At 38.3% G+C, this 61,025-nt stretch overlaps 2 protein-coding genes and 1 pseudogene across 10 annotated transcripts; 2 read left to right on the top strand and 1 right to left on the bottom strand.

Annotated features, from left to right (window-relative positions):
- Positions 1–368: 368 nt before the first annotated feature.
- Positions 369–58,258, top strand: LOC123394248 (ERO1-like protein beta). 9 transcript variants are annotated; one of them, XM_045088005.1, is made up of 11 exons: positions 3,075–3,180; positions 4,964–5,084; positions 8,482–8,601; positions 8,856–8,939; positions 34,344–34,535; positions 36,079–36,143; positions 38,092–38,132; positions 42,802–42,848; positions 45,799–45,810; positions 52,828–53,126; positions 58,009–58,258. In XM_045088005.1, exons 6-10 carry the CDS (start codon positions 36,108–36,110, stop codon positions 53,076–53,078), a joined length of 387 nt encoding a protein of 128 aa, XP_044943940.1. In that variant the 5' UTR covers positions 3,075–3,180; positions 4,964–5,084; positions 8,482–8,601; positions 8,856–8,939; positions 34,344–34,535; positions 36,079–36,107; the 3' UTR covers positions 53,079–53,126; positions 58,009–58,258. The 9 variants fall into 9 exon arrangements, 4 of the variants coding, with proteins under 4 accessions (XP_044943941.1, XP_044943942.1, XP_044943940.1 ...); XM_045088004.1 differs by lacking the exons at positions 8,482–8,601; positions 58,009–58,258 and adding an exon at positions 55,833–57,423; XM_045088006.1 differs by lacking the exons at positions 3,075–3,180; positions 4,964–5,084; positions 8,482–8,601; positions 58,009–58,258 and adding exons at positions 369–386; positions 55,833–57,423.
- On the bottom strand, positions 12,367–13,658 carry LOC123394247 (polycomb group RING finger protein 6-like). The gene is made up of 2 exons (XM_045088003.1): positions 12,696–13,658; positions 12,367–12,608 (listed from the first exon to the last, which is right to left on the bottom strand). Exon 1 carries the CDS (start codon positions 13,599–13,601, stop codon positions 13,038–13,040), a length of 564 nt encoding a protein of 187 aa, XP_044943938.1. The 5' UTR covers positions 13,602–13,658; the 3' UTR covers positions 12,367–12,608; positions 12,696–13,037.
- On the top strand, positions 24,358–26,988 carry LOC123394246 (annotated as a pseudogene).
- Positions 58,259–61,025: the final 2,767 nt, after the last annotated feature.

Genomic DNA, 61,025 nt, shown 5'->3' with positions numbered 1-61,025 from the left:
CCGCAGCGCCTCTTGTTTTGGAGGCTCGCGTGGTTCTGCCCCATTGGCCGCCGTGGGGAGAAGGAGTTGCCGCCGCCGCCGCTGCTCCCGGGTTCCTCCGCCGGCCCCGCCCCCCAGCAGGAGGGGACCACAACTCCCACAAGGCCCTGCGCTCGGAGGGGGGCGTGGCCGGGGCGAAGGGGAAGCCGGGGCGGGGCAGTCTGGGGATGGTGGGGGCGCCCGGCCTCCGGCCCTCACTCGCCTCTGCCGGGAGCCGGGGAGGGTGTCCCCGGGTGACCTCTGACCCTGGAGCCTCCAGCCGCCGGGAGCCGTCCCTTGGGGTCGTCGCCCGGGCCGCCCGGCCGTCCCCGGCCCCGAGGGGCGCGGCCGTCGCGCTGTGGGAAGAGGTCGCATGAGCAGGGGCCCCGGCAGGCCGGCGACGGGGAGGGGGGCGGCCCCGCAGTGCAGTGCTGGTCACCCTGAGCTTCCTCCCTCGAGTCGTCGAGGCCCAGGTGAGCCGAGGGCCGGCGGGGGTGGGGGCGGACGCGGGGCCGGACGCGGGCGCTGGCGGCGAGCGGGCCGCCCGGGGGTGAGGGCAGGGCCAGGCAGACCGCATGGGGCTTGGGGACCGCGCGGGCGGGGTGGCGTGACCCGATCACCGCCGCCGTCCCGGGGGCGCCTGCGAGAATGCGCGCCGTGAGTGCGGGGAGGCGACCTCCTCTTGGAGGATGCGTTATGATGAAGGGCGTCGGTGAGCGGGTTCCCGGATGCTTTCTCCAGCTTTCCGCTTTTTCCTTGAGTGTGAGTGTGCAGGACAGAGTGCGCTGGAGGTCGAGGGGCCAACCACCCCACTGTGGAAAGCCAGAGCCTTTGCCCCGAGAGCCCCGTTCGCTGCTTTCCTGCAGCAGCAGGTGTGGCTGTGCCCGGTTGCCCCTGCTGCGAGGCGGCGGAGCCGCTGGGAGGGCAGGTGTCTTGGTGGCTCGACGGCGAGCGGAGATGCGCATTTGAAGCGGTTTGGTGCTCCCGGCTGAGGATGGCTGAAGCCGTGCGTGCAACCTTGTAAAACATGCTTTTCGGACTTTGTTCACACACTTTCCTCCTGGCGTTATGGTGTGTGCACACAATCCCAGAAAGCACGAGCATTATATTTGTGTGGGTATTTTTTAAATGAATGATTTGGTAAAAATCTAAGGGGCAGACTTCCGGTTGCGTTATTGGTGAGCGTGCTAAAAATGCAGATTCTCTGGCCCCGTTGCCACCTGTTGCTGATTTAGTGGCTCTGGATGGGACCCAGCGATCAGCAATTTAAAACAGGCCTTGTTTGTAAGTAACTGCAATGCAGTTATCCTCTGAACTACCTTGTGAGCCCCGCTTAGAAAACACTGAACTAATGGAAATTGGAAATCTTCTAAAAAGTAAATTTTCCAAATTGTCTTTAGCAAAATTATCTTCTAGCGGTGATAGTTTTGGGGCATACATTTAGATATTTTTCTTAAAGGAGTCTTTCCTCTTTTTTTTTCTTTCTATAGCCTATGTGAATTGTATACTTTGTCATCAATCTGGAAACTTCACTTCAGGTTTTTGTCATCTACTAATTACATGTGTTACTGTTTTATAGTTGCACGTTTACTTTTATTATATCCAATGAATACGTATCATTTTATCATGTCCAAATGAATACATATAGTTCAAAAATTAAGTATTTGTGCATATTCAAAGGAACGTTTTGTGAAACAGTCCTCAAAAGTGGATACATTTGGCTTTTGTTTCCAGTGGTATTTTCTAATACAGTATTGGAGCGTATTATAGGTAGTATTTAATCTCCAATGTGTTTCAGTATATATTATCTCGTTTTATTGGATCTGTCTCCCAGAAGTGGGGCTAGTTTACTGGTAAAAGCAAATATTCATTTCCTCTGGAAGAATTTATTTTCAACCCAGGCTGTAAAAAATTCTTGAAGATACAGTGTCAAGGAGAATAAGCAGCTAATAGGCAAAATCACCAAACACTAGGCACCATGAATTAGGTATTAGAAATATAGACTATGGAAAAAGACCTGCAGTTTCTAGAGCTGAAATTAAAAACTCAATGGGTGGATTAGATAGCTGATTATATCCAGCAGAAGAAAGGATTACTGAATCATGCTACCATGTTATGTCTTTTTCTACTTAATCCTCCAACACTTACCCTTTTCTTATCTTTGTATTTCACTAACAAAATTGGAGTAATCAGCATAATCCTTACATGTTTACCTATTAGCTTTTGAATCCACACGTCATGACTTCCAATGGAATATCATAGATGAACTGTAAACTTTTTTTTTTTTTTTGAACTGTGAACTCTTATCAAAGGTCAATCCCTGCCTCGTCTGCATTAGGTCCCATTCCCTCTTTCAAGCACATGGCTCAACAACTCTTCCCTTTCTCTCCTGGATCATTAGTTTTTCCTTCTCTGATGGACTGTTACTGGCATTCTAAAACATGGTGTTAATTCTAGTTTACAGTTCCCTCTCAACCTGCCCAACTCTCCTGGCTCTGCTCCATTTTTCTGTTCTCTATAAAAAAAAAAACTCATCAAAGGAATTATCCTTACTCCTTCCATGCTGGTTCTCTCTTCAACCCACTCCAGCTCCTCCGAAACTTCTCTTGGCAAGGTCTGTAGTGTCTTTCTTGTTAAAGCCAATAGTGAGTTTTTAAACCTTAGCTTTACCTATAGACAGCAGTTTTTCCCCACAGTTCATCACTTACTCTCCTTGAAATATTTGTAAGAAAGAGCAGTCACTGGATAAAGTATTTTTAAAACCTAGAAAGTTGTCAGTTGGTATTTCTACCCCCCCACTCTCCACAATTACTTAGAATTTGAAGTTTTACAAATAGTAAGCTAGAGAAATGGAATAAAATTCAATAGTTAGTGACAGGATCTTAGTAACTAGGATAGTAAAGCATCTGGAATTCTAGAGCCAAAATTGTTGTGAATGATCCTTTGCTCTTTAAAGATAATATACCTCTGACTCTTTGTGTTGTAGGGAGTTTGGGGACACATTTGCATTTCCAGAGGGAAAAACATGAGAAAGAAACAAAACTGGGAATTTTCTGGTTTCCATTTTCTGATCATCTGTGCATAGATTCCTCCAATGGATCATACAAATGATCTTTAACCACCTGGGTACCCCCCCGCCTTTTTATAAAAATTTTAATCGAGGTAAGTGCAGGTTCCATGCAGTTGTAAGAAATAATACAAAGAAATGCCACCTACACTATATCTAGTTTAACGCACTGGTACCATTTGGCAAACATACAGTGCGGTATTATCACCAGGACATTGACACTGATGCACCCGCTGATCTTACTCAGATCCCTCCTAGTCTCCCTTGCATCTGTACATTTTCTGTCCACTTTTATGTGTGCACCACCGTAGTCAAGATGCCGAACGATTTCATTACCACAAGGATCCTTCCTCTTGCCCTTTTAAAAATGATTTAATTTTTTTTAGAGAGGGATTGGAGAGGGGCAGAGGAGGGAGAGAGAGAATCTCAAGCAGACTGCCCACTGAGCATGTGCCCATTGCGAGTCTCAGTCTCATGACCCTGAGATTGTGACCTGAGCTGAAACCAAGAGTCAAAAGCTCAACTGACTGAGCCACTCAGGCACCTCTCTTCTTGCCCTTTTATAACCACTCTCCCTCCTTTCTACCCTTCTCCCTGACTCCAGTTCCTCTCCCTACTCCAGTCCTTAAGCCCTGGTAACCAACAAACTTTTCTCCATTTGAAAAATGTTGTAGGGGTGCCTCGGTGGCTCAGTGGGTTAAGCCTCTGCCTTTGGTTCAGGTCATGATCTCAGGGTCCTGGTATCGGGGGTCCTGGTAGCAGGGTCCTCCTCCTGCTCAGCGAGGAGCCTGCTTCCTCCTCTCTCTCTCTTTCTCTCTGCCTCTCTGCCTACTTGTTATCTCTGTCAAATAAATAAAATCTTAAAAAAAATGTTGTATAAATGAAATCACATAATAAGTAACATTTTGAGGTTGGCTTTTTTTCACTCAACCTGATTCCCTGAAGATTCATCTGATATGTGGATGTCCGTGAGTCCCATTTTTAAATTTAGCTGAAGAATGTTTTATGGAAATTTTGGATTCTGAACTCATTTTGTAAATATCATTTTCTGTTCTGTTAATGTATACTTTGAGTAGTAGATAAAGCATGTATTTTTAAGTGTGATTATTTGGGACTAAGTCTCATTTTTACTTTGGAAAAATTATTTTAACTATGCTAAGACTTAATTTTCTTATGTGTAAAATGAGGATAATAATAACTATTTCATAGAATATTTAAAGAATAAATGAGATAACATGTAATGTTCTTAGCACTGTGCCTATCACATAAGTGTTCCATAAATGGCAGTAGAAAAATAAGATGGGGTTACTACAGCAGTATTATTATAGTCTGTGACTTTTAGGTTAGTCTTGGAAGAAATGCTTTAGCATTCCTACTACATTTGTATTTTATGTATGTTTGGGGAAGGGAGGAACATTCAATATATTTCTCTAGCCACTAATGCTTAGTTCTTCAGAATAGGTATATCTATTCAATCCTTCTGTTGTTCTTTACCTAATTGGCCATATAAAAAGTAAATGATTGTTTTAATGTTATGTATCTTTTTTTAAAGGACTTTATTTGAGAGAGGAAAGGAATGAATGGGCAAGTGGCAGAGGGAGAGGGAAAAAACAGGCTCCCTATTGAGCAGGGCTCTTGATCCCAGGACCTTAGGATCTCTACTAGAGCTGAAGGCAGAGGCTTAACCGACTTAAAACAACTTAATCGACTTAACCAACTGAGCCACCAAGGCACCCCTTTAATGTTACGTATCTTAACAAAGACTAGTTACCTCAAATGAATAAACTATCTTTTTATACAATAGTACAGATTTGCTAAGGTTGAAATATCTATATTTACATATTTTAAATTTTATATGTATATATTCCCCACCCCCAGGTAACCGGAGTCCTGGATGATTGCCTGTGTGACATCGATAGCATTGATAACTTTAACACCTTCAAAATCTTCCCCAAAATAAAAAAAATTGCAAGAGTGAGACTACTTCCTTTATTACAAGGTAGAGTTATAATTTTTGATTCCTTTAGGAGCAAAATATTTACATAGCTCTCTACAGATGTGACTTTTATGACCCTTTTGAAAACCCATTTTGACTTCTCAGAACACTCTGTGTGTTTTTTTTTTTTTTTTTTTTTTTAAATCACTGGAATATATTAAGTATGTAGTAAAACCTGATTGTCTTTTTGAACACTGAAAACCTGAACCCTCTTCCTGTGTTTGGGAAATCCCTCATCTTTCAGTTTTGGGACAGAGACTACTTCCACAGAAGCTGAAAGTGCCACAGACTTACTTATCTGTCAGCTTTCACTGTAATTTATGCTCCACCATCTAGACCCCTCCCAGGCTCTGTGTTGTGCTGCTGGGCCCTGTTCTGTGTGTTAGTGCTTTTCTCAGTGTAAGTACCACAGCAGCACATGGTTCCTGGGGAGCTCACTGGAAGGGCTGCTGAACCAGGCTGAGGGCACAAGCAGAACAGCCTTTGTAGTAATACTGAGGAACTGATTCTTAAATTGAGCGCTCTGCTCTAGACCTTTACAGAATAACCATTGCTAGTTTAAAGGTAGCAACAATAAGCAATATTCAAAAGCAGTATTTTAAATCGAAGAACAGTATTTTAAAAGCTGCTGTTATGCTTTGTTTTGCTCTTGCTCTCAGTATTCGATTGGGTTTATAATTTCTTTGATACTCATTTTTAGTTTATTTTGAAAATTGAGCATGATTTTCTTTTTTATCCTGATTCTATATAGCTATCTTAGTCTTTAAATATTTCTGAGGATAAAAAAAGAAATTAGAGCAGGAACTAATAGCCATTATTTTTATGTCACCACCACCAAAATTTTGGCACCATTAGTCATTGTCCTTTTTTTTTTTTGAAGGTGACAAAAAATTTTATTATGTCGTGTGCCTAGCAAGAAATGCAATAGCCATTTCCCTTGTTTTTGCAACACTCTATATCAAATTTCTGGAAGAAATTCCTCCCTAATTTCTGGAAAAACACTTACATAGGTTTCTAATTGACCAAAAGAGGGAAAGACACTTTGGTTAACAATCCTATTTACATAAATATAAGGGGGAGTGATTGTTTCTCAACAGAATGTTAGGGTTTACAGGAGGAGGAAAAATGGATGTTGGATAGGCAAACATAACAGTGTTCTAAGAAAACATTCTAATCAGTGTGATGAAATTATTCCATATGTACTGGAAATATCCACTTACTTCCCAAGGGAGGGTAATGCAGTGATCTAGTTAATGCATTTGTCTCCAAGTCAAGGATATTCTGATGATGATTATTCCTTTCTCTAGTTCTGCCAACCTACAAATTAAACAAAAAGGACATTTAACCACCGTCAGTATACTTTTCATACACTAGTGGCAGAAAAAGAAAGCAAAGAGAATAGGTTAATTTTAAACATGTGCAAACATACTTATGATTGAGCAAGGATATCTAGGTGGAAGCCAGTCTACCCCTGTCAACTGCTCAGTTGGCTGCTGAGTTGGTATTTACAGTTTCTTATACTATCTATCCCATTTCTTTATTCACCAAATATTTATTGAATAACAACTTAGCAGTAGGTGTTCTTTTTTTTTTTTTTAAGATTTTATTTATTTATTTGAGAGAGAGACAGTGAGAGAGAACGTGAGAGGCGAGAAGGTAGAGGGAGAAGCAGACTCCCCATGGAGCTGGGAGCCTGATGTGGGACTCGATCCCGGGACTCTAGGACCATGACCTGAGCCGAAGGCAGTTATTCAACCAACTGAACCACCCAGGCGCCCAATAGGCACTCTTTTTTAAAGAGTTTTCCTATTTTTATTATTATTATTTTTTAAAGATTTTGTTTGCATGTCAGAGATAAAGAGAGCACAAGCAGGGGAAGTGGCAGGCAGAGAGGGAGAAGCAGGTTCCCTGCTGAGCAGGGAGCCTGACACAGAGCTTGATCCCAGGACCCTGGGATCATGACCTAAGCTGAAGGCAGATGCTCAGCTGACTGAGCCACCCAGGCAGGTAGGTGCTATTCTAAGTGCTGTGGATACAATAGTGAATAACACAAAGACTCTGACTTCATGAAGCTTTATCCAGATTAGGAGGGCAAACAATAAACAGTGAAATTTAATGTCATATGCTTACTAAGGTTAATGCTATGGAGAAGAATAAAGTAGGAGACAGAATAAATTAATGGGGTGGGAGAAGTTAGGTAGCTTTACTTTTAAAGAAGATGATCAGGAAAGGAAGGTATCTGTGCTGTGGCATTTGAGTAAAGACCTACATAATGTGAAAGCCGTGACAAGATGTGGAGAGAGAACATTCCAGGGAAGGAGAGTAGAGCTACAGGTATAAACATCTTGAGTGCAGGCATAAAGGTTGAGCGTGTTTGAGGAATAAGTTCAGCCTGGCTGGAGCAAGGTGAGTGAGATATGGAGAGTTGGAAAGTAAGAGCCAGATGAGAAAATCTTATGTAAGGATGTTGAATTTTAGTGTAAGTGTAATGAGCTTTTGGGGAGATTTGTACAAAACAGACTCTCAGGGTGTGCAATAGGAAATAGAGAAACCATATAGGTTTTTGCATGAGACCAGATGGAAAGTGGAGTTGGAATAGGGCAGTAGAGTTGGAAGAGGTGAAAAGTAAGCAAACGAAGATCGTACATAAGAGGTAACACCAACAGACTTACCTGATGGGGTGAATGTATGCTGTGAGAGTAGAAGTGAAATCGAAGATGATGTGGAGTTTTTGAGCATATTACAGAAAAAAATATATCCTGACCAAGTTAATCTTATTCTAAGAATGCAGGAACAAGGCTTTTAGGTCCTCAATACAGTTCAACACACATCCCTGATTTTTAAAAAAATTTAATAGGAATGATGGATACTTCCTTAACATGATCATTTTAATCCTAACATTAGCATTGCCACCATCTTGCTTGTTGGGAAATAGTTGAGGAATTCTCACTTAGGTGAGGGACCCAGGGTACCCACTGTTCTTTACTGCTGGAGATATTAATTAGCATACCAAACAAGAGAGAGCAACTAGAGGCATAAACATTTTTGAAGAATAAGTAAAACTATCTCCATTTATAAATGACAAAATAATACTAGAAAACTTAAATAATGAACAAAAATGATAAAAAAATGCATTAAGATAGCAGGCTATAAACTTAATATACAAAATCCCATATCTTCCTAAATGTAAACAATAAGATATAACAAACAAAATCCCCAGTTACACTGAGCAGTCAAGAAGGTCACTGTCCGCCAACCCCATTATTTTCCATGAAGAAACTCTGGATGTTCTTTGTAGCACTTACTACAATTTGTAATTAAACAGGCATTTATAATTTCTATTCCCTCCAGTAGACTCCAGGTGGGTGAAGTACTTTTTTATATATCTTCTTTGCCCTAGACCCTACACAGTGCAGACAGTGGGTGCTCAGTGCACACTGAAGCGAGTGGGCGCTCTGGAGAACCCTAATGGGTAAGGTGCTGACAGACATCAGAGTAAAATGCTGCCCAGGGTCTGCAGGTGAGCAGTGTACTTGGACTTTATTTCTTTTTTGAAGTGTCAGAGGACTAATAACAGTTATTTTTTTTTAATTAATATTACAACTGGGTGTCTGAAAAACTGCAGTTTCAAATTTTGAACCCTATAGATGCCACAGGGTAGGACTTTTTCTTCTTCCCACCACCACATCAGTGGTGTGCAGCACAGGGACACCTAGAGAGTGTTGAAGAACTGTGCCATATGTGTGCTAACGTTTATCCAATCTTTCTCTCAAGGTCAATCTGAAGCGACCATGTCCTTTCTGGGCAGAAGATGGCCATTGTTCAATAAAAGACTGCCATGTGGAGCCCTGTCCAGAGGTAAAATAAATTTAAAAAATAATAGTAAGGAAAACATTGCTTCCTCTTGGGCTCTTAGATAAGCATGAATTTATATTTTAGGCCACTATTAATGGATTTAGACTTGTCCTCAAATTCATATGCTGTCACCTCTCTCTTTTTAACCACATTCTTGAAGGTTTATTTTATACTTGTCACCAAAATGGGTTTGAAGAAGCTCTTGTACCCAGTAGTATTGATTGGTTGTGGAAGTATAGTATGGTTCTAAGCCAGGTGGAAGCCTGGGAAGCCTGTTCTAGGACTGGATCTACAATTGGCTAACTCTTATTTCATGCTTTGTTGAATATGCTTTTTATTTCATAAGAAAAGTGATGTTAGTGGACCTTAACTTTTACATTTAGAGTGGGAATTAGAGTTCTTTGTAAAGCAGAGGAATTTCAGGCTTGGTATGAGGTCTTCACTTGGTGGCTTTGTTACATTAAAAAAAAAGCATCTATACTTATATTTTAGACTTTTGTTTTAGACATATACCATAGTTAATTCTTCTTAAACAATAGTTCATTATAAGCTGTGTTTTCATTTCACTTTTTACTTTTCTTACCTAACCAATTAATCTAGTTTGTTATCCTTAAAAATGGGGAAAAAACCTTAACCAATGTCCTTTTCATACCTACAGAAAAATTGGGAGAATAATACCAACAGTCCTCATTTATTTTTATTCAGATTCTCTGAATTTTTATCACGTTTGCTTTATTACTCTTTGTATGTATTATTTTCTGAACTATTTGGGTGTAAATTACCAACAAGGGGATACAATACTGCTAATTACTTGTGTTTCCTTAAAAACAAGATTATTCTCTTATGTAACTACAATGTAACTAACAAAATCAGGAAATTAACATTTTTATAATACAAATGTCTAATCTATAGACCTTAGTCATATATTGCTGAATGACTTACTAATGTGCTATATAGCTAAAAAAAAAAAGTGTTTTTTATAGTGTACATTCACTTCATGTGTACAAAATGGTGCTTCAGTAGTTCCATATACTATTCAGTGCTGATCAAGATAAGTGCACTCTCAATTCACTTCCCCAGTTTCAGCCATTGCCCCCTCCTTATATCCTCTCTGGTATCCATCTCTTTGTTCTCTATAGAGTTAAGAGTTTCTTGTTTTGGTTTGTCTTTTTTTTTGTTTCTTGTGTTTGTTTTGCTTCTTAAATTCCATGGGTGAGTGAAATAGTGTGGTAATTCTTATTCTCTAACTGGCTTATTTTCCTAAGCATTATACTCTCTAAATCCATCCATGTTTTGCAAATGGCAGGACTTCATTCTTTTTTATGGCTGAGTAATATTCCATTGTATGTGTATACACCACATCTTCTTTATCTGTTCATCTATTGATCGACACTTGGGCTGTTTCCATGGGTTGTCTATTGTAAATAATGTTACTATAAACATAGGAGTGTAGGGTGCCTAGGTGGCTCAGTGGGTTAAGCCTCTGCCTACAGCTCAGGTCATGATCTTAGGGTCCTGAGATTGAGTCCTGCATCAGGCTCTCTGCTTGGCGGGGAGCCTGCTTCCTCCTCTCTCTCTCTCTGCCTGCCTCTCTGCCTACTTGTGATCTCTCTCTGTCAAATAAATAAGATCTTTAGAAAAAAAATAGGAGTGTATATATCCCTTTGAATTAGTGTTTTTGTATTCTTTGGGTAAATACCTAGTAGTATAATTGCTGGATCATAGGGTAGTTCTGTTTTTAATTTTTCAAGGAACCCGTATGTTATCTTCCACAGTTACTGCACCAGTTTGCATTCCCACCAACAGTAAATGAGTGTTACTTTTTCTCTACATCTTCACCAGCACTTGTTTCTTGAGTTTTTGAGTTTAGTCATTCTAACAGATGTTAAGTGATAGTTCAGTTTGTTTTTGATTTGCATTTCCCTGATGATGCATGATGTTGAGCATCTTTTCATGTATCTGTTGGCCATCTAGATATTGTCTTTGGAGAAATGTCTGTTCATATATTCTGCCCATTTTTTAATTGGATTATTTAGGATATTTTTTGGTGTTGAGCTGTATTAAATTCTTTTTTTTTTAAGATTTTATTTATTTATTTGACAGGCAGAGATCCCAAGTAGGCAAAGAGGCAGGCAGAGAGAGAGGAGGAAGCAGGCTCCCTACGAGCAGAGAGCCCAATGTGGGGCTCGATCCCACGATCCTGGGATCATGACCTGAGCTGAAAGCAGAGGCTTTAACACACTGAGCTACCCAGGCACCCTGAGCTATATAAATTCTTTATATAATTTGGGTAATAATCCTTAGTTGGATATGTCATTGCAAATATCTTCTACCAGTTAGTTAGGTTGTCTTTTAGTTTTATTGGTGGTTTCCTTTGCTGGGCAGAAGTTTTTTATTTTAGTGTAATCACAAGTGCTTATTTTGCTTTTGTTTTACTTGCCTCAGGAGACATACCTAGAAAGATCTTGTTATGGTCAACATCAGAGAAATTACTGCCTGTGCTCTGTTCTAGGAATTTTATGGTGTCAGGTCTCACATTTAGGTCCCTAATCCATTTTGAGTTTTTGTGTGCAGTGTAAGAAGTCCCATTTCATTCTTCTGTATGCAGCCATGCAGTTACCCTTTGTTGAAGAGACTTATTCCCATTAAATATTCTTGCCTCCTTTGTCAAAGATTGACAGTAGCATCATGGGTTTATTTCTGTGCTTTGTATGCTGTTCTGTTGACCTAAGTGTCTATTTTTGTGCCAGTACCATACCTTTTTTTTTTTTTTTTTTTTTTTTTTTTTTTTTTTTTAAATTCACTCAAGTTTATTACTTTCAGAAGCAGTGGTATTACAAGGTATTGACAACCAAAACTATGTACTCAAATAAAATGAATGTTAATCAAGTTAACATTCAAAGAATAAAAATAATGTTTCAAAGAGGCACCACTTGTTGTAAGATCTGTTAAAGAAGTCTCTAGCACACTGAAGGCTTATGGTAATAAACCTTGCAGGAGATAGTCTCTTCACACAGAATGATAATTCATCCCTTTTAGAAGTAAATATCATCTCTGTAGTAGTATTGCTGGTAAATGAAAGATACAAGTTCAAAATATGATGGTAACATACAAAAGTGGTCAACAGTTTTGGTCTTTGTCTGAGAGGTAAACTCTGTAGTTCAGCAAAGACTGGCTTTGAGTCTTCAGTACGAAAGGATGACCGTCCATCCATCCAACCGATACCATTCCAGAGGGCAGAATCCTAACCACCAACTTGAAAGGAATATGGCTCAACAAAGAAGAAAACAGTAACCGATTTACCTCAAAGATTAGGAAGCAAAATCAACATCAAAATATTTGAAATCACAATGAATTTAAAAATTTAATGCTTTGAAAATTTCCCCCTGAGCTATGGATGCTTTTTTATATATAGTCTCTAGTAAAAACAGATGCATTCTGTCATTCCAAATTGTACTTATAAATGCTATGAACCTTGGTGCTGAAAATAAGTAAGTTATGTCTCCAACAGCACAAAGTGGTCGCAATTACATGTTCTGTGGAAATCTTTGGTGAAATGCAATCCTGCAGAAGCCTCCTTATTTTGTTTCCTTCCTCCTAATGCTGCTAGAATCTTCAAGTAATTTTTAAGGGAGAAACTACAAGACCATAATGAAGGACCAGCAGACCATCCTGCATAGCTGCATCACCAATTGCACGTCGAATTTCCCTTAGAGTCTGATACTGCTCCAACAAGTGATCACCACAGATGATATCTACCTGACAAGCTGGATCAAGACCCATTTTTCTTCTGAGGAATTTTTCTACATGCCCAATAGTTGCTTCTCCTGAAACTCGGACAAACTTCTTCTCCAAGGGCTTAAAATGTCCCGTGCCTTCATTAGCACCAATGAACTCTAGTAATAAAGACATATCAAGTTCAGGTGGAATACGAAACACGGATTCTAAGACTTTCTTAGATCTTCCTTTGCTTGAAGGGACTGGCTGTGGAACAGCAGGTTTAGGTACTTCTAGACCTCTTTCTTTATAGAAATCATGCATTTGCTTTTTTTCTCTTTCCTCTAGATTGATCACTAATTTGTACACTATGTCTTGTAATTGTCAGTCCAACCTTATGTTATAAAGAGGTTGTGTCTGATGTACTACTATGTTGCATTTTGGACATCTGTTGCTATAGTAAAAATGTCTTACAATGCAGCTTTTACAAAACGTATGAAGACATTCTGTAATGGTAGTTGCATCTATTAAGTAACCTTTGCAAATGGAACACAAGATGTATGGTGTCAGCTCAGAGAGATTAATCAGGCGCTCCTCCTCGTCCTCTGAATCCGGCCGACCCCCCTCTAGCCTCAGCGAGAAGTGGCTCATCTCTTCCTCCTCCTCCTCCTCCTCTTCCTCCAGCTCCTCATCCTCTTCCAACTCGTCGTCCTCGTCCTCGAAGCGGCCCCTCATGCGGCCCAGGCTGCGCTCGGGCTCCAACTCTGGGGGCCGGGAGCCCGAGCAGCCTGGAGCCCCCGCCTCGGGCAAAGGCGGCGGGCCCTCCTCACCCGCTGCGGGTGCCGGGGTGAGAGCAGGCGGGGAGACAGCAGGCGGCGGCCGCATGGCTGCAGCTCCCTCGGCCTTGTCGACGCCCGCGCTCCCTGCGGCCACCGAGACCCTCTCCATGCCGGGGGCAGAGACCGGGGAAGACGAGACCCGGCGGCTGGATAGCGCGGGAGTTCTGCCCAGTACCATACCTTTTTGATTACTACAGATAATATAATTTGAAATCTGCAATAGTGTTCCCTCCAGTTTTGATTTTCTTTTTCAAGATTGCTTTGGCTCTTCAGAGTCTTTTGTGGTTCCATACAAAGTTTAGGATGTCTTTTTTCTAGTTCTATGAAGAATGCTGTTGGTATTTTGATAGGGATTGCATTAAATGTGTAGCTTGCTTTGGGTAGTACAGAAATTTTTACAATATTTGTTCTCGTAATCCATGAGCATGGACTGTCTTTCCATTTCTTTGTGTCATCTTCAGCTTCTTTCATCAATATTTTAAGTTTTCACAATCAGGTCTTTTCACCTCTTTGCTAAATTTATTCATAGCTGGTTTATTATTTTGGGGACTGTTGTAAATGGGATTGTTTTCTTAATCTCTCTTTCCACTGCTTCCTTATTACTGTATCGAAATGCAGCAGATTTTTGTACATTGATTTTATGTCCTGAAACTTTACTAGATTCATTTTTAGATGTAGCAGTTTTTTGGTGGAGTCTTTAGGGTTTTCTACACAAAATATCATGTCCTCCGCAAATAGTGAAATTTTGATCTCTTCCTTAACCAGTTTGGTTGCCTTTTATTCCTTTTTGTTGTCTGATGGCTGTGGCTAAGACATCCAGTACTAAGCTGAATAAAATGGTTAGAGTAGATATCCGTGTCCTTTTTCTTTTTTTTTTTTTTTTATTTAAAGATTTTATTTATTTATTTGTAAGAGAGAGAGAGTGAGAGCGAGCACAGGCAGACAGAGTGGAAGGCAGAGTCAGAGGGAGAAGCAGGCTCCCTGCGGAGCAAGGAGCCCGATGTGGGACTCGATCCCAGGACGCTGGGATCATGACCTGAGCCGAAGGCAGCTGCTTAACCAACTGAGCCACCCAGGCGTCCCCCGTGTCCTTTTTCTGACCTCACGGTAAATGCTCTCAGTTTTCCCCCCATTGAGTATAATGGATTTTCTCTATAAGGCCTTTATTATAGTTGAGGTATGTTTCCTCCAAACCTACTTTGTTGAGGGTTATTGTTGCTGTATTTTATTGGATGCTTTTTCTGTATCTGTTGAAATCTGAAGCTTCTTTTCCTTTCTCTTACTGATATGATGTATCACACTGATTGATTTATAAATATTGAACCACCCTTGCAACCTGGGAGTAAAGGTTGATCAGGGTGAATGATTTTTTTTTTAAAGGATTGTTGGACTTGGTTTGCTAGTATTTTGTAGAGGATTTTTGCATCTATGTTCATCAGAGTTATTGGCCTGTAGTTTTGTTTTTAATTAAAAAAAATCTTAATTTTTTGTAGTTTTTTTAAAGATTTTATGTATTTATTTGACATTTGACAGAGATCATAAGTAGGGAGTGGGGCGGTGTTGGTTGCAGAGAAGCTGGCTCCCTGCTGAGCAGAGAGTGGAAGGCAGGGCTCAATCCCAGGACCAGGGGATCATGACCTGAGCTGAAGGCAGAGGTTTAACCCCCTGAGCCACCCAGGTGCCCCTGTAGTTCTGTTTTTTAATGGGGTCTTCACCTGGCTTCAGTATCAGGATGATACTGGCCTCAGAAAATGAATTTGGAAATTTCCTTCCTCTTCATTTTTTTGAAATATTTTGAGAAGAATAGGTATTAACTTTTCTTGGAATGTTTGATAGATTTTGCCTATGAAGCCATCTGGTCCTGGAGTTTTGTTTGTTGGGAATTTTTTTTTTTTAAGATTTTGTTTATTTATTTGACAGAAAGAGATCACAAGTAGGCAGAGGCAGGCAGAGAGAGAGAGGGAAGCAGGCTCCCCGCTGAGATGAGAGCCCCATGCTGGGCTTGATCCCAGGACCCTGGGATCATGACCTGAGCTGAAGACAGAGGCTTTAACCCACTGAGCCACCTAGACGCCCCATGCTGGGAATTTTTTGATTACTGATTCAATTTCATTGCTGATTATCAGTCTGTTTAAATGTTCTTTCTTCCTGTTACTGTTTTGATAGATCATATGTTTCTAGGAATTTGTCCATTTCCTCTAGGTTGTCCAGGTTTGGAGTATGTAATTTTTCATAATACTCTCCTGTAGTTACTTGTATTTCTGTGGTGTCCATTGTTACTCTCTCTCATTTGCAATTTTGTTTGGGTCCTCTCTCATATACCCCCCCCCTTTTTTTTTAATGAGCCTGGCTAGAGGTTTATCAGTTTTATTTATCTTTTCTAGGAACTAGCTCCTGATTTCATAGATTTCTTCTATTTTGTTTTTAAAAAATTTTCTGTATCATTTATTTGTGCTCTAATCTTTATTATTTCCTTCCTTCTGTTGGTTTTGGGTTTTGTTATTCTTTTTGTAGCTCCTTTATATGTAAATTTAGGTTGTTTGAGATATTTCCTACTTCTGAGGTAGGCTGGTATGATCCTAAACTTCCCTCTTAGAACTGCTTTTGCTCCATCCGCAAGAGTTTGGACCATTGCGTTTTCATTTTCATTTGTTTCCATGTAATTTTTATTTCTTTGAGGTCTTGGATGACTCATTCATTGTTTAGTAGCATGTTATTTAACCTTGATGAATTTGCGCTCTTTTCAGATTTTTTCCTGTGGTTGACTTCCATTTTCATAGTGGTGTGGTCAGAAAAGATGCATGGTATGACTTCCATCTTCTTGAATTTGTTCAGGCTTATTTTATGGGCTAATCTGTGATCTGTTCTGGAAAATGTTCTGTGTGCACTTGTGGAGAATATGTATCTGCTGTCTTAGGATGGAATGCTCTGAAAATATCTTTTAAATCCATCTGATCTAGTGAATGGAGCCATTGTTTCCTTGTTGATTTTCTGTTTGGACAATCTGTCCATTGATGTAAGAGGGGTGTTATAGTCTCCTATTATTATTGCATTCCTATCGATTAGGTTTTTTTTTTTTTTTTAATGTTGTTAACTGTGTGTTTGGGTGCTCCCATGTTGGGTGCATAAATATTTATAATTGTGTATCTTCTTGTTGGAGTCTCCCCTTCATCATCATATAGTGTTCTTCTTTATCTCCTGTTACAGTCTTTGTTTTAAAGTCTGTTTTGTTTGATTTAAGTATTACTACTCCAGCTTTCTTTTGACATCCATTTGGATGACGAATCTTTCTTCATCCTCTTACTTTCAGTCGGCAGTTGTTTTTACATCAGAGATGAGTCTCTTGTAGGCAGCCTTATAGATGGCTCTTGTTTTTTTATCCACTCTGTGTAATTCAAAGACAGCCCATATCTTTGGATTGAAGTGTCTAGACCATTTACATTCAAAGTAGTTATTGGTAGATATAAATTTATTACCAAGTTGTTACTTGCTTTGTGATTGTTTTGTAGTTATTCTCTGATCTCTCTTGCTCTTTTTGTGGTGTTTTGGCTTTCCTTAGTGATATACTTGGATTCCTTTCTCTTTATCCATTGCATATCTATTGCTGGCTTTTTTTTCTTTATTTCTTTCAGTGTAACAGAATTCATTGTTTATGCACCACACCCAGTGATCCATGCAATATGTACCCTCTATAATGCCCACCACCTGACTCTCCCGACCTCCCCCCGCTTCAAAACCCTCCGATTGTTTTTCATAGTCCATAGTCTCTCATGGTTCATCTCCCCTTCCAATTTCCCTCAAGTCCTGTCTCCTCTCCATCTCCCCATGTCCTCCATATTATTTGTTATTGCTGGTTTTTGATTTGTGGTTACCATTAGGTTTGTATATAACATCGTTTGCATATAGCAGTCTGTGCTAAGTTGATGGTCATTTAAGTTTAAACCCATTCTTTATTCCTTTCTGCTTAACATTTTGGACATATGGTGTCATATTTTATATCCTTTGTGAATCTCTTGACTGATATTTACAGATATACTTATTTTTACTGCTTTTATGTGTCCTACTTTTCCTACTCTTACTTACAGTTTTTTCTTTACATTCAAAGAGTCCCCTTTAATGTATGGTTGGGGTAGTAGTCATAAACTCCGTTAGTTTTTGTTTGTCTGGGAAACCCATTATCTTTCCTTCTATTCTGAATGATAGGCTTGCTGGATAGAGTATCCTTGGCTGCAGATTTTTCTTTTCAGCACTTGAAATCTATCATGCCACTCTCTTCTAGCCTACAAATCTTCTGGTAAAAAAATCAGCTGATAGCTCTATGGGGATTCCCCTTGTATATAACGGTTTTCTTTTCTCTTGCTGCTTTAAATTTTTTTTTTCTTTATCACTACTTTTTGCCATTTTAACTACTATGTGTCTTGGTGTGGATCACCTTGGGTTGATTTTGTTGGGGGATCTCTGCCTCCTGGATCTCAGTATCTGTTTCCTTCCCCAGATTCAGGAAGTTTTAGCTATTATTTCTTCAAATTAAATTTCTGTTCTCTTCTTTTTCTACTTCTTCCAGGATCCCTGTAATTTGAATGTTATTACACTTAATGGAGTCACTGAGTTCCCTAAGTCTATTCTCATTTTGTATAACTTTTTTTTCTCTCACATGCTCGGCTTGATTACTTTCCTTTACTCTGTCTTCCAGGTTGTTGATTCATTTGCCTGTTTCCTCTAACCTACTATTTATTCCATTTAGTGTATTTTTATTTTCATTTATTGTGTTCTTCATCTCTGATGAACATGTTCCCTTTTATTTCTGTGTTAAGGGTCTCACTGATGTTCTTCATTCTTTTTTTTTTAATTTTTTTTTTATTTATTTATTTGACAGACAGAGATTACAAGTAGGTAGAGAGGGAGTCAGAGAGAGGAGGAAGCAGGCTCCCCACTGAGCAGAGAGCCCGATGCGGGGCTCGATCCCAGGACCCTGGGATCATGACCTGAGCCGAAGGCAGAGGCTTTAACCCACTGAGCCACCCAGGCGCCCCATGTTCTCCATTCTTTTCTCAATCCCAGTGAGTATGTTTATGATCATTACTTAAAATTTTCTATCAGCCATACTACTTATATCCATTTCACTTTGATCTGTTGCTGTGGTTTTGTCCTGTTCTTTCATTTGGGACATATTCCTTATCTCATTTTGTCTGATTCTCTGTGTCTGTTTCTGTGTGTTAGCAAAATCAGCTCTGTGTCCTCCTCTTGAAGTTCACAATCTTATGAACAAGATGTCCTGTAGTGCCCTGTGGTAGAGTTGTCCCCTATTCTCCCAGACCTGGCACATCAGGGACTGTCTCCTGTGTGTGTTGCATATGCTCTGCTCTTGTGTCCTGGCCAGCTTTTCCTTTAGTCCAGTTGTCTAAGAGGCTCTCTTAGCTTGTTGTGAGCTGTGTTTGGTCCCCCGCTGGAGTGCTGCACATTTTAACAAGGTGTGTGCTGGTCTGTTTGTGAGAGATCTGTTGCCTGCCCTGATGGATGGAGGGCTGTGTGGGTGGGGTACCAGTTACAACAGGCTGTGTCTTGAGCTTCTGCAAGGTCCACAGCTGCCCACACTGAGGCCCTACAAAACGTGTGGGTCAGAATAAGCTGCACTGATGATGTTTACACTGGTCTTCCATGGGAAGGGATCCAAAACCAGAACTGACACAAATGTGTCGAAAAGGGGACCTTACTAGGTGTGGGTGGGTGGAGCTCAGTGTAGCAAATTTAGCTAGAAAGCCTTGCATAGTGCTGGTTCCCACAGGTGCCTATGTGTTTATGCTGTGAGTGGGGATGTGGAGGTGAGGGAAATGGTGCCTGCCTCCTTTGTTCCTGGAGGGGTCTCCCTGTGATCCCTGCCTTTCAAGACATGCTCTGAGATTAGTAAGTCTCCCTCCCATATGCCCTAGTTGTTTTTCAAATTGCTGCTTCTATGTTGTAGCTACCTGGGCTGTTTGTCCTATCCCCCCCCCACCCCCCCTGTCTGTTTTAAGGGCAGGAACTCTGCTTCCTAATGCCTTTCAGCTCTCCCAGAGTGGAGGTGCTGATTTTTAAAAAATCCAAGCTTCAACTCCCACTGGTTGTAGGAACTCCTGAAATTTGGAGCCTCTGGCTTTCAAAACCAAAAGTTATGGGGATTGGTCTTCCCCATGTATGTGGGATAGTCTGTTTCTCACCCTTCCCTGTACCTCCAGTTCTTGACTGCAGACGGCCAAAGCCTGTTTCGTTCCCCACTATATCTCTACCCTTCCTACGCAATTTGATGTGGCCTCTTCTCTGCCTTTAGTTGCAGAGTTTGTTCTGCCAGTCTTTGGGTTGTTTTCTAGATTATTTGTGAGAAGTTTTTGTTTTCTAGTTGTATCCATAGGATAAGGTGAGCCTAGGGTCCTCCTACCCCATCATCTTCCCAGCCTCAATACCAGCTGGTTTATTTAATTCTTGATTTAGTTATTAGTTTTACATTTTTCATTACTTCTAATAATTCTCTTCTGTGATTGTTATGTGTCATTCGTAACAATCATCTGTGATGCCTACCCCAGTATGTCTAAAAGGTTTATTGTTAAGATTTGTATAAGTCAAGTTATTGTATTTAGCATCAAACCTTTAGAAAAGCTGCTAAAGGTTTTGATTTTAGCATATTATACTATACTAGTCAGAGGACACACTGTAGCCAGCAGTTACTTTTGGTTAGTATTCCTTCTACATTTTAAATTCAGGTTCGTGGCTATTAGATTTGACTTAAGTTTTATAGTCTTCTCTCTTCTGCCTTCTGTTTGTTAGATGTACTAGAAAATGCTAAAATAATAAAGTGCTAGCAACAAGTAATGTTTTAATCTATTAATCTTTTTATTGATTAGGGAAATATCTCTAATCATTATTTATATTCTTCCACCTGGCAGGAAGATATTTATTCTGAATATTTGCTTAAATTTACCTAAGCTAAAATTTACCATGACACATGAAAAGATTTTAGTAGGTATTTTGCTATACCATAGATTCCGATGCTGGAAATCAGTCCCCTAGATTGATTAGAGGATCAACCTGTGATTTTCTGCTTTCAGATACGATATTTTGTTTAAAATTGTGTCTGATGAACCAGTTATAATGATTTCTAGGTTTGTTTATTAAAGCCTGAAACTAATTACTGGCTTTGTAGAAAAGAAAGCTGGAGACATAGGGATTTTCTATTAGTAAACCCTGATTACCTAGATTGGTAAACCAAGGTGAATCCTGTGCACCAAGGAACTGATTCTGTCAGTATTAATCCCAAACTGCCTTCACTTTAGATGTCAGCTTAGAGCAGAAATTAAGATTGAGCATAAAATTTTTCAAAGAACTTTGAAAAATTTTAAAGCATCTTTTTCTGTGGTAGGAAAGTTTATGGAATAGTGATTTTTGTCAGTTTTTTTTTAACCTAAAAATTATGTGAACTATTCCATACTGCATTACACTTTAAATTATATCTGATTTGGGGGTGCCTGGTTGGCTCAGTGGGTTAAGCCTCTGCCTTCGGATCAGGTCATGAATTTAGGGTCTGGGGATGGAGCCCCACATCGGGCTTTCTGCTCAGCGGGGAGCTTTCTTCTCCCTCTCTCTCTCTCTGCCTGCCTCTCTCCTTGTGATCTCTCTCTCTCTTTGGCAAATAAATAAATAAAATCTTTAAAAAGATTTTAGCTGATTGTGACACTGTTATTTTGTATATGTCGATCAGTTTGCTAAATTATGATTTACAAGTCCATAAATTGTTTTTTATTAGATAGTATGAAAACAGTTTGAATGAATGTTCATTTTTTTCATCATAGAATAAAATAGTCTCTGTATTTGAGCAGTGGCATTACTAATTTGTGAAGAAATCTCAAGAAAAAATGAAGATAACTTCCTAAATTTTTCTTATTCTTTTAAGAGCAAAATTCCAGTCGGAATTAAAGCTGGGAGTTCTAATAAGGTGAGTCACTTTTCTTCCTTGAATATTTTTTGCTTTACATTGTGAAACTTACCAATTCCTGCTTGATAGAAGAGAACTGTTCTGGAATTAGTTGGCAGTGGGAACATTTTGCTCCATAGTCTCACCTTTCTAATTCTTGCCACAGGCAGAGAACTTGAATATTTTACAGTTAAATTATATAGATTCTTCTGAGATACATCAATTCTGTCTTCTGTAGAAGAACTATAGTAGCATAATATAACTATAGTATCAGATGCCCTGTGCAACAGGTGTTTTATCATGCATGTATTTTTAGTCTTGAGTTCCAACTAGTCAACCTGTCATCTTCAGGATTATATTGTATAGGGTACACAGTTATCAAGGTATTTGAGGCATAGTACTTTTAAATGGCATTAAAATTTTTTTTATTTTAAAAATATTTTTTCAGTTATTTTTTATTCTTCATTATGCTTTTGGAAATTTTGTCTCTGTTGATATATGTAGCTTTGTTAATTTTAATAGTTGTGTAGTACTCCATTGTATGAGTATCTCATTGGTTAGCTCTTCCTCTGCTAATGGGCATTTCAATTGTTTGGAGTTTTTTGCTGTTATGAACAGTGTTGTATCAGCATTTTCATCCTTTGTCTCATTGTGTACACATGTAAGAGTAGACAGGTAGATCTTTAGGTAGATATTTAGAAGTAAGGTTGCTGGGCCATTGATTATGCCTATCTTAGCATGATGAGATAGTACCAAATACTTTCTAAAGTGGTTGTACTTTATTATTATTATTTTTTTTTTTAGTGTTGCTCTGGATATGGTTTAAGTTGTAAGACTGTTGGTTCAAGGGTTTATTCATTTTTATAGCTCTAGATAAATATTGTCAAATTACTTTCCCAAGAGGGTTTTCTTATTTTACATGATCACCAGCATACCAGTGGTAATTGTTTTTAATGTCTTCTTTCGTTGGTAGGAATTTGTGACTCATTTTGATTTCCATTTCTTACATATGTAAGAGGTTTTGATAATAGGATGTATCTGTGTCATCACTGACAGATTGCCAGTGGAACTTGAAATAGAGAGAAAGCTAATAGTTATTACTAAACTTACTATGTACTTCCTTTTAGTACTCAAAAGTGGCAAACGATACCAAAGAATTAGAAGACTGTGAGCAAGCTAATAAACTGGGAGCAATTAACAGCACGCTAAGGCAAGTTTAAAAAATATTCTCTTATTTAGTATATTTATATCAGAAATATTCTGTTTTTCTTGTGATTTTGATGAAACAGTAAAGTTTCAAGTCATTCTCTTTTTTTTTTCAAGTCATTCTTATGAAGTTATTGTTCATCCTAAATTTCATGATTGCTTTGCTTCCTCCTCTTAGTGGATTTCAAAAACATATCAATTTTTTAAATTTAATTTTTTAAATTTAAATTTCAAAAATATATCATCAATAGTGACTTTATCAAAATGTAAAAATACAGAAGATTGTTCTGCTAACAGGACTTATGGATCCATTCTTCCTGGTTATTATAGGAAAAGGAACTTGAACTTCTAAGTCTTTTGTAAATAGTAATTTAGTCTGTGTGTTACATTCTGAACAGTTAAAGTTTTGATTACCATGACTAGTAAGTTTCATAGATTTTTTTTCCCTATTGACTTTTCCTTATTTTCTCTAAGTAAAACCTGCTTGTGAAGGCCAACATGATTTGTGAGTGGTCTCAGATTATGCACTATGAAATGACTGAACATATCTATAATTGAGAGTAGGGAATGGATTATTACTAATCTTTTAATTTCCTATTTGCTTAGGTTGGCATTTGTGTACTATAATTGTTAGACTTAATAAAGTTATCAGTCATTATTTATTAAAATCTTAATATAGAAAACTAGAGAAGATAATATAACATAATAAGATAATAAAATAAATTCATTTTATTTATTTATTTATTTATTTAGTGACTAGATATTAACTTTTTCTACTATGTTTTTAAAAAGAGAGAAATGTAGATAAATTTGAAATCCCCTATGCCCTATTTCCCAATTCTGTTCTCTTTCCTTCTTAGAGGTAACTACTATCATGAATCCATCTATGGTTTTGTTTTTATTATATATATAAAATGATGGTTATTTTACATATGATTTTATTTTTCCTTATATAAAATAATACTGAATTTAACATCAAATTTATTTTTACACTGTACATATTGCGTTCTAGATATATGTTAAAACATGGGAGATTTCTCATTATTTCAGCTGATGAATGGTTTTTATCAGATGACTATTACTTATTTTACTTATCTGTTCCTCTACTGATAGACATTTGAATTATTCACATTTCTTACTTCTACAAATTATGTGACCTTGAGTGCCTTGTAAATTTTTTTGGCATACAGTAGGAAATTTGGCATGCACTAGTGAGATTGCTGAACCTTATGATGACCCCGTGTACCTGTTCTTGATATTGCCTGAGGGCTTTCCATAGTGTTTGTATGGCTGTGAACTGGCATTGGTCTCCGCATCCTTGCCAAAAATTAATAATGCTTGCAGATGAAATAGCATCTCATTTTTGTTTAATTTGTATTTTGTTGATTACTAGTAAGTTTGAGCATTTTTAATCTGTTTATTGCATATTAGTGTTTCTTAATGAATGCCTACAATATATGTCAAGCACTGTTCTAGAGTAGTATTAAGCATATAGTGGTGGACATGACAAATTCTTTTTCTCATGAAGCTTAATCCTCTTTGGAGATCTGCAGTAAAAAAGTAAAATACATAAGAAGTAAGTAAAGTGGTGATGAGTGTCTGGGAGAAAGATAAAGCAGAGAAGGATGACAGAGGGCTAGGGGTGTTGTGGATGGGGATGGGGAAGTGGCACTGTTTTAGATTGGGTGGGTGGTGAGAGAAAGGCACAGTAATAATGGGACATTTGAACAAAGTGCCCATAAAGGCACAAGTCGTAAGTCATAATATGGCTGCCTGAGAGAGAAGTATTCTAGGCATGTATAATTGTTAGTAAAAAGGACCTGTGACAGGAGTGTGCCTAGATGATTTGAAGCCTCCCAAGAAGGCCAGTGTGGCTGGAGTACAGTGGTCAAGGGCAAAATAGTAGAAGACTGAGTCAGAAGATGTTAGGGATGGGGGCAGGGGTCGGGTGGGGTGGGGTGGAGGGCTTGAAGACAGCTACGAATGCTGCTTTTTAAAACTGAGTGGAATGAAAAGTCGCTGGAGGACTGGAGTGAATGCTTTGAGGCAGCCGGGTGCTATGTTATGTGGTTATTGTACTAATCCAGGTAAGACAGAATTATGATAGCTGTAGAAATGATGAGAAGTGGTCAGATTCTGGACAGATTTTGAAGAGCGAGCTGACAGGATTTGCTGAAGGATTTGATGTGGGGTATGGAAAAAGATAGGAGCTATAAATGACTACAGGATTGGGAAGTAGAGGGCTCTGCTCCAGCAGCGGCCTAGAGAGCAACAGCGAGCACATCGCTCAGCTTTCCCACTTGTTGCCACCTTCTGTGGAGCCTCCACCTCCTCTGCTACGCCCCCGGCTTCCTCCTTTCCAGGCTGCGGTTAACCCATACGCCCACTGGGCTGCACAGTGGCAACCCCAGCATCATGATGAGTGATGATAAACCAGGTGATCACCTAAACTTATTCTGTATACCTCAATCATTATGCTGAGGATTTGGAAAAGGTGTTTATTCCTCATGGAATTATGGACAGGACCGAGCAGCTTAGTCAAGATGTGATGAAGACATCTGTCTTCATCGTAGACCATCACATCATAGACCTCTGTCTGCTCGAGGGAGGCTATAAATTCTTTGCTGACCTGCAGGGTGGTATCAAAGCACTGAACAGAAATTGTGATGGATCCATTCCTATTACTGTAGATTTCATCAGACTGAAGAGCTATTGTAATGACCAGTCAACAGGGCACATCAAAGTAAATGATGGAGATGATCTCTCAACTTTTTTTTTTTAAGATTTTATTTATTTATTTGTTAGAGAAAGAGAGAGAGAGAGAGAGAGAGAGAAAACAAGCAAGTAGAGTGGCTGGCAGAGGCAGAGAGAGAAACAGGCTCCTGGCTGAGCAAGGAACCCAACACAGGACTCGATCCCAGGATCCTGGGATCATGACCTGAGCCAAAGACAGTGGTTAACTGACTGAGCCACCCAGGCGTCCTGATCTCTCAACTTTGACTGGAAAGAATGTCTTGATTATTGAGGATAAACTGACACTGGCAAAAACAATGCAAACCTTGCTTTCATTGGTCAAGGAGCATAATCCAAAGATCATCGAGGTCGGAAGCTTGCTGGTGAAAAGGACCCCTTGATGTTTTAGTTATAAATCAGACTTTGTTAGATTTGAAATCCAGACAAGTTTATTGTAGGATATGCCCTTGACTATAATGACTTCTTCAGGGATTTGAATCATGTTTGTGTCATTAGTGAAACTGGAAAAGGAAAGTACAAAGCCTAAGATGAGAGTTCATGTTGAGTTTGGAAGCATCTGGAGTCCCATTGAAGTTATCAGTAGAATGTTCTAGGTCTGTGGCCATCTGCTTAGTAGAGCTTTATTGCATGTATCCTCTCAGAATTTTATCCACTTTGTAATTTAGAAAGATCCGTTGCTGCATTCCTGAAGTCTTTATTCACAGTATGAGCCTATAGACTGTTCCTCTTTGTGTGGAGTATTGTTTGACTTGTGAATGAATAATAATCTCTTAAAACACACCACTGTTGAATGAAAATATTGAAATTGTATCTGTAAGAAACATTTAAAGAGAAGATATATTAGTTTTTTAATTGTTATTTTTATTTTATATATTCAAGAAAGAACAGAAGTGATTGAATATTGTTAACTCTATACCACTGTGTGTTTAGAAGAGTAAGGAGCAGTGAGTTTTTGTATCAGAGACAGCATCTACAGTATTGTTCTGTTGGGTAAACCATATGTCTTGGAATTATTTTACTGTCTTAGTAGAATTAACTGTTTTCTCGGGTTTAGTCAGATGATTTCCAGGGAATCTGTGTCAACAGTTCATTTTAAATACAAATCAATAAATTCCAAAAAACGTTAAAAGAAAAAAGATTTGGAACTAGAAAACTAGGAGTTGCCGTTGACTGAACTGGGGATCCTTGCAGGAGGAACAAGGTTGATGGAAAATTATAGTTCAGTCTTGGACTTGCTACATTTGAACTGCCTATGAGACATCAGTTGGAGATGTCGAGCAGGTAGTTAGATCCACAAGTCTCAATTTCAGGGGGGAGATAAAATGTGGGAGTCATGTGTGAATATATGTCATTTTAAAACCATATGACATTATCCAGGAAAGAATATAACTAGAGAAGTTACCCAGGGATTGGGACTTAAGTCACTATAGAATTTTAAGGTAAAGTGCCTTTTAATATTCTTTGCTGTTGTTTCTCCATGGAGAAACAACATGGGGTTGGCATGGGGTGTGGAGGTGGGATAGTATGTACTTTTAAAATATTATAATTTGGGGGCACCTGAGTGGCTCAGTGGGTTAAGCCTCTGCCTTCACCTCAGGTCATGATCTCAGGTCCTGGGATCGAGCCCTGCTTTGGGCTCTCTGCTCAGCAGGGAGCCTGCTGCCCCCTTTCTCTCTGCCAGCCTCTCTGCCTACTTGTGATCTCTCTCTCTCTGTCAAATGAATTAAAAAATCTATATTAGGGAGGAGTCAAGATGGCGGAGAAGTAGCAAGCTGAGACTGCTTCAGCTAGCCGGAGATCAGCTAGATAGCTTATCTAAAGATTGCAAACACCTGAAAATCCATCGGCAGATCGAAGAGAAGAAGAACAGCAATTCTGGAAACAGAAAATCAACCACTTTCTGAAAGGTAGGACCGGCGGAGAAGTGAATCCAAAGCGACGGGAAGATAGACCCCGGGGGGAGGGGCCGGCTCCCGGCAAGCGGCGGAGCAACCGCGCACAAAATCAGGACTTTTAAAAGTCTGTTCCGCTGAGGGACATCGCTCCAGAGGCTAAACCGGGGCGAAGCCCACGCGGGGTCAGCGTGGCCTCAGGTCCCGCAGGGTCACAGAAGGACCGGGGGTGTCTGAGTGTCGCAGAGCTTGCGGGTATTGGAATGGGAAAGCCGGCTACAGAGACAGAGCTGACAGTAAGCTCACAGCTCCGTGTTACCTTGAACCAGTCGCAGGCTCGGTGAGCTCGGAGCGCGGCCGGAGGTCAGGCAGACGGGAGTAACTGGGCGCTGTTCTCTGAGGGCGCACTGAGGAGTGGGGCCCTGGGCTCTCGGCTCCTCCGGGCCGGAGACCAGGAGGCCGCCATTTGTATTCCCGTCCTCTGGAACTCTACGGAAAGAGCTCAGGGAACAAAAGCTCCTGAAAGCAAACCCGAGCGGATTACTCACCCCGGCCCCGGGTAAGGGCGGTGTAATTCCGCCTGGGGCAAAGACACTTGAGAATCACTACAACAGGCCCCTCCCCCAGAAGATCAACAAGAAATCCAGCCGAGACCAAGTTCACCTACCAAGGAGTGCGGTTTCAATACCAAGGAGAGCAGCAGAATTCCAGAGGAGGAGAAAGCCAAGCACGGAACTCATGGCTTTTTTCCTGTGATTTTTTTTAGTCTTGCAGTTAATTTAATTTTTTCTTTTTCATTTTTTTTTTTTTTCTCGCGCCTTCGGGTAAAATTTTTTTTTTTTTTAAACTGTTACCTTTTTCTTTTTTAACGATTTTTTTACTAGTTTATCTAATATATATATATATATATATATTTTTTTTTTTACATTTTTCTTAGGTGTTTTTTTTTTTTTTTAAATTCTTTTCTTTTCTTTTCTTTTCTTTTTTTTTTTTTTTTTTTTTTTTCTTTTTTCTCTCTTCCTTTTTGAACCTCTTTTTATCCCCTTTCTCCCCACTCACGATTTTGGATCTCTTCTAATTTGGTTAAAGCATATTTTCCTGGGGTTGTTGCCACCCTTTTAGTATTTTACTTGCCCCTTCATTTACTCTTATCTGGACAAAATGACAAGACGTAAAAATTCAACACAAAAAAAAGAACAAGAGGCAGTACCGAAGGCTAGGGACCTAATCAATACAGACATCGGTAATATGTCAGATCTAGAGTTCAGAATGACAATTCTCAAGGTTCTAGCCGGGCTCGAAAAAGGCATGGAAGATATTAGAGAAACCCTCTCGAGAGATATAAAAAGCCCTTTCTGGAGAAATAAAAGAACTAAAATCTAACCAAGGTGAAATCAAAAAAGCTATTAATGAGGTGCAATCAAAAATGAAGGCTCTCACTGCTAGGATAAATGAGGCAGAAGAAAAAGAATTAGTGATATAGAAGACCAAATGACAGAGAATAAAGAAGCTGATCAAAAGAGGGACAAACAGCTACTGGACCACGAGGGGAGAATTCGAGAGATAAGTGACACCATAAGACGAAACAACATTAGAATAATTGGGATTCCAGAAGAAGAAGAAAGTGAGAGGGGGAGCAGAAGGTATACTGGAGAGAATTATTGGGGAGAATTTCCCCAATATGGCAAAGGGAACGAGCATCAAAATTCAGGAGGTTCAGAGAATGCCCCTCAAAATCAATAAGAATAGGCCCACACCCCGTCACCTAATAGTAAAATTTACAAGTCTCAATGACAAAGAGAAAATCCTGAAAGCAGCCCAGGAAAAGAAGTCTGTAACATACAATGGTAAAAATATTAGATTGGCAGCTGACTTATCCACAGAGACCTGGCAGGCCAGAAATGAGCTGGCATGATATTTTCAGAGCACTAAACGAGAAAAACATGCAGCCAAGAATACTATATCCAGCTAGGCTATCATTGAAAATAGAAGGAGAGATTAAAAGCTTCCAGGACAAACAACAACTGAAAGAATTTGCAAATACCAAACCAGCTCTACAGGAAATCTTGAAAGGGGTCCTCTAAGCAAAGAGAGAGCCTACAAGTGGTAGATCAGAAAGGAACAGAGACCATATACAGTAACAGTCACCTTACAGGCAATACAATGGCACTAAATTCATATCTCTCAATAGTTACCCTGAATGTGAATGGGCTAAATGCCCCTGTCAAAAGATACAGGGTATCAGAATGGATAAAAAAAACAAAAAACCCATCTATATGTTGCCTCCAAGAAACACATTTTAAGCCCGAAGACACCTCCAGATTTAAAGTGAGGGGGTGGAAAAGAATTTACCATGCTAATGGACATCAGAAGAAAGCAGGAGTGGCAATCCTTATATCAGATCAATTAGATTTTAAGCCAAAGACTATAATAAGAGATGAGGAAGGACACTATATCATACTCAAAGGGTCTGTCCAACAAGAAGATTTAACAATTTTAAATATCTATGCCCCCAATGTGGGAGCAGCCAACTATATAAACCAATTAATAACAAAATCAAAGAAACACATCAACAATAATACAATGATAGTAGGGGACTTTAAACACTCCCCTCACTGAAATGGACAGGTCATCCAAGCAAAAGATCAGCAAGGATATAAAGGCCTTAAATGACACACTGGACCAGATGGACATCACAGATATATTCAGAATATTTCATCCCAAAGCAACAGAATACACATTCTTCTCTAGTGCACATGGAACATTCTCCAGAATAGATCACATCCTCGGTCCTAAATCAGGACTCAACCGGTATCAAAAGATTGGGATCATTCCCTGCATATTTTCAGACCACAATGCTCTAAAGCTAGAACTCAACCACAAAAGGAAGTTTGGAAAGAACCCAAATACATGGAGACTAAACAGTATCCTTCTAAAGAATGAATGGGTCAACCGGGAAATTAAAGAAGAATTGAAAAAAATCATGGAAACAAATGATAATGAAAACACAACGGTTCAAAATCTGTGGGACACAACAAAGGCAGTCCTGAGAGGAAAATATATAGCGGTACAAGCCTTTCTCAAGAAACAAGAAAGGTCTCAGGTACACAACCTAACCCTACACCTAAAGGAGCTGGAGAAAAGAACAAGAAAGAAACCCTAAGCCCAGCAGGAGAAGAGAAATCATAAAGATCAGAGCAGAAATCAATGAAATAGAAACCAAAAAAACAAATAGAACAAATCAACGAAACTAGGAGCTGGTTCTTTGAAAGAATTAATAAAATTGATAAACCCCTGGCCCGACTTATCAAAAAGAAAAGAGAAAGGACCCAAATAAATAAAATCATGAATGAAAGAGGAGAGATCACAACTAACACCAAAAGAAATACAAACTATTATAAGAACATACTATGAGCAACTCTACGGCAATAAATTTGACAATCTGGAAGAAATGGATGCATTCCTAGAAACATATAAACTACCACAACTGAACCAGGAAGAAATAGAAAGCCTGAACAGACCCATAACCAGTAAGGAGATTGAAACAGTCATTAAAAATCTCCAAACAAACAAAAGCCCAGGGCCAGACGGCTTCCCGGGGGAATTCTACCAAACATTTAAAGAAGAACTAATTCCTATTCTCCTGAAACTGTTCCAAAAAATAGAAATGGAAGGAAAACTTCCAAACTCATTTTATGAGGCCAGCATCACCTTGATCCCAAAACCAGACAAGGATCCCACCAAAAAAGAGAGCTATAGACCGATATCCTTGATGAACACAGATGCGAAAATACTCAACAAAATACTAGCCAATAGGATTCAACAGTACATTAAAAAGATTATTCACCACGACCAAGTGGGATTTATTCCAGGGCTGCAAGGTTGGTTCAACATCCGCAAATCAGTCAATGTGATACAACACATCAATAAAAGTAAGAACAAGAACCATATGATACTTTCAATAGATGCTGAAAAAAAGCATTTGACAAAGTACAACATCCCTTCCTGATCAAAACTCTTCAAAGTGTAGGGATAGATAGAGGGCACATACCTCAATATCATCAAAGCCATCTATGAAAAACCCACCGCAAATATTCTCAATGGAGAAAAACTGAAAGCTTTTCCGCTAAGGTCAGGAACACGACAGGGATGTCCATTATCACCACCACTGCTATTCAACATCGTACTAGAGGTCCTAGCCTCAGCAATCAGACAACAAAAGGAAATTAAAGGCATCCAAATCGGCAAAGAAGAAGTCAAATTATCACTCTTCGCAGATGATATGATACTATATGTGGAAAACCCAAAAGACTGCACTCCAAAACTGCTAGAACTTATACAGGAATTCAGTAAAGTGTCAGGATATAAAATCAATGCACAGAAAATCAGTTGCATTTCTCTACACCAACAGCAAGACAGAAGAAAGAGATATTAAGGAGTCAATCCCATTTACAATTGCATCCAAAACCATAAGATACCTAGGAATAAACCTAACCAAAGAGACACAGAATCTATACTCAGAAAACTATAAAGTACTCATGAAAGAAATTGAGGAAGACACAAAGAAATGGAAAAATGTTCCATGCTCCTGGATTGGAAGAATAAATATTGTGAAAATGTCTATGCTACCTAAAGCAATCTACACATTTAATGCAATTCCTATCAAAGTACCATCCATCTTTTTCAAAGAAATGGAACAAATAATTCTAAAATTCATATGGAACCAGAAAAGACCTCGAATAGCCAAAGGGATATTGAAAAAGAAAGCCAACGTTGGTGGCATCACAATTCCGGACTTCAAGCTCTATTACAAAGCTGTCATCATCAAGACAGCATGGTACTGGCACAACAGACACATAGATCAATGGAACAGAATAGAGAGCCCAGAAATAGACCCTCAAATCTATGGTCAACTAATCTTCGACAAAGCAGGAAAGAATGTCCAATGGAAAAAAGACAGCCTTTTCAATAAATGGTGCTGGGAAAATTGGACAGCCACATGCAGAAAAATGAAATTGGACCATTTCCTTACACCACACACAAAAATAGACTCAAAATGGATGAAGGACCTCAATGTACGAAAGGAATCCATCAAAATCCTTGAGGAGAACACGGGCAGCAACCTCTTCGACCTCTGCCGCAGCAACATCTTCCTAGGAACAACGCAAAAGGCAAGGGAAGCAAGGGCAAAAATGAACTATTGGGATTTCATCAAGATCAAAAGCTTTTGCACAGCAAAGGAAACAGTTAACAAAATCAAAAGACAACTGACAGAATGGGAGAAGATATTTGCAAACGACATATCAGATAAAGGACTAGTGTCCAGAATCTATAAAGAACTTAGCAAACTCAACACCCAAAGAACAAATAATCCAATCAAGAAATGGGCAGAAGACATGAACAGACATTTCTGCAAAGAAGACATCCAGATGGCCAACAGACACATGAAAAAGTGCTCCATATCACTCGGCATCAGGGAAATACAAATCAAAACCACAATGAGATATCACCTCACACCAGTCAGAATGGCTAAAATCAACAAGTCAGGAAATGACAGATGCTGGCGAGGATGCGGAGAAAGGGGAACCCTCCTACACTGTTGGTGGGAATGCAAGCTGGTGCAGCCACTCTGGAAAACAGCATGGAGGTTCCTCAAAATGTTGAAAATAGAACTGCCCTATGACCCAGCAATTGCACTATTGGGTATTTACCCTAAAGATACAAATGTAGTGATCCAAAGGGGCACATGCACCCGAATGTTTATAGCAGCAATGTCCACAATAGCCAAACTATGGAAAGAACCTAGATGTCCATCAACAGATGAATGGATCAAGAAGATGTGGTATATATACACAATGGAATACTATGCAGCCATCAAAAGAAATGAAATCTTGCCATTTGCAACAACATGGATGGAACTAGAGCGTATCATGCTTAGCGAAATAAGTCAAGCAGAGAAAGACAACTATCATATGATCTCCCTGATATGAGGAAGTGGTGATGCAACATGGAGGCTTAAGTGGGTAGAAGAATAAATGAAACAAGATGGGATTGGGAGGGAGACAAACCATAAGTGACTCTTAATCTCACAAAACAAACTGAGGGTTGCTGGGGGGAGGGGGTTTGGGAGAAGGGGGTGGGATTATGGACATTGGGGAGGGTATGTGATTTGGTGAGTGCTGTGAAGTGTGTAAACCTGGTGATTCACAGACCTGTACCCCTGGGGATAAAAATATATGTTTATTAAATAAGAAAAAAAAATCTATATTATTTGTAGGTATTCCTCATGCAATCTGATCACAATTCTTTGGCCATATGCATTATTAGGGCTTGTCTTTTAATTTTGCTTATAAATATTTTGTTGAACAGAGTTATTTTTAAATTTTTAAATCCAAGTATAACAGAAATGCAATAAAGTATATAAAGGTTAAGCATAAAGGTGAGTTTAATTTTACAAAGTGAACCCAGCTCTGCAACAACCATCCAAAACAATGTACTTGCTGCCCTGAAGATTGCTGTGTGTACTTTTCTGGTCATTACCACTGTCCAAAGTTAACCATGATTTTGAATTACAGTAGCAGAAGTTATTTTTGCCTATTTTTATAAAATAATATGGAATGTATTATTTGTGTCTGACTTATTTTATTAAGTATCATGTTGTGAGAGTCACCCATGTTCTTGGACTTAGTAGTAGCATTTAATTCTTTTTTCATTGGTTTCCATAGTTAAAACTGCACCAAAATGTTCCCATCCTATCATTGATAGTTGGAATTTTGCACTTCACAACCATTCCAAAAAATATAGTGGCGGACATTTGGTGTTTACATTTGGTATGCATCTATGTAGAATATACCTAGAGGTGAAATTAAGTAATACTGCCGAGACATTTTCCAAAATGACTTCTAAAATACATTGCTACTGGTAGTGTATGAGAGTTCCTCATTCCACAACTTCTCCAGCAGTTGGTACTATAACTTTTAAACAGCCTTACTGAAATATAATTGACATGCAGTATACTGTACCTATTTAAATATGCCTCTTGGTGTTTTGACAGGTGTGTACACATGAAAATCAGTTTAATCAAGATAGTTATTTTGTTTACCACCCTGAGAAGTTTTCTCCTGCTCTTTGGAAATCGCTCTGGTCCTTTTCTTCCTGCCCCTGCATTGCCCACTTCGAAGGCCACTGGTTTTAACCCAGCGCCATCTTGATAGGAAGTCCCTGGTAAAGACTAGGAAGTTGTGACGTAAGTAGCTTGGCATCCATCTTCAAACTGACTTTTAGAAAAGCTGTACTACTTCCCTTCAACCCACTTATAAGCCAGACCGAGCCAGCTCTGTTAGCATTAGATTAGCCTTCACCATCTTTTCTGCTGCTGTGGCTTTCAGGCAGGGTTTGGGATGAAACGATCAGCAAAGCATCACCACATAAGAATCCTCAAGGATAAAAGTTCCTCTAAATTGTATTGTTAATAAGAAAATAGGAATTTATGTCACAATTGCTTTGTTCTTGACTATTTTCAAAGATAAGACTTCTCTAATTAAGTAACATAACTATAGTTACCATCTCAGCTGTAACTAGAACTTGCCTTCTTGCTTTATCACATCCTGTATTCCAGCTGAGTCAACTATGATACAAGTATTTCCATTAACTTGTATTATTAAGTTAATTGAATATTCCCATAGGAGGAAAAAAAATCCCACTGTGAATTAAATTGGCAATGTTTATTTTATTTTTTTAAAAGATTTTATTTATTTATTTGACAGACAGGGATCACAAGTAGGCAGAGAGGCAGGCAGAGAGAGAGGAGGAAGCAGGCTCCCTGCTGAGGGCTCGATCCCTGGATGCTAAGATCATGACCTGAGCCGAAGGCAGAAGCTTTAACCCACTGAGCCACCCAGGCACTCCGGCAACGTTTATTGATAGTGGATTTTGTGCAGCCAGCCTTATGTGTACTTCTAGTGGTTATGTCATGTAGCGGTTTCTCAAATACAAAATAAATTCTTGGCTATGATAGTAACATATTTAGGAACTACGTGATTTGTACTTGGTACACAAATAACTTTATTACCTTGTTTTTTTTCCTGTTGTATTGTAAATAAAAGAAGAAGGATGATAGCTCTCTTATAGATGTTGCTGTTATGTATTTAAGACAGAGATGGTCTGAATATAGGTTAAAGTGAATATAGGTCAGAATTTATTTGAATGACTGTAATTGTTCCAAGATCTCCAAGTAGAGATCTTGATCTTATATTTTATTAAATGTGAGGTAGTATGGAAAGTGAATGATATGCCATGGTTAAAGTGACATTGGTGCTACCAGTGAATACCATGTAGGAAGGGAGCTTCTAGAAATGCAGTTTTTGGTATTTTTGTCTTATAAATACAGAAGCAGTTTAAGTTAAAGGAATTATGAATGTAAATTTATTTCCTACTTTAGAAAAAAATGATTGCTATTTCTAAGTCAGTCGAAAAGGCTAGGTTGACTTTTGTATTTAACTACATCTCCTATATTTCTGTAAAATAATTTTCTAATGGAAATTATTATTAAAATAGGGCTCATAGTTTTAGTATAGTTAAATAGAAATACTTCATGGAAGTTAATATGTATATTTTTCAGGTAACTTGCTTATCATTCCTTCAGGTAACCACTAATTGAATTTATGAAACTATCTAAATTAAATACATGATCTCAGATTATCTGGTTTTAATTATATAAGATACAGCATAACATTTTCCATTCCCAATTTAAATCATTTTTCTGTTTTATTCCCTCTTTCTCCTTAAAGCAAAGAAGCATTCATTGACTGGGCGAGATATGATGATTCACAGGATCATTTTTGTGAACTTGATGGTAATAAACTATTGTAATGAAGTTATTTTAACCATAATCCTTTTATAAGAAATGGAAATCAGTGGAAATATAACCAGTTATACCTTGAATACACTGGGTATTGCTGAGTGGATCTTATTATTCATAATAGCATTTATTGAGAGCTTATGTTCTGGCCATGTGCTGAGTGCCTTAAGTACATTATTGCTAATCTTTATAGTTACCTTGATAACTGTGTATTATCTCATGTCCTGGGAAACTGAGTCTCAAGAAGAGTAGCTTGCCCAGGATCACACAGTAACAAGAGGCTGAGACAGGATTCAATCCCAGATTTGATTGGATCCCATACCTATATTTTTCCCATCATGACACATCATCTCCTATGGACCTTTATTTCAAGCCACTCAGTTTAGGTCTATGAACATATAAACATGTTCACATTGGAATTTTCTGGAGGTCCCAACAAACATAAAGACACCTTGCAATATTGGGGAGGACTCTAATTTGACTTCCCCACAAGCCTTTTCCCAAGAGTCCCCTGGAATAGTATGAAGAGAGGGCGCTGTTCAGCAGTAACTACCATGACTCTTACTTCAGAAGGTAATTGAAGTGACTAAAAAATTTTGATCTAAGGAGAATATTCCCAAGAACTGTGCCAAGTAAACTTAAATCATTCACTTGGCCTCTCTTCACTTTTTACCTTGATGTCATAGTTGGTGGAGAAGAATTTGGGGTTCAGGAATGCATGGCTAGAGGCAGCAGGAGTTCCTCAGAACTTGGAAAGCACTCAAGTAGTCATAGAGCTTCCTAGAGGGTTTTAGGGGATCCATCTGTAGAATTGTGCTCATCTTCCAGTCTGCCGTGCAGCAAGTTAGAGTGAGCTGCTACAATAGCACAGCAGATTGAGAGGTTGCCAGGAGGTGCAATGTTAACACCATGGCTTATAAGGTTTGAGCAAGGACATTTTTTATTTTTCAAAGATTTTATCGATGTATGTATGTATGTATCTATCTATCCAATGTGAGCAGCCAGGAGGGGCAAAGGGAGAGGGAAAGCGAGAACTCAAGCAGTCTCTGGGCTGAGCAAGAAGCCTGACTCAGGGCTTGATTTAACCACCCAAAGATCATGACCTGAGCCTCAATCAAGAGTCACACATTCGGGCACCTGGGTACCTCAGTGGGTTAAAGCCTCTGCCTTTGCCTCAGGTCATGATCCTGGGGTTCTGGGATCGAGCCACGTATCGGGCTCTCTGCTCAATGGGGAGCCTACTTCCACTCTCTCTGCCTGACTTTCTGCCTACTTGTGATTTCTGTCTGTCAAATAAATAAAATCTTAAAAAAGTTTTTTTTTTTTTTTTTAAGAGTCACACACTCAACCAACTGAGCTACATTGGCAACCCCAGCAAGGATTATTTTTAGATTTTTTTTTTAGTTGACAGAGAGGGCACAGCAGGGGGAGCAGCAGAGGGAGAAAGAGAAGCAGACCTCCACCCCCCTCCTGCACCCAGGTGAGCAGGGAGCCTGTCACAGGACAGACCCTGGGATCATGACCTAAGCTGAAGGTAGATGCCTAACCAACTGAGGCACCCAGGCACTGCACCTGCCGCCAGTAAGAATATTTTTAAGAGATCTGAAAAAAAATTTCTTTGGGTATCTGGATAGAATAATGGGAAATTAATAAAATACTCCTGTTAGGATATTTAGAATTGACAAATGTTTCATCAAAGCAAGCTGTTGTACCTAGGTTAAGGATTGACATCACTGCTTACTCTTTAATTTGTTCTACAGTTGTCATTCTAATTATGCTTAGTGTTCAACACTCACAGTCACTTCTTGCCAGCTTATCATTTTACCTATTTTTTGACTAAAATAAAACATTTTTAGTGCTTAATTAACATATTTTTAAATTAAAAATCATTTCTGTGAATATTTCTTATAGTAAATAATGTCAGTATATATTTCTTTTATAGGTATTTAACAAAAAATGCTACTCCATTCCAGAGATCCCTTGGTAAGAGCAATGATGTATCAGTCACCTCTCATCAATATAGTGTTAACTAATTTTTTAACATTGGCTGTTTATATTATAAAAATGGAAGAAATGTCCTATAAGATTTTAGGATTTCATAATTTAAAAATTAGTAATTTTTATATTATGTGTAGTCCTGAAACATATAAGCCATTTTACTGGTTGGATCACCACTACTTCTCTGGGTGGTAATGTTTGTGTATGTCCCAATGATTTATATATACCATTTTTTAAAACACTTCAGAGTAGCTTTAGAGTCATCGTCTAGTTATTTCAGTTATGTAAAACCTTTTGATTAAAACAATCTGAAGAATATTCACCCCAGTTTATTGGTATATATTCTCTACATCCCTGTTCTCTGTTTTGTTTTTGTTCTGTCTATTTGAAGAGAAGATGACCCTTATAGATTAAATAGTAGATTTTTAAATAATTTAGCAGTTTAAGGTAAGCTCCTTTCCCTACTCCTGTTTTGTTGTTGTTGTCGCTGTTGTCTCTATGCATGGCCTCTTCTCCTTTGGGTTTCTGCTCAAATGTCACCTCATCAGAGAAACCGGCTGTCACCTGCCTGTAGAAACCAGCAACCACTCTCAGTGTGAGTGTTGACACTGCTGCCCACTCTGCGTACCAAGAATGACCAGCGAGTGCAGGGCAGGTTATTTAGTTAATCTGTTCATTGTCCATCTGCTCCAACTAGATTGTCAGCTGCCTGAGGCTTTGTATTTCAGGTTCACTGCTTTATCCCTAGTGCCTAGAACAGTGCCTGGACATGGTACTTGCTCAATAAATGTTTGCTGAATGAAGTTGTTGGTTCATAAATAACCTATATAGTATGACAGATTTTTACTTTTATATTTTCCCTTAAAATTAGGGATGCCTGGGTGGCTCAGCCAGTTAAGCTGCTGCCTTCTGCTCAGGTCATGATCTCGGGGTCCTGGGATCGAGCTCCACACCAGGCTCCCTGCTCAGTAGAGAACCTGCTTCTCCCTCTCCCTCTGCCTGCTGCTCTGCCTACTTCTACTCTATCTCTGTGTCAAATAAATAAAAACCTTTAAAAATTCAAAAAAAGGTGTTCACTAATAATTTGTTTAAAGATTTTTTTTTTTTAATTTGACAGATAGAGATCACAAGTAGGCAGAGGGGCAGGCAGAGGGAGAGGGGGAAGCAGGCTTCCCACCAAGCAGAGAGCCCAATGCAGGGCCCGATCCCAGAACTGTGAGATCATGACCTGAGCCAAAGGCAGAGGCTTTAACCCACTGAGCCACTCTGGCACCCCATTCATTAATAAATTTAAAGTATTGTCTAAAACAGTAGTTTCCAAATCTGGCTGTGTGTCAGAATTATTTGGGTGCTTTATGAAGTATAGGTTCTCCTCACCTGAATATTTTATAATGCATTTTAATAATGCATTACTAGCAGTCAAAGTTAGAGTTGGTGATGGAGGGTGGGAGGCTCAATCCTGAGTCTACAGCAGTATATTTTATCCATAAACAAAAAGACTGCACGCTAAGTTGACCTGTGCTATGTTGAAGAGATATTTGGGTTAGGAGGTGTGGAGGACTGGCTCGCATCCTCGAACATGCTGTGTAGCCTCCTAACACTAATATGCAATTAAGTGACCATAAAAAGAAAGTTCATTTGGGGAAAAAAAGGTATACTTGAAAAGGAAGAAAAAGCACTAGTTGAAATTGATGAATTCCCAGAATTAAGTATTTTGATTCCGTGGACATTCTTCGAATGCTTTGGGAATGGTTAGCATGGTCAGATGGAACAGTTTAGGAAGAGCTTTACAAAGGGAGCAAGAAGAGAAAGCTTTGGGGAGGAGGAAGACATATTAGGGGTCCAAAGAGCATTTTCCAAATGAATGCTACCGCTGTGCAAATAGAAAGAAGTTGTAGTTTCTGAATAGGCTAATTAAAATCATGTCACAGGTGGCCCCAGGGGAAGCATGGGGATACCAGCACTGGTGTGTTTTTGGGGGGAACTCAACCTGTGGATGCTCCCTCACCCCTACTTCCTCATCTAGATGCCATGAAGTTCTTGTCAGTGTAGGTCAGGGCTTGAGAAACATTTTCTTCTGTAAATGGACAGATAGTAAAAATTTTAGACTTTGTGGACTGTACGGTTTCTCTTGCAACTACTCAGCTGTGCCATAATTGTGTGAAAGCAGTGAATGAATGTGGCTTATGTTCCCATAAAACTTTCTTTACAAAAAGTATACAGACCGCATTTGGACTATGGATCATAGTTTGCTAATCCCTTTTATAAATTAACAAGACCTGCCTTTCATGATTTGAAAAAGTATTAAAAATTTTAAGAACCACTTAAACCAGCAATGCACTTTTGATTCAAGTAAGGGAATACACATTAAGGACATTGAGAATATAAGTTTTAAGTTAAACATTGATATGCTGGATTTTACTCTTGTGATTTTCACTTCCTTAAGGTATAATGATTTAAAATGTAGTTTAATATCTTAATCTTTTTTTCCTTAGTGGTTGTTTAGTTGCTTTTGTTGGGTTGATATTAGCCTGAGGTGTACATTCATAGTTGAGCCCACATTTGTGTAAACTTACATGAACACACACATTCTTAATACATGTGTATACACATATCTCAATGAATATATATGCTGCTGGTAGATTTAGTATTTGTAAGTAGTCAGATCAATTTTGCAAATGAGCTTAATCAAGACCACCTCAGAGAAATTAAAAATCTATAACAGAAGCTAGTGAATTGTAAAACTTCCGTTTGAACTTTAAAAGCCACACTCCATAATTTGAATCTTTCTTTTTTTTTTAAGGAAGATTTTTTTTAAAAATTACTGTTTTTAACTCTTGAACCAGTCCATGTCCTTGGACAGTTTCTGTAAATCCATCTGTAAATTACCTATTTTCTGTGCCTTAACTTATACAGTGGAATATCTATATAATGTTAGGGCAGAAATAGAGCCAGTATTCTTCAGTTCATGTTTCTATTGTCTGTAAGTTAGATCTAACTCATTTCTTTGTGTTCTTCCTACTTTCTACAGAAGTACCAAGTAGTTCTTGGATGGTATGGATCAGGATGCCATTTTCCTCTTAGAGTTATGGATAATCTCAGTTATGGTCACTGAATGCTCATTAAGTATTGTTGGTTAAAAGGAAAATACACTATTAGTAATGAAAAAAAGAGGGACCATATTTTAATGGCCATATTTGGCCCTGTTTTAAGTCCGGTGTCTGCATACTATTGATTTAATCTCATGACATGAAAAGGTAGGATGCATACAAATAAAGGAGTACCTCTGTGTCAACATAGATAGTTCGTTCATTTCCATGTATTATGATATTATGATCATCAATGTGTGAAGCATGATTATTACACATTTTCTAAAGGTATGAAAGCATGTATTTCCCTTTTCTATCCAGAATGTGAGCCATGATAATTAAGACCATTTTCTTTATCTTTTGTATCCTTCAGAGGATAGTCCAAATAGTGAAGAACTAGTAAAAACTCATTTGGATTTCAACACAGAAAATAGTTATTTAGGGGCACCCATGGTGCTTAGTCGTTGAAGTGTCCGACTCTTGGTTCTGGCTCAGGTTGTGATCTCAGGGTCATGGCATGAGACCCCGCATGGGGCTCTGCACTCCACACTGAGTCTACTTCAGATTCTTGCTCCCTCTCCCCCCTGCCTTTGCCTCTCCCTGCTTGTGCACTTGCTCACTCACTCTCAAATAAATAAATAAAATCCTTAAAAAAATAAAAAAAAAATGGTTAATTTATATGTCTTAACAATTTCCTGAAGTTGTGTCTGCTGTATATTGGCTTGAGAGGGCAAAAAGTACTCTGTATGAACAGTGATAGAAACAAACCATAATGTGTATTTGTTTAAACTAGAGCATTGTGTAATTCTAAGATCAAATTTGAATCCTGAAGTTATTGAGCCATTTATTTCCTAAGTCCAGAGTAGAGAATAGCAGGAAAATCTCTCTTTTTAGTATACTATATGCTAAAAAAAAATGTTTCTGAGCCTGTGTGTGTAGTTAAGTGTATGCATAGGGAAGAAATCAAATCAAGTAGTAGAACAGGTTATGATTCTGTTAGGTCTTTTTGATCCCAGTTGGTTAAAACGTAGGAATGATGAATGCCTCTCAGAAGGGGAGGGGTGTTCTGTTCCTTAAGAGAGCACTGAGTATCGAAAGGAAAGGGAGGAGTTGTTTTTTTTTCCTCTCAGGAGTGTAAGTTATCCCGGGTCAAGTACAGTCGTGAGTGTGCTAACCACTCTTTCACTTAAATTGGACATTACTTGAAAAGCATAGCCTTTTTTCTGACCTTTTAGTAGTTATGTTTGCATTACAGTGTTACATTTCAGATAACTGGTGACCTATGGGTGGTTTTGATGAATTGTTCCTTGTTCAGTTGAGCGATCTCCAGCTGCTCAGTATGTAGACCTGTTGCTGAACCCAGAGCGTTACACTGGCTATAAAGGGTCCTCTGTGTGGAGAGTGTGGAACAGCATCTACGATGAAAACTGTTTCAAGTAACTGGAGGGGGTAGGGGAAGGAGGAGGAATGGCAAAAGGGAGGGTAGAGGAAGGGGAGTAGGATTCTGTTGGGAAGAAAATTAGGTAAAGCCATTTTATGTTTGAGTTTTACACTTGCTTTTTCAGGCCTCGATCTGTTTATTATCCTTTAAATCCTCTGGCATCTAGCCAAGGTGGGTTTTTCATGCATTTCCATGCTTTTAGAGATTATTTTAAAAATTTCTTTGTACCTAAACTTAATCTGAGTAAGTTTTCAGCTATTTTATATTTTCTTTAATTTGACCAAAAGTAAAAGTTTAGTTCATAGTTCAATATCAAGTTTTCTGCATGTTTTATGTAATTGCTGGCATTTATTGAGTGCCTGGTATGTGTCAGGCCCTAAATAAAAGAGGAGTTTCATGGTAAATAAATCAAAATATATGAGTAATCCATATAACAGAGGCTTCGCAGGGAACTCTTAAAAATCTGGATGCCCAGGCCCTACCCCAGACTAGTTAAATCAGAATCTGTAGGATTAGACCCAAGTGGTGGTGGTGGTTTTTCGTGGTTTTTTGTTTGTTTGTATAACCATCCAGATGATTCCAATACGCAGGCACCTTTGAGAACCAGTGGCTCCCAACGTGCTTCTCAGACTTAAGTGTGCATATAAATTACCGCAGAGCCTTTTTGAGATACAGGTTCTGATTCTGTGGGTCTTGAGGGAGGCACAGGATTCTAAGAGCTCCCAGGCGATGCCCAGCGTGCTGACTGGTCCACACACCATGTCTGAGTGCTGAGGGTGCAGAGTTGTTCAGATACTCGTGATGCCTGCTGCAGAATGCTTTCCGGCAAGGTCCCTGCTTGCCCCACTGGGCTGTTGAGCAGATGCAGTATGGCCGGCGCAGAACCAAACTTGACATTTCACTGAATTGGCTTAAATTTAAGAACTGAAGCAGTGCAAAATATTTTTGCCATTAAACAGAATTTTATTGTTTTGATAGCTCTGGCCTCACACACTGTATGATTATTGCATTGTAGCACATGTATGCTTTTTACTTTTTAAAACATAAATCTTAAGAAAAATTTTACTAGAAATTAGCCTTAGAAAAAAATAGAAATTATATATGTGGCTGGTATTATATTTCTGTAGGGCAGCATTTTTGGAGGTTAATCAAACTTACTGGGCACATACTCCGTCTGTTGTCAGCAAGGAGCCAAACCCTGGGAGCAGCCCTATCATTGACTTGCCATTCTCTTGTTTTTTTCTTTAGACCAGGACTGATGATTTAAGAACTTGAATTCCCTGGTCTAGTTGTATCTTTAAGACATTTCTGAGACCCAAAGAGACACAGAAAGGTTAACCGAAGGGACTGCCTTCAGATGCTGTCTTATAATGCAGCAAATGTTCTTCCGCAAATCATTCTGATACTGCTGGAAAAGGGAATTGGATCATGAAAAAGGTGTGCATGGATTCTTCTTTGCCAGTTTTACCCTTATAACTTATAAAAATGGAAACCACACATACACACACACACACACACTTATAAAAATGAAAACAACAGAAAAGTTATATAAAGTAAAAAGAGAAAGCTCCCCTTGCCCTGCCCCCACACCTGTGTTCCATAGTATAGAATTTGGAAGGTATTCTTTGGGTCTTTTTTATGATCACTTCTGGTTTTTCGTTTGTTCGTTTTTATTCATTTTTTTTTTTTTTTTAGGATTGGAGTTAAAATATTTTTTAAAATAGAGGTATAATTAACATACAACATCACATTAGTTTTGGGTGTTCTGTATAATGTTTAGATATTTGTGTATATTGCAGAATGATCACAGTAATTCTTTTTAACCTCTGTGCCCATAATTACAGAATTTTTACTTTTGTGATGAGAATATATAACTTTCAAATACAGTGTTATTAACTGTAGTTGACAAGCTGAATGTGACAGTTCCAGGACTTAGAAACTGGTACCTTTTGACACCCTTTACGTGTCTTGCCCACTTCCCCCCACCACCTGCCTCTGGCAACCACCCATCTGTTCTTTGGATCTATGAGCTTGGGGTTTGGTTTTGTTTTTAGATTCCACGTGCAAGAGAACACAGTATCTGTCCTTCTCCGGCTGACTTAGCTCCACATGAGGTCCTCAGAGTCCGTCCATGTGCTTGCGAGTGGCAGAATTCCTTCTTTTTTTGTGGCTGAATAATATGATCACTTCCTTTTAAAGCAGAGCATATAGTTAATTTAACAAAACCATCCCATGCTAAGAAATCCCTCACATCCATGTTGTGACAAATTAGAGACGTGAGACCACTGGAAAGATGAGAGGAAGGAGAGCAGCACTTAGGAAAAGACAGAGGCAGAGAGAGGGTGAGGAAACCCGTCCTAAGAAAGAAGGGAGACGGAGACCGGGTGAGGGGAGGACGGGGGTCCTGGTTGCAGGTGAGAGGTCCATGCAGCAATCAGGGCACTCAGGCTGATGCTGTCTGTGAGCGGTTCCCACCGGGGCTGCAGGTGTTGGGTCCTGGCTCTTCAGCCTCTCAGCCTGGCCTCGAGTTCCTGCTGAGCTGAATGGTGAGGCTCTCTGGCCACCTCTCCCACAGCTTTTGAAAGATGGGACCTTTCTTTCCAGAAAGGAAACCTGGGCTCAGAATCCCACATCCCACATCCAAAGCCGGTAAAGGGCAGAGCTGCTGTGGCTCCCCTCAGCCCAGCCTCTGGCTCCTTCCTGCTGTGTGGGCAGCTCCGTGGCACCCCAGTGAGGGTTTCACTGACCCCCAGTTAGGGAAATACTTTTCTTAAGGTGCGTGTAGGTGGAGGAACAGAAATTTGGGAGAGAAGAGAGTTGTGTGTACAATGATGAAAGAAGTGCCTGTGTCCATTTGTTAATTACTGAATCTAGTGATCTTTACGAGTAGTTTTTGATTTTTCTCTGGTATTATTTACTGTATAAGACATATGAAGATCTTGTGCTTTGGGTCTGTATTCTTAAGTCTCATTTGCAAGGAGACTACACCCTGACCACAGTCTGTAGTATAACTAATAGTTCAACACACAGTAAGTTTTAATCTCATTTTAAAGTAAATAGAATTGGAATCTGAACTGTGGAGGACAGTTTCTAAAATCCTGTTCATTGTTTTCTTTTTCAGGAGAAGATGATGGTGAGTTAAAATTCTTACATTTGGGTATGCCTCAAGTGTAGAGAAAATGTTTTTAATGATCAAAATTTGATTTTTCCTCTATTTAATTCAAAAGAAAATGTTTATCCTATTTGTTCAGAAATAACTACCAACAAATGGTGACAAAACGATTTTATAATGTAAATTTACCTTATGTTTAAAAAAAACTATGAATTCCCTTTTGCTGAAGTGTGTCATATAGAAACCAGGATTACATTCCAACTTCCCAGTTCTCTGGCTATTATAATCTATTAAAATATGTTCTGAAGAAATGGAGAGAAGTTAAGATAGTTTTACCAGATAATTTGTCTTGTGACTTTATTTTCTTCCTGACTTTGTAATTTATAATCTGTTGTTACAATACTTAATCTGGTGAATAGTAATTTATCAACAGTTGGTTTTTTTTCAAGGATACCAGATGAATGTTTGCCCCCAAACATCAAAATAAGTATTTCAACTGGATGTTTACTTATCTGTGTTCAGGGACACAGCGATGGGCATTGTGCAGGATAGAAATATGTGTAAAACGTTATGCCTTCACTCCAGGAGCTGACAGTATGTAGCAGGAGTGATAAGCACTGTGCATGGTGACAGGAAATGCTGCACATACAGACTACATAAGCTGTAGGTGGTAGAGCTCTTCAGAGGCAGGACAGAGCCTGTCTCACTGGAGGGATCTGGAAATCTTATTACAGGAAGTGATATCTGAGATGAATTTTGAGTAATGGGACAGATATAGTCTGGTAGAATTGGATCCTGTGTGCCATGCGGAGAAAATGGCATGGCCCAAGGAGTTGGAAAGAGAAGAATCAAGCATATTTGAGGAAACCCTGTTAGAGTAGGGAGAACTTTATGTAGGGGTAGTTTAAGTTAGCAGGATGGGAGGCCAGATTATTGAGGACTTGGGGGCTCAACTTTTCCTGATAGCATTTGGGGTTTCTCGAGTAAACAAGTCAGATCATGATCAATGGCCCTTAGGAAGAGTTTGTTGAGTGAATTAGTATGTGGTGAAACATTTGTGTAGTTTTGCAAAGTGTAAAGAGTCTTGGGAAACAAAGCAATTCCTCACCATCTAATTTATCCCCTAGAATCCTTGCTCAGTCATCTATGTGTTGAGTTTTTTACGCTTTGCTTTTCTTAAAACAGAATTAGGTAACTTACAAAGTGCATGAATCATTTTGATCTGTATTGACTGCCATTTTTGTTGCTCTCAGAATAGTACTGATCTAGAAATAGATGTTTTAGCATTAATACATAGGTAAGTCAGATCCCTCATATTCTAGTCATCGACTTTTCTGAAAAATTATCTTGAAAATTAAGGGATTTTAAAAATATTCCTTGAAATTTAGTAGTCTTAGATAATTGAGGAAATACACATAGCTTTACTACTCAGGGAAAAAATGGAATAATTACTAATTTGATTTTTGTATTATAATTCAATTTGTTTTTTCTAGAATTTTTAAGGAGAGGAGTTCTATGGTTGTTATCAAAAGCAAATTTAAGATTTTTAACCTTCCATACTTAAGGATATTTAATCCTTCTAATGAATAAGATTTATATAATATTTTGACTGAAATGTTTCTTAGAATTTTTGTTCAGTTAAATGTCATTTATAAGAAAACTGTCCAAAATTACTCAGAATTCTTCAGGGCTTTATTTCCTAGAACCATATCCCTATTTTTCTACTTCACATGAAGCAGTGGCCACTTCTGGAGATACTCCTTAGTCTGTTATAGGAAATATTTTATATACTTAATTTATTCTAATTTATAAATGACTATTTAAAATATTTTAACCCAAATCTGTGGGGGGGGGTTAGTTTTTTGTTTGTTTGTTTTTAAAGGAGAATCATTCTACACATGGCTGGAAGGTTAACTTATATGTCTGCATTTTAAATTTATTGGATTCTTGTTAAAAATGTATGGATTAATATATTTTTGTAAGTTCAGGATTCATTACCTAGACAACTAATTGTAACAGAGCTTGAAAGAGAATCATATATTTTAAGTTACAGTATTTTAGGATACAGTGGCTTAAAAATTTTGAGACTGTTGCTCAGCCAAGAATAATCAGCATTAGGGAAATACACAGGACAGATACTGTCCTCAGGTTTTTGTAACTGGCTTCTCAGTGTTGTTTTGATTCTGTATGAAAATTAATTCTGTATATACCACTCATCCACACTGCTTTCTAATAACCATTATGCAAACCTACTTTGTAAACAGAGGCCTTCTTTTTAGAAGGAAGATATATATAAGTTATATATATATTACATATATAACTTATATATATCTTATTTATGCATTTATATATAATTTATGTATGTATTTTATATAATTATTTTTATAATTTATATATACATATATATATGAAATTGAGGGAAGTAAATTAGGTTTCAGCAGATTTTAAACAATGTTTACACATGTTAATATAGCCTAAACTTGTCTAATTAAAGGATAAAGCAATATAGATCCCAGTAGATACTTTGAATTCTTATGTTTTCTAGTGTTGAAAATACGAATGCTATTAATGGAAAGCTGAAACTTTCTAGGATTTTAATAGCTTTGTTAAAAAACTGGATTTGTGATGCTTTTTAAAAATTTACCAAATTGCCATTCATTTATGAAAACAAAAGTTAAAAAATATTAATGAAAGATAAGCAAGTTGAATGGAGATCATAACCTTATAGGAACTCTACAGAGTAAAACTAAGTACTTAATTCTATTTTATGTTTGCTAATTGGTGATGACAACTTGTGAACATAATTTCTCTTTGTTTTTAATGAAGTGTCTACATATATTGGCCATTTTTAAGGTGAATGTTTTTTTTTTTAAGATTTTATTTATTTATTTGACAGAGAACACAAGTAGACAGAGGCAGGCAGATAGAGAGGAAGGGAAGCAGGCCCCCTGCTGAGCAGAGAGCCCGATGCGGGACTCGATCCCAGGACCCCGAGATCATAACCTGAGCCCAAGGCAGCAGCTCAACCCACTGAGCCACCCAGGTGCCCCTAGGTGAATGTTTTTTATATGCCACTAATACTAGGAGTGATATTGATAAATGGCCCATGGGGAAGACGATTTTTAACTTTGTTTCATTAGCTGTCTTGTAAAGACACAAATTGTGAAAAGTAGTATTTAGGTTAAAAGAGGTGGTGAGAGATTCTGAATATTGATAGTGGAAGATGGAAGTGTAATGTATGGGCAATAATGAATTCTAGGGTATTCTGTATTAACCTCTTTTGTGCTATCCTACTGACGGGAACCCCTGAATATTGATATATGGTTTCAGAGAATACTCCTATTTTTATAGGCAACTGACTCAACTTTTCTGAGATTGTTTCCTCATCTGGGCCATGAAACTGACAATTGCCAACCATCTTACTTACACAGTGTCCAAATGTCATATAATCTTATTACAGTAAATCTAGCCCTTTTGTGAGAGAAAAAATTATAGTCAATGTCTTATAAATCACTTGATGAAGGTAAATTTGAATGAAATTAAATCCAAAAGAAAGAGACCCACTCTTTAAATTGGATAGTTGAGCTTGCTCTGTATTGTTAGAAATAGAAGCTGATATAAAGAACTTCTGAAACTCAACACCTGAAAAGCAAAGAATCAAGTCAGAAAATGGGCAGAAGACATCAAAAGACACTTCTCCAAAGAAGACATACAGGTGGCTAACAGACACGTGAAAAAATATTCAATATCATTAGCCATCAGGGAAATTCAAATCAAAACCGTACTGAGATACCACCATGCACCAGATGGAATGGCAAAAATTAACAAGGTAGGAAAAAACAGATGTTGGAGAGGATGTGGAGAAAGGGGGGAACCCTCTTCCACTGTTGGTGGGAATGCAAGTTGGTGCAGCCACTTTGGCAAATAGTATGGAGGTTCCTCAAAAAGTTAAAAATAGAGCCACCCTTTGACCCAACAATTGCACTACTGGGTGTTTACACCAAAGACACCGATGTAGTGCAAAGAAGGGGCACATGGACCCCAATGTTCATACAACAGTGTCCATAATAGCCAAAAACTGTAGAAGGAGCCGAGAGGCCCTTCGACAGATGAATGGATAAAGATGATATGGTTCATATAAACAAAGGAATATTACTCAGCCATCAGAAAGGATGAGCATTTGCATCAATATGGATGGAACTGGAGGGGATTATACCAAGTAAAACAAGTCAGACAGAGAAAGACAATTTTATGTGGTTTCACACATCTGTAGAACATAAGGAATAGCACGGAGGACATTAGGGGAAGGGAGGGAAAACTGAAGGGGGCAGGAATCAGAGGAGGAGATGAGAGATTATGGACTCTGGGAAATGATCTGAGGGTTTCAGAGGGGGAGGGTAGAGATTTGGGTGCCCTCCTGATGGGTGATAGGAGGGTGTGTGTTGTGACGAGCACTGAGTGTTACACAAACAATGGATCATGGAACACTACATCAGAAACCAGTGATGTATTATATGGTGACTAACAAACATAATAACAAAATAATATTAGTCAGGAAAAGAAAGAAATAGAAGCTGGTAAATTTTTACTTTGTAAATCAGTCCTTGCAGATGTTACTTAACACTCATCCAGGAATTTCAACCAGTAAATAATGTACATTGACAGTTATATCTGAGCAGAATTGTATCAGATGGAGTGCAGGAGTATGATGGAAAATTATTTTACATAGCCTTACCGTGTTGCATACTCCATTATTTAACACTTCTGCCAGGACTTCTGAGGTTGGAACTGCATCATGCAGGGTAAAGCTGTCCAGCATTTTCCTGCCAACTGTATTGTGGGTCTTATTTGTACACTCAATTGGCACATGTGTTATTTTTACCATTTTGCTTGAAGTTACCGAATTTTCAGTTTACCGAAGTATCTTTCTACTCCTCACTCTCACTTATCCATCCCCATTTTGAGTACAGAGCTTTGAGGGCTTTACCAAGGAGAATGGCCTCCTGGTTTACGCTCTTATTCTAAGCATATGAATCTTCACAAGCTTTACTTTGTCTGTTTTTTCCGTCTCTGGTCATCTTAGGTGTAAGCACTACTTAGGTAGGTTAGAAGGAAGAGAAAGTGAACTTCAGATTTGATCATTTTGATGTTTGGTAACAGATTTGACTGAAAGTTTTACTAGAAGAAAAGTCAGTAACTAATGTTTTATCTAACTTGTTCATGATGGTTGTATCCCTTGCTACCCTGAACATTCAAAATTGCCCATATACTTCTATTTTATTTTAAAGATTTTATTTATTTATTTGGCAGAGAGAGATCACAAGTAGGCAGAGAGGCTGGCAAAGAGAAAGGAGGAAGCAGGCTCCCTGTTGAGCAGAGCCTGATGTGCGGCTTCATCCCAGGACCTTGAGACCATGACCTGAGCCAAAGGCAGAGGCTTTAATCCACTGAGCCACCCAGGCACCCCTTCCCATATACTTTTAGAAGAAGCTGCAAAAAAAGAACTTAATTTTTACTTTTTGGTCCCCATTTGTAAAGATGGGAATATTCTAGCAAGAACTCTGAATTAGAGAATGAAATCTCAAAAGAATTATTTTTTCCTGTGAGAAAATACTTGCTTTAGAGACATATAGGGTAGAACATAGAGTAAATTGAAGATCTAAAAGATCTTGGGAAAAAATGCAAAGTAAACCACATATATACTCTTACATTTCAAAAATCCCTCAGCTTATAAATGAGGCTATTTCTTAGTTCCTTCCCACTATTGAAACCCATTTTCCTCAGGAGTAGTTTAAAAAATGACATAAGCCAAAAAATGCTTTTGGTTGGTAAGGGAAGGAAAGAGCCAATTGCTTTGAATTTAGTGGATTCTTAAAACTTAGGTCTTTGCATTTTTCTTTATTTAAAAAATTATCTATAAAGAACTGTTTCTAGAGTTTTTTTTTCTCTTTTATTATGGTAAAATATATATAATGTTAAATTTATGATCTTAACCATCTTAAATTTAGTGGTGTTAAGTATATTTACAATGCATATTAATCTTATAATAAGAAAAAATCTTTTAAAATTGAGGCAGAGGTAGGATAGGAGAGTGGAATTATCTTGACCTCCATTTGAGCAGAAGGCTTAAGAAATCTACATAAAAGAATTTTCCATCATATTCCATCACTCCATCTGATATGGTTCTGTTCACATGGTAGATAGTCAGCATATATTGTTTATTAGTTAAAGTTCCTAGATGACTCTTCTCCAGGTTTGAGCTCCTTGCAAGTGGACCATACAGTTACATAGACCTGGAGAATTCTAGGGCAGAGGATTAGTAAGACACAGTAAAGAATCTGGAGGAAGAGGAGAAATGGAATGCAGTCTCTTCTTCCACCACGATCCAGTAGATTCACAGAAAGAACATCTCTAGGGAAGGGAATGGGAGAAACAGCCATTGTTAAGCCAAAGCAGTGACTTTGAATTACATTTGCTTTAGTTTAGCCAAACCCATGAAAAAATCTGTGTTCTTGCCTTCTAGGTAGTGTGGGGGAGCTTGCCAGGTACATCCATAATGCTTTGACCTCCAGAGCCCCACATTTTCTGCCTTATTCTGCATTAATTAATCATAGTCATAACTCCATTCTAAAGTCAGAATCTTATTTTATCTTCTAGGGAGAGCATCTTGATCAAATAATTTTATATTATTCCTTGATTAATTTTAATGTGCTTGAACCTTAACTTTAAAAATAAGTGTGTGTACTGAATCTTCTTGATTCAGTATTTCTGTTATCTAAATGGATGTGATTTCTTTTTCAATATTTTTCGTAATAGGTTTGTGCCTGGAGAAGAGAGTCTTCTATAAAATTATATCTGGACTTCATGCTAGTATCAATTTACATCTGTGTGCAAATTATCTTTTGGAATGTAATCACGTTTTTATCTACAAACCTTGCCTTCCATTAGTGTAAAAATTCTTGGAGGGGTTATATATATTCTCTAGAGAAAAAAATCCTATTTATTAAAGCTGTATTTTGTATTTCATTTCCTCTTTAGAAACCTGGGGTAAACCTAGCTGGGGACCTAATATTAAGGAATTTAAACGCTGCTTTGACCCTGTGGAAACTAAGGGAGAAGGTCCAAGAAGGCTTAAGAATCTATACTTCTTATACTTAATTGAGCTTCGCGCTTTATCAAAGGTGGCCCTGTATTTTGAACGCTCAATTGTAGATCTTTACACTGGAAATGTAGAAGAAGATGCTGACACAAAAATGCTTCTACTGAATATCTTCCAAGATACAAAGTAAGAATTGGGTATCCGTGATCTGAAATTCTGCACTCCGAATAGGAATGAGGTAATGCTTGAAATAAAACCGAAACTGACTCTGGAAAGTTAGGAAGAGGGAAAATTAGATCTGAGAAGGATCGTGGTCAGTAGACCAGGAGAACAGCCTAGTCACACTTCAGAGTCGGCTCTATTTTCAAACAGAACTTTGAGTTTTATGTAGTATCAAAGTTTAATGCTATTTTATTTTATTTTGAAGATTTATTTATCTTAGAACAAGTGAGGGGAAGGGATGTCAGCAGATGAGAGGGAAAGAGAAAGAAAGAGAATCTTAAGCAGACTCTAGGCAGATTGCAGAGCCTGACTTGGGACTCAATCCCACAACCCTTAGATCATGACCTGAGCCAAAACCAAGAACAGGATTCTTAACTGACTGTGCCATCCAGGTGCCCCAAAGCTTATAATGTGATTTTAATGGGGTTTTTTTAAACCAATTTTTAAAAATTTAACTTTTTCTTTCATGTTCCAAGATTCATTGTTTATGCACCACACCCAGTGCTCCATGCAATACATGCCCTCCATAATACCCACCATCAGGATCACCCAACCACCACCACCCTCCTCTCCAAAACCCTCAGTTGCTGTTTAAATTCAGATGGTGCTATCCACATGAAAGTAGATACCTAAGAGAACATTAGCTTTACCTTATAGAATATATCTCTTCTTGAAAAATGCTCTCTATAGAATTTCAGTTCACTGGTTGTTAAAATGAGCATGAACCAAAGTTGGATTAAGAAGTGTCTGAGAGGTTTGAAATGGCAGGGGGGTGGGAGGTTGGGGTACCAAGGGCTGGGTATTATAGAGGGCACGGATTGCATGGAGCACTGGGTGTGGTGGAAAAAAAATAATGAATACTGTTTTTCTGAAAATAAATCAATTAAAATAAATAGATAAATAGATAAATAGATAAATAAATAAAAGAAGTGTTTAGAGATGCCTGGGTGGCTCAGTTGGTTAGGCATGGTCCCAATGCTGGGTCCTTGGGTCCTGGGGATTGAGTCTGGCGTCGGGCTCCCTTCTTGGCAGGAGAGTCTGCTTCTCCCTCTCCCTCTGCCCCTCCCCCCCATTCTGGTGTACTTGCTCTCTTTCTCTCTCTCAAATAAATAAAACCTTTTTTAAAAAGTTTTCAAATTATGCATTAAAACTTAAAACATCTTTTTAACAGAGTGTTGCACATTTTTCACATAAATTGCTCTTAAGTTCAATTTTTGATGATTTTTATCATGTAATTTCTTTAAAACATTACAGTCTTATAAATTACAAAGCCATCTTATGTTGCTTTACTCTTTTTTTGAGTAGTTTACATGTGAACTGTGTGCCACCTTCCTGTGTTATTAAACTTTACCCACAAGTAAATTACAAATTGTAAATATTTGTGGGGATAGAAAATTATGCCAGAGCTCTACTATATAGTACGTGAATTTTTCATCTGTAACTTCTAGTGTTGTCATTTCATCACGCCCTTTCCCATGCACTTTGACGAGAAATCCATGTTTGCAGGTGACAAAAAGGGGCCCAAGTCATTAAAGGTAAAATGTTCTTGATTGGAGGACGGGGTTGGGGAGGGGAGAGCAGTTGACTGGCTGTGTTTTAATCCCTTACATCCAAACACTTCTTGCCCAGCCCTGCACCTCGTTGAAGTTGGTCTGACTGGGTTTTATTATAAATGGCACAGAAAGCCCCTTCTCCAGACTTTGCAATTCCTTTTGCCTTTCTAAGAAAGTTTGGCCGCCTCTTAGTGAAGCTTCTTTTGTTAACTGACCAGTGAATATGGCAACTTTGAAAAGGTTTTTTTAAAGGGTATTATTTTGAGAGAAAGTTTTCTTACTTTAAAATCACAGTGCATATTGTTTTGATTTTAAAAACCATGACTGTTCACCACTTTGAAGGCAATAAACAGTGTATTTTCCTAAAGTTTATATTTTATGGAATATTTTATGGGATGTTCAAGTTTCTGGAACTATTATGCTTTTGTCTTTATAGACTCTAACATAAAAGGCAAAAATTACCTGTTACCCTGCGATATCAAAGGAGAATGTATTTTAGGAACATTTTCAAACTTCATGTTGGGAGCTCTTTGTTTTCATTTGCTTACAGCATATCATGGAATACATTATAGCCTTAAAATGTTCATAAAAGTATTTGAAATCGAATGGCAAATAGTCTTCTGTTTGCAGCTCCAAGGTCTTATATATGTAGTTCTGAAATCCGGAAAACTCCAAAACTTGAAACATTTTTCTTATGTTTGGTGCCAAGTTAATTTGTTGGCAAAACCTGACCTGTACTGACAAAAGGCTATTTATAGTGCTTTTTAAAAAAAAAAATTCTGCTTTCTTTGATTATTGTGTTTTGCTACAGAACCATTAATGTATATGATTGCTAGGTCTTGCTACACACTCTGGTGGGGTGTTTCATAAGTAATGCATGTACTATATTTTTAAAATTTGGAATTCTCAAACACATCTGGCCATGAGATATTTTAGATGCTCACTGATAAATGAGAACTGAGTGATCCTCCATTGGTAAGAGTCTCTTGGTGCTTCTTTGAAGTGAAGTAACTTAGTCACAACTGTATTTTGGTTTTGAAAAGTGGTTTTGTTTTATGATTATTTAGGGTATTTTGCTATTGTGGTATTGACTATAACATTAATTTATTTTTGTAATGTTTCCTATTTTTTAAGTATTTATATAAGTAACTCTGGTTCTCTTTGTGGAGGAGGAAGATAGGAGTGAGAAAGGAACTAACTGTCATCTATGAATTGCTGGAAATTGTGTTTTCTATTTTTCAAAGGTATATAAAGGAGGACTTAAGTCCTTTTTTTCCATTTCCTCCCAAAAACATGAATTACATGAGAATGAGGAGCAAAGGACTTCTGTGTTCTGTATATTGTCTTTTAGCCAGGGTCCTGTCTCTTTGGAACCTTTCATAAGAAAGCAGCTGGGCAGGGCTTTTGGTGGCCAGAGTTTTGGGCTGCTTTCCTCTAGCTTTTTGGAATGAAATGTTTACCTTGGTACAATAAGGTGAAATTTATTTTCTATGTTTATTACATGGAAAAGATGAGGAAACTCTTAGCTACTGTTAGCTTCAGATGAGACTGGCCTTAGAGTCCTAGAAACCATGCCCAGTTGTTCACAAGCAGAAGAATAGTACCCCCTCCCCAACAGGAAGCAAGGATCCAGTCAGCAAACATCCCTGGAGAGGCCTTCTGGCAAATGCAGGGGACAGAGAGAACACACCCATCATAAAGCCCTGGGATCACTGGTGCTGATGCAGCCCCCGTTGCAAACAGTGTGTGGTCCTAAGGAAAAAGATGAAAACTGATCATTGGTCTAAGACTGACTTTCCAATTTGGACTCACATGAGCAATACATGAAAAATAAGTCAAGGGGGGTGAGAGGTTGGGGAAACCAGGTGGTGGGTATTAGAGAGGGCACGGATTGCATGGAGCACTGGGTGTGGTGCAAAAACAATGAATACTGTTACACTGAAAAGAAATAAAAAATTAAAAAAAGAAAGGAAAAATAAGTTAAACATAGTACAGATATGTTTACCACTGGCTGTATGCAGATATCAAATTGGAGCAGCAGTAAAGTTCCTTAAAAGTAAAAACCATGAATCACTTACTTTTGTTTTTCCCATCATGCCTTTGTTGGTGCTTTGCACAGAGTAGCATCTCAATAAAAAAGTTGTTCAATCAGCATGTGGAATAAATGTTATGAATTTCCGTGGCTAGTTGTTTTAGTGCCATGTTATGCCATGCAAATCCAATCATTTTTCTTCTTGACTGTTGAAAAACACAAGACATTCATTAGTCTTCAGAGCTTTTATTTCTTGTAAATCATACAACTGCAGTTTAATTTATAAAGCTCTAATGAGAATAAAAATATTTTCTTCATGTTAGAATTACATTTCAAGAATATCTCCCATATAATGGACTGTGTTGGATGCGACAAATGCAGATTATAGGGAAAATTGCAGGTTTGTGTTTTGTTTTCGGTTTTAAAACTATTATTAACCTTAAATATTCCTGCTGGGAACTTGCAAGTTTTTATTATAATACCCTCACTGTTCGTTGAAAAAGAAGATCTGAAGTATGGCATTTCTGCTTTATTGATGTAAAAGCTGATTATATTAAATCTGTATTGTATGTGTAAGAATGTTTTCCCTATTCTGTGCTAATGATTCTGGCTTTATTGTATCTATTTCTATTGGTACAGTCTTGAGATTCATTGCTGAAGTTGTTGGTTATAAATAGAATATTAGTATTTTGTAGACCCATATAAAAATAAAATATAAAAAGGCTTAATTATCAGGCTTCCATCACTGAATTTAATTTAGTGATCAAAAGAAGACCATCTAGTCACAAAGAAAGTTGTGCCAAGAAGGCCCCTTTCTCTCTATATGTATTCAGTGTAAAAAGGATTGTTTGATATTTTGTCTTACTTTCTCACAAAGATGATAAGTCAGAAAAATCAGGAGACAGAATTATTTTAATTATTTTAATACATCTTCTCTAGCTCTAATAATTGGTAAATTTTTAAGTGTAGTTATCACTAATAATTTCTAAGTTTTGAATTGCTAGGAGCTGTCAAGAATGCTTTCAAGGTTACATATTAAATATTGTAATTCTAATGTGATATTTTCTAGGGTAAGAAAAGGCATTTTAGTAATTTATGTCCAACAAATGTTGAACTCTTCAGGTTCCTTAACAGTTAAGATAAATTTATCATGCATAAGTATGAGGAGGTGGAAACTGTATTACGCAGTTTAACATTTTGGTGAGAAGTTCAGTTCACGCGAATTTCATGACTCTCATCACAGCGGCTGCGTATTCCTTTCAGCCTTTATAGTAATTATTAGATTAATTGTTATGTCTATCTATTTTCTTTAGACTCAGCGTTTAGGAACTGCCCTGAAGATACTATTCTCTGAAAAAGAAATCCAAAAGCTTCCAGAAAACAGCCCATCTAAAGCTTCCAACTCACTCAACAGGAAATAGTTGCTATTTTAAAAGCTTTTGGAAGGTAAGAATGGTTTTCACAGTGAGGACTTGCTGGGTTTTGCTGGTTTCAGCAAACTTCAAAGATCATCTTCTCTGCTAAAGTAGTTTTTTTTTTTTTTTTTTTTTTTTTTTTTTTTTTTTTTTTTTTTTGCTTTATTTGGTCGGCAAAGAGAGTTATCTACTGTATCCGCACTCACAAGCCAGGGTCTCAGCAGGTCACGGGAAAAATTTAGTGTGAGATAGGCAGTGTTTCTGATAACCTTCTCAATTTTGTGGGGAATATAACTTCATATTCAGCTGGTTATAGCTTGGTCAAGTGTAATAACGGTTCAGGAAAGGAAAACTTAGTTGAGATTGTGATGAAAGAAATGAAAGAAGAGGAGATGAAACCTCATTGCTTTTTTTTTTTTTTTTTTTTTTTGAGATTTTATCTATTTGAGAGACAGAGCAGATGCACACAGGAGCAGGGGGTAGGGGCAGATGAGGAGGGAGAGAGAGAATCTCAAGCAGATTCCATCCAGCCCATCTCAGGGCTCGATTGCATGACCCTGAGATCATCATGACCTGAGCTGAAACCAGGGCTTGGAAGCTTAACACACTGAGCCACCCAGTGTGCACACACTGCTCTTTATTTTTTAAGCTGAGGAGGCATTTTCCCTCTGTTCATTCTTAACCCCATTTTCCCCTGCATAGACCTATAGTTTACTTTTGGTTTATGCCACACATGGTTTCAAACAATATGAATTTGCCTGCAGAGATATATATGGTACCAACTAACTGAGGAATATAGAACAGAAGGAAAAGAATCCGAGAAAAATAAGAGAAAACTGTGCTGCCCTGGGAAATAAAAAGTCAAGGAAGAATTATTTTTGTTTTTCTTTTTTTTTTTTAAGGCTGGGGAGCCAAGAGATTCTTTCTTTCTTTCTTCTATTTTTTTTTTTGTTGTTGTTGTTAAAGATTTTATTTATTTATATGACAGGCAGAGATCACAAGTAGGCAGAGAGGCAGGCAGAGAGAGAGGAGGAAAGAAGCTCCCTGCTGAGCAGAGAGCCCGTTGTGGGGCTCCATTCCAGGACCCTAAGACCATGACCTGAGCTGAATGCAGAGGCTTTAACCCACTGAGCCACCCAGGTGCCCCATTTCTTATGTTTTCTTAACAAGCATTTGTGAGCTAAAAGGGGGCAGTGAAGTGAAAAATAAATTGTTCCTTCGCCATTGTGTATTTCTCCTGTGGTTGCCATGTATTTACAAACTGGCTGTGTGGGTTGGGATTTCTAACATCAGCTAGACGTAGGGTGTCCATCAGTAATTAGTACTTCGTGAAGAATTTCATTCATTCACTCATGAGGCCTGTAAATAAAATAAAAAATAGGAGGAAAGCCGCTTGAATTAAATTTAGAGTATTTAAATGAAATTTAAGTGAAAAATATTTTCAACAATTTAAGTGACACATTTTAAAATTCAAGTAAGATTAAATTGAGAGTTTGACTTCTTCATTACCAATTTGGATACCTTTTATTTCTCTTTGATGTCTGATTGCTGTTGCTAGGACTTCTAATACTATGTTGAACAAGAGTGGTGAAAGTGGGCATCCTGTCTTGTTCCTGATCTCAACAAGAAGGCTGCAAGCTTTTTCCCATTGAGGATGATATTTGCTGTGGGTCTTTCATGGATAGATTTGATGAGGTTCAGGAATGTTCCCTCTATCCCTAGACTTTGAAGCGTTTTAATCAGGAACAGATGCTGGATTTTGTAAAATGCTTTTTTCTGCATCAATTGAGAGGACCAGTGGTTCTTCTCTCTTCTCATATTAATTGGTTGTATCACACTGATTGATTTGCGAATGTTGAACCATCCTTGTAGCCCAGGGATGAATCCCACCTGATCATGGTAGATAATATTTTTAATGTGCTCTTGGATCCTGTTGGCTAGGATCTTGTTGAGAATCTTAGCATCCATATTCATCAGTGATATTGGTCTAAAATTCTCCTTTTTGGTAGGGTCTTTGCCTGGTTTGGGGATCAGGGTAATGCTGGCTTCAGAGAAAGTCTGGAAGTTTTCCTTCTGCTTCAATTTTTTGAAACAGCTTCAGGAGAATAGGTGTTATTTCTTCTTTGAAAGTTTGGTAGAATTCCCCAGGGAATCCGTCAGATGCTGGCCTCTTGTTTTTTTTGGAAGGTTTTTGACCACTGCTTCAATCTCGTTACTAGATATCAGTCTGTTCAGGTTGTCGTTTTCTTCCTGGTTCAATTTTGGTAGTTTATAGTTTTCCAGGAATGCATCCATTTCATCTAGGTTGCTAAGCTTATTGGCATATAACTGTTGATAATAACTTCTGATGATTGTTTCTACTTCCTTGGTGTTCATTGTGATCTCTCCCTTTTCATTCATAATTTTATGAATTTGGGCTTTCTCTCTTCTTTTGGATTAGTGTGGCCAATAGTTTATCGATCTTATTGATTCTTTCAAAAAAAACCAGCTTCTAGTTTCATTGATATGTTCTACTGTATCTCTGGTTTCTACCTCATTGATCTCAGCTCTAATCTTGATGATTTCCCTTCTTATGTGTGGAGTTGGTTTGATTTGTTGTTGATTCTCCAGTTCTTTAAGGTGTGTAGAGACAGCTGGTGTATTCTGGATTTTTTCAATTTTTTTGAGGGAGGCTTGGATGGCTATGTATTTCCCCCTTAGGACCGCCTTTGCTGTATCCCATAGGTTTTGGGACAGAAGTGTCTTCATTCTCATTGGTTTCCATGAATTGTTTCAGTTCTTCTTTGATCTCCTGGTTGCTCCAAGCATTCTTAACCAAGGTGTTCTTTAGCTTCCAGGTGTTTTTGAGTTCCTTCTGAACTTTTCCTTGTGACTGAGCTCCAGTTTCAAAGCATTGTGATCTGAGAATATGCAGG

Source organism: Mustela putorius, unplaced genomic scaffold, assembly GCF_011764305.1.
Source record: "Mustela putorius furo isolate JIRA1106 unplaced genomic scaffold, ASM1176430v1.1 tig00002084_pilon_pilon_pilon, whole genome shotgun sequence".
Lineage (NCBI taxonomy): Eukaryota > Metazoa > Chordata > Mammalia > Carnivora > Mustelidae > Mustela > Mustela putorius.
The sequence above is the reverse complement of the archived record's forward strand: the minus strand, read 5'-3'. Positions and strand labels throughout refer to the sequence as shown.

What these genes read in the sequence shown, in the direction of transcription:
- LOC123394247 (XM_045088003.1), bottom strand. Translation starts at nt 13,601, where the DNA reads ATGGAGAGGGTCTCGGTGGCCGCAGGGAGCGCGGGCGTCGACAAGGCC.
- LOC123394248 (XM_045088005.1), top strand. Translation starts at nt 36,108, where the DNA reads ATGATGATTCACAGGATCATTTTTGTGAACTTGATG. An exon ending in TCATTTTTGTGAACTTGATG is followed by an intron (nt 36,144 to 38,091) that starts GTAATAAACTAT and finishes TTTCTTTTATAG; the next exon opens with GTATTTAACAAAAAATGCTA. An exon ending in TCCATTCCAGAGATCCCTTG is followed by an intron (nt 38,133 to 42,801) that starts GTAAGAGCAATG and finishes TTGCTTTTTCAG; the next exon opens with GCCTCGATCTGTTTATTATC.